Raw genomic sequence first — 62,513 nt, 5'->3', positions numbered from 1 at the left:
AATCACCCCATCAAGGTCGGTCAGAAATCTTGGAGTAACGTTTGATGACCAGCTGACCTTCACAGACCACATTTCAAAGACAGCTTGATCTTGCAGGTTTGCACTGCACAACATCAGGAAGATCCGGCCTTTCCTAACTGAGCATGCAACACAACTTCTCGTCCAGGCCCTGGTCATCTCTAGGCTTGACTACTGCAATGCCCTTCTGGCTGGACTTCCAGCATGTGCAATCAAACCCCTACAGATGATCCAGAATGCTGCAGCTCGTCTTGTCTTCAACGAGCCCAAAAGGGCCCACGTCACTCCTCTGTTCATCTCTCTACACTGGCTACCTCTCGCTGCTCGCATCAAGTTCAAGGCATTGGCGCTTGCTTACAGATCCATCACAGGCTCAGCTCCCTCCTACTTTCACTCACTCCTACGAGTCTACATCCCTACCAGACACCTACGATCGGTCAACGAGCGACGTCTCGTGGTTCCATCGCAGAACATTCTCATTCACAGTTCCATGCTGGTGGAACGCTCTCCCCACCCTCATCCGGAATGCAGAATCCCTGACAACATTCAAAAAACAGCTAAAAACCCATCTCTTCCGTGAGCACTTAACCTCATAAAAAATAAAAAAATAATAAAAAAAAAAACCGATGTTTTTCCCTTTGAAACATCACTTATCAGGCTTATGCTACTCTGAATAATACCTGAACTTCGTATTTTGAGCACTTCTTGTGTTGTTGTTGTTTTTTGCCTCTTTATGATGACTCGCTTATATTAGTCCTAATTTGTAAGTCGCTTTGGATAAAAGCGTCTGCTAAATCAGGGGTTCCCAAACTTTTTCGTTCTAGGACCCACCTAGACAAGTATAATCAATCTCAAGACCCACTTGCACTGGTGCTACCAACTTTCTCAGTTGGTTGCACCAGCATTATTTGGTCGCACATTTTTTTATTTTTTTTTGCTACATGCCATGGGATTAATCAATGCATGCTGATGGTCTTAATCTGCATTCCCTAGTTTTGCACTGATGTAAAAAGACTGACAGTGACAAGCCTTCATGTTAGCAAAATATTTTAAACTTTTAACTCTTAAAAAAACTTTTAAAAACATGTATGTTCTTTATTGTTTGATTATAATTTTACAGTCTTCACATTGGGATGGGAAATGATAAGATTTTATCAATAATAATACTGCCACTGACGATTCTGATTATCGATCCGATTCTTTAACGATTCTCTTATCGATTCTTGATAGCACTGTGTGGAAAAATGTAGTCATATGCTTTTCAAAAAAAAAACAAGGGGTTTTATTTATTTTAAAGCTTAAGCTTGAGTAAGCAAACTGTACTTTTTATGTAATTTATGTAATAAATAGAACTTTATTGTAAAGTGTTACTGATTCAAACGTCTCCTGAGTTCACTGTTGGAAAGATCAGTTGTCCATTCATTAAAATGAATCGTTCAAAGGAGTCATTAGTTCGCGAATTGGACATGTCGTGCGCGTTGTGTGATTATCCCAGCAGTTAGGACATAGACATCCAAGATTTGTGTCAACACAGAAAACATTTCATCACTGGATAGTTTTTTTCGTTTAATTAAAGTGTTGTTTTATGTCAGCTGAATGTCTGGGACGCTTTTCAGAGAAGATAAGGCAACAACTTATTTAGCACAATTCACACCCAGCGGTAATTGAGGAAGAAAAAAAAAATCTCCGAATGCTCCACATGAAACTTTGGTCTTCCGACCTTTTACCACCGTGTCGATTTATTTTGATGAATATGTGCGAGGGAGAGAGAGCAAGACAGCGCTTAGTCTGGAGACGGTGAAGTCTTTTTTACACTTTCGCCTGGCTCCGAAGAGAGAGAGAGAGAGAGCGCGCGCGACCGAGTACTCTCTCTGCTCGTTCTTTCAGTTAAACATGCACTGTGACTCTGTCACAAGCGCAGCAGTTCATCTACATTACTCAGCGATCAAATAACACTTTGGCGGGCGCTAAAACTCATAGTCGTTTGGTCATTAATCGGACTGGTTTTGTTTCACTCATCGTAACGTAAATTTAGCTGCAGCTAAGTGCCTTTGTGCGACCCACCTTTTCTCACTGTGTGACCCACAAGTGGGTCGCGACCCACAGTTTGAAAACCACTGTGCTAAATGACTAAATGTAAATGTAAATGTATGTGACTCAGCAGTAACTATTGTTTTACAACACTTGTGTGTGTTTACTCATGGTTTATGAGGACATTATTTGGTTAATGAGGACTCATATGACTATTGTATGTGACTCAGCAGTAACTATTGGTTTACAACACTTGTGTGTGTTTACTCACAGTGTACAAATGGTACGATTAACACACACAAGTGTTTTTAACAATAGTGTACTGCTATATCACATTTAGTAGCAATAAGAAAACTTTACTTTAAGTTTAGATCATGTTATAGCGTGTGTGAAACTTCATTGACAAAAGTCATTGACGAACCTCTTCAGGAGACGTGACTTTACTTCCTGTCATGGCTGGAGCGACATGGACAAACTGGAAGACAGAAACAAAGAGAAAGGAGCAATAATGTGACTCAGCAGTAACTATTGTTTTACAACACTTGTGTGTGTTTACTCATGGTTTATGAGGACATTATTTGGTTAATGAGGACTCATATGACTATTGTATGTGACTCAGCAGTAGACTATTGTTTTACAACACTTGTGTGTGTTTACTCATGGTTTATGAGGACATTATTTGGTTAATGAGGACTCATATGACTATTGTATGTGACTCAGCAGTAACTATTGGTTTACAACACTTGTGTGTGTTTACTCATGGTTTATGAGGACATTACTTGGTTAATGTGGACTCATATGACTATTGTATGTGACTCAGCAGTAACTATTGTGTTAAAACACTTGTGTGTGTTTACTCATGGTTTATGAGGACATTACTTGGTTAATGTGGACTCATATGACTATTGTATGTGACTCAGCAGTAACTATTGATTTACACTTGTGTGTGTTTACTCATGGTTTATGAGGACATTATTTGGTTAATGAGGACTTGTATGACTATTGTATGTGACTCAGCAGTAACTATTGTTTTACACTTGTGTGTGTTTATTCATGGTTTATGAGGACATTATTTGGTTAATGAGGACTCGTATGACTATTGTATGTGACTCAGCAGTAGACTATTGTTTTACAACACTTGTGTGTGTTTACTCATGGTTTATGAGGACATTATTTGGTTAATGAGGACTCATATGACTATTGTATGTGACTCAGCAGTAACTATTGGTTTACAACACTTGTGTGTGTTTACTCACAGTGTACTCATGGTACGATTAACACACACAAGTGTTTTTAACAATAGTGTACTGCTATATCACATTTAGTAGCAATAAGAAAATTTTACTTTAGATCATGTTATAGCGTGTGTGAAACTTCATTGACAAAAGTCATTGACGAACCTCTTCAGGAGACGTGACTTTACTTCCTGTCATGGCTGGAGCGACATGGACAAACTGGAAGACAGAAACAAAGAGAAAGGTGCAATAATGTGACTCAGCAGTAACTATTGTGTTAAAACACTTGTGTGTGTTTACTCAAGGTTTATGAGGACATTATTTGGTTAATGAGGACTCGTATGACTATTGTATGTGACTCAGGAGTAACTATTGTTTTACAACACTTGTGTGTGTTTACTCATGGTTTATGAGGACATTATTTGGTTAATGAGGACTCATATGACTATTGTATGTGACTCAGCAGTAACTATTGTTTTACACTTGTGTGTGTTTACTCATGGTTTATGAGGACATTACTTGGTTAATGAGGACTCATATGACTATTGTATGTGACTCAGCAGTAACTATTGTTTTACACTTGTGTGTGTTTACTCATGGTTTATGAGGACATTATTTGGTTAATGAGGACTTGTATGACTATTGTATGTGACTCAGCAGTAACTTTTGTTTTACACTTGTGTGTGTTTACACATGGTTTATGAGGACATTATTTGCTTAATGAGGACTCATATGACTATTGTATGTGACTCAGCAGTAACTATTGTTTTACACTTGTGTGTGTTTACTCATGGTTTATGAGGACATTATTTGGTTAATGAGGACTCATATGACTATTGTATGTGACTCAGCAGTAACTACTGTTTTACAACACTTGTGTGTGTTTACTCATGGTTTATGAGGACATTATTTGGTTAATGAGGACTCGTATGACTATTGTATGTGACTCAGGAGTAACTATTGTTTTACAACACTTGTGTGTGTTTACTCATGGTTTATGAGGACATTATTTGGTTAATGAGGACTCGTATGACTATTGTATGTGACTCAGCAGTAACTACTGTTTTACAACACTTGTGTGTGTTTACTCATGGTTTATGAGGACATTATTTGGTTAATGAGGACTCATATGACTATTGTATGTGACTCAGCAGTAACTATTGTTTTACACTTGTGTGTGTTTACTCATGGTTTATGAGGACATTACTTGGTTAATGAGGACTCATATGACTATTGTATGTGACTCAGCAGTAACTATTGTTTTACACTTGTGTGTGTTTACTCATGGTTTATGAGGACATTATTTGGTTAATGAGGACTCATATGACTATTGTATGTGACTCAGCAGTAACTACTGTTTTACACGTGTGTGTGTGTGTGTGTTTACTCATGGTTTATGAGGACATTATTTGGTTAATGAGGACTCGTATGACTATTGTATGTGACTAAGCAGTAACTATTGTTTTACAACACTTGTGTGTGTTTACTCACAGTGTACTGCTATATCACATTTAGTAGCAATAAGAAAACTTTACTTTAGATCATGTTATAGCGTGTGTGAAACTTCATTGACAAAAGTATTAATGAACCTCTTCAGGAGACGTGACTTTACTTCATGTCATGGCTGGAGCGACATGGACAAACTGGAAGACAGAAACAAAGCTGAAGCAACTAAATGATATTAGTATAAGAGAGAGATCGCGTCTCATTGAGAATGTGCGTGGAGAGTTTGTTTTTGCGTGCGCGTCTTATGAGTTCTGCGCGTCTCGTGTGTGTGTGCTCGCGTCTCATTGAGAATGTGCGTGGAGAGTATGGCAAGCCAAGAGGCTCAGAAATACGCTATAGATTAATCGCGTTTAAAGCCAAACGCCGTCAAATACGTCAATGACGCCGTATTTGACGGCGTTTTAGGGCCAATCCCAATTCTACCCCTTACTTACCCCTTCCCCTCTGTTTTGCGTGTGCACGTGAAGGGGTAGGGCTGTCTCAATTCTCTTTTGGTTGGAGGGGTAGGGGTAAGGGGAAGGGCCAGATAGCCCTTGAAACGAAGATTTTTCGGGACCACACTTCAAACGAAGGGGTATGAGAAATGTACCTGCATACACCGGCTACAGAGGCAACATGAATCATTTTCAACAGCCAATAATCATTTTCTTTGTCACATTCAATCTTGTGTTCATATTTACGGTCATGTTCTTCAAAGAAACGGTTGCAAAAAAATCGTTAAAGTTCGTTAACAATATGACGCGTGTAAAAAGCAAAAGTTTGAAGCGAAGTGGACGCGCGAATGAGGCGAATTCCCGTCCACTGCGCCGCACTAAACGCCTCATTCGCACCGCAAGACCTCCAGACGCGTGTAAACGCGTCTTTTAACATTGAAATCACTCGCGCCAGACGCTCTATTCGCGTTTGGTGTGAACGCAGCTTTTAGGTGTCGAAGATATCGTCATCTCCGTTGTTTTCTGCAAACTTCAGAAGAAAAATAAAAAAAATAGCTGTAACTCACGCAAGACCGACGGCATCTTGGAAGTTTGTGATAAACATTGGCGCATCTCCTGTGACGTAGGCGCTAGCGACGATGTATAATGACATGTAACGGTGTAGTAGTGGTGTCCCATTTCTTAGGGGAATATTTTCACCCCTACGCCTTGACACTCTGTTTCAAGGGGCAAGGGTTAGGGGTAGGCGAAGGGTTAGGGGTAGGCGAAGGGGTATAAAATAGAATTGGGATTGGGCCTTAGTGTGTATGGAAAGCGCCGCTTTTTACGCCGCTCATCTGGCCATATGACGCCGTAAAAAAAGCCGTTTTGGTTGCACAGAGCGCGCGCTATTTTACGGCGTTTTGCTTATAGTATAATGAGACACGCCCACTGATTTCTACAGCCAGTAAGTTTGAACTGTTCTCTCCCAATCAATGTGGAACTGAGTCAGACCAGACGAATTCAGCACGGATCATTTGTGGTAATCCAATTCGTATGCTCCCAAGGAATTATTAATTTTATGTATTAAAATAATCCAAGCTAAATAATAAACTGAAATTAAAGATATGCTTATTTTTTTCTATATTTTTGCTTAGTAGGCTATAATTTTTATCGTTATTCTAGATTCCTGTGAAGGATCTTGAAAAGCGCTGCTGCTCGCGAGCCACCCCCGTTCTGCTGCACTGAAAATGAACTGTCTGGGATCTCGTGGTTGTGGCTGCCTAGGCTACTGTACCATGTAAAATGAACAACAACAAGGATATAGCTATATATTAATAAAATAAAGTAAGAATGAATAGGTAAATACAAACAAGGGCAATGTGCCAAATCATACCCAGGCCACCGGGATTTCACTTTTCCCGGCTGCTCCCGATGGCCGGTCCGAGACTGCCTTATAATTTAGCACAGACTATTACTAATAAAAATGATGGCACTTCGGGTGAGAAATGTCGTCCTGTGTCCCGTCTTTTAAACTTCTCCTCAAACGTGCATGCAGTGTAAATAAAGCAGTTACGTCAATGAAATGATAGTAAAGTTAGTCCACGGCCACACCCCCGTGCTAATGGTTCCGCCCACGGCACAAATTACAAGACGAAAAATGGAAAAATAGAAAATCGGTTAGATTTAATTTATTCAAATGTTTATTTCTGAAGTCACAATTTAGCAAAAGTAAAATTGAAAAAGGCAAATATCCATTGATAATGTAACTGGAAAAACAAGAAAAATGAATGTCTGGTTTAAATTTTTCATTTTTTCATTTGCATTGTATGGTCTGAAAACAGAATTGTGAAGCGTTTTTAAAATACGAATTTTGAAATAATTTCCGTCATTTTAAAAGATAAAAGGTGCAAGGGGAGCAAACTCAGCAAATGACAATAAATAAATAAATAAAAATAACATAGCCTAAGTTATTTCTTTCCCACATTTGAGTCATTATTCTTAAAAGAAATGTAGGCTAAATTATGCTTGCAGCAATAGCTGTAGGTTAATTGGCCTGGATGAGTGTGATTGGCCTAATATTGTGTCCCAGACCGGCATTAAATAATTTGTGAATATTTGTAAAAATTCGTGGCTTGAAAGAGTTGGAAAATTGACAGTTCTGTCGATGTTTTGCCCAGGCAGGGTTAGTTAAGTAAAACTAAAACTATTAAAAACATTTAAATGCTAATCGAAATAAACCTGAAATAAAGGAAAATATAACTATTAGTTGAAAAACTAAACGGAAATGAGAATTTTTTTTATTTTTTTTTTATCAACAAACTGGATTCATTTCGGGGTTTTTTTTTTTTTTTGCCACCTTCAACCGACGCGATCTTCCATTCATTAACCGACAGGATTATGTTAAATTAAAATTAAATTAAATTAAACTAGAATGAACAAGTGACTGTGACCCATTAAAAATACCAAAAACATTTTTTAGTTTTAGCCTGCATGTAAAATAGCAGCAACAGAATAGGGGGATTCATCATCGTATTCACCTGTAATGCTTCTGTGAACGGAGAAAAAACAGGATAACATCCATAACTCTATACTCTATCCATAATTCTGATGCAATGTCTGAACAATCCGGCGACTCAAAACGGGAGTTGGAGGTAACGAAAAAAGAAAAAACACCTACACTGCCTACATAGCTTCTCTACAGGGGCGGCGCCAGAGAATTTTTAACGCATGTGCTGAGGGGGTGCTAGATCATTGACAGGGGGAGCTGCGCAAAACTTGGCCACTAAATATTTAATATTCAATTATTTTAATGATCACAATTAAAGTTTTATTAAATTGAACAAGCGCAACATTCAGCACAATCAAATATTCTAAAAGATGTAGGCTATTATTAATAACAATGTTATATCAACATAATATCTCGTTATTGTGCGTGCAACCAGCAAGATGTGCATTTGTAAATCCGGTGATGCGTGTATTGATTTTTATTAATAAACTAGTGTTTTCTGACTGTCTGCTGCAAAGATGAAGTTGACGATCGCCATCTCCGTAGTGAACGCGCCTAGAGAGAAATGCACAAGCACATAATGGATTACATAATCAGAGAGTAGCCTTTTTCTTTTTCGTTTAAAAACATTTCAAGCTTTGTGTATTTGATGTATTTCTCATGTCTGTATGAGGCATACACTGAGTTTTGTTAAGTTAGGATGAGATGCGCTCCAGTTAACGTGCAATGCAAATGACGGCGCGGGCGCCTCCATGATTATATTGTCCGTTATATTTGCTTCTTATTTATTAAATCCAGGCAATTGGTTGATGAAAAATTTATTAAAATTAAGATACAATTTATACAAAACGAAATTCACTTTAAAGAAAGGCTTTCTACAAAACAAAACTTAATGAAGTGGTCAAAATCATGTCTGAACCACTCCATGTCTCATATTGCGCATCCTATCTTACTAGTGCTATCTTACTAGTGCTGTTCACTTTTCATAAATCAACATAAATGGAAAAAAATAACATTATAATATTTTAACAAATATGAAACTAAATGCACTTATTTAATGGCTACAACAGTATAGTAGGCCTACAGACTCTCTATTTGTACAAATTGCTGCACATTCATTTAATTCTTGTAACGACAATGACTATGACATGCGGTCACATGCTGTTCAAATTAGTAAATCCTGATCTCCAAACAGACAACGAGTTGTTCATGGCGTCTCCAAGTCTGCTTGAACGGTCAAAATTGCATCTTTGTGGCTCCCCCGAGGGACATTTGAGTCACATAAGGAAACCCTGTTTTCTTAGAATCCCCTCTAAAACCCCCATTTCAGCATGGACTCCCTGTGACTTTTACAACCTCACAGACTCGTGACATTCCAGAACACACACACACATACACACACACACACACACACACCAACATCCTTTGGTGTTTAACTTAAAATGTGTGTAACTCAGACTGGTATCTGAACTTCCTGTATGTATGTGTGATTAATGTTGTTTTGATCATATAGTTATGATCTTCGAGTGTTTGGATCTGAAATGTATTTTTGAAGGATGTTCTCCCAGTAGAATCGCATTCCGTAACCCGAGCTCATTGGCAGGTCATAAAATTTGACCACAGAGCTATCCAGCCCTATGCATGAGATAACAGGGTCGCAACATTCCAACACACACACATACAAACACACTCTGGACTGTGAAACAGAAACCCCCTACAGAAAAGGACTTTTACCCATAAAGTCACTCTTAAAGGTACTAAATATATAAATTTGTGTGTTAAGAGGTGTGTGTAAACCATAGGAAAGCATATGTCCTATTTGTGACATTATGTGTCACAAATAGGCAATAGCAGTGTATAGGCAATAGCAGTGACAACTGCTATTGCCTATACAAATGCATAATAATGTATCTTTGCATGGCTACAACGCCTAGATTCTATTTTTGATATCTCTGTAATCCTCTCCAGCTAACGAAGTTGAATTCCGATAGCAGAATTCAGTGATGCGCATTGTTTTATAAGTTCATATGTCTGGAGAAAATCCTCTCCAGTTAAAGTCAATCATGACTCATTCGAGTGGGCGTGTCTAACCGGACAAAGGAATCTTCCCGCTCGAAAAATCTCGACAGCTGATTCGTCCTACACGAAGGAGGGGACGGCACATGGGACACTGATAAAGTCCAAACCAACCCTCTTCGCTCTCTCTCTCATCCTTCCGCTTCCAACTCATCCAACTTCTCTTGATCCTCTCCCCGGCGCAGCGTTTCTCCAAGGAACATCTGAAGGAGGCCCTGGCCTTCTCCATCGAACGAACCCATGTTCGAGTCGTAGCTGCCGGTCTTTGCAACTAAGATTTCCAGCCTCTCCCATCCCGGGAGACGAATCTGAACTTTCTCGGTAACATCACATTCAGTGAGCCTTTCAAGCTTCCCGCGACACCGGAAGACGCAGCAGAAACAGGACACCATCCTCGCTTCTTGCATCAGCTTCAGCCTGACCAAAAAGAGCACTCGCAAGTATATTGATTCCTATAAAAGCTGTTCCAGGTGTCTAGGTCTTAGGTCTGTGGACTAAGTTACCCTCTATCTTCCCTCTATATCTTTCTTTCTTTCATTTCATGTTTTTGTTCGGTTAAATGTTTATTGGTTTGTTTGCATTTTTACGTACGTTTATGTTTGTAGTTTATATAATCTCTAGTGTGTGCCATTTTATTAATAAACCCATTTATACTTTTAATTGTCTCTGTGTTTGAAAACCCACCTTATAAAGTCAATGACATTAAAGATCTAAGCTACAAGCTCGATATTGACTACCTTGAGTAGTTTTAATTCATAAACTCAGAAAGTTTGATATTCGTGGCCAGAAGACAAAACTTTCTTGGAGTTTGAAAAGGGATACTCCCTTCTTAACTGTCATGATCAGACAGTACAGAACAAGGTAATCTCGATAATTGATAAAATAAATGTACATACGACTTATGAATTATGACCATGAGTCATAAATATGAATATTCCCTATATTCTTGAGCTAATTCACATTTACCCCGAGTCGTTATTCTTACAACACCTTTAACCTTATTATTTATTATTACACGGCTCTGTGGAATACTTGATTCTGATTGGTCAATCGCACCATCCAGCGTTATGTTATTCCCAGATAACAATCGCTGAAAACAGAAACACAGGCTCATCCAGGTTACTGAAGTCAGCAGTGCTATACGCTTGCTAGGAACAGTTTTTCTTTTGGTAAGCTTATAAAATATTACAACTTAAGTCAAATTAATATTTTGTGTACAGTTATTTAATTATGCCATCCAGTATCATGGACTCGCTCTATCGTTTCATACAAACGCAGCCGCTGCCATTTTGTGACTATTGTTTGGTACACTGTCAGATAAGAAACAATTGGGTACGATTTTAAAACAGTTTAATCTGAAATCAATATCACTTATCTCCATAATTATTTATGTGGCGAAATGCTGTGTAATAAGTGGTATGACTGTGTACCGTATCTCTTAAATATCTCTAGTTTGAACTTGCCGCGTTGCAACTGCTCTCTCCGTGAAGCTTTGCGTTTAAAGACCTATTATAATATTTAAACTCAACTCAATATTTCAAGTAGCCGTGTAATAAGTGGGATAATGTACATCTAGGCGGTGGTTCTCTCAAAATAAACCCCCTTCAGTCTGATGGAAGACCTCATGTACATCACCTCATTGGGGGTTTATTCTCAGGTTAGGTATAGTTAGTTAAGTCTTGCTGTCACAGACACTCATTCTTAGGGGCGGTTTACTCAACACCATTTTCAACTAAAAACTTATTATGCATTTTGGCCGTTTGTTTACAATTCATGTCTATTGCGATCTCAAAATTCCGGCCAGTTGATAATACCTAGAATATCAAAATCGACTGCTGGCGGTAGATCCTTCTCCTATTTAGCACCAAAACTCTGGAACAGTCTTCCTAACATTGTGGCATGCTCCACTCCCAAACAAGTAACACAAAGCTGAAGTGTGTGTCCCCACCCGTGATATAACGTGGGCAGGGAACAACATAACGCTTGCTTGCTCTCTTTTGCCATAATATATATTGCAAGAGGAAACCTTCGTTCTGTACAGTTTATTTTTTTATTTACATTAAATGAGGTAATATATATATATATATTTAAAAGAGGAAACTTAAGTTTTGTACAGTTTATTTTTGTAATCTAAGTTATATTAAATTAGGTATTTCTTTTTTCAAACTTGTGTACAGTTTATTTAAAATGAATAATAAACATTATTTTTGTTCCATTTCTGTGCATTGTTTATTTTTTAAATAACTTGATGTGTTGGGATATGAAATAAAAAGGAATAGTTCTTGACATTGCTCATTTTTTTTAATGACAGGTTTGACAGGCAATTTGAAAAAAAAAAAGAAAAAAAAATTTATATAGATAAATAACGTTTTAGAAATAATAAATAACCATTTACAACATAACTTAAATATCATCTGACAACATAATTTAAATGAACAGTACATAAATTAAGATTTCAGCTGAGCAGGGAGACCCTGGTGGTGCTGCTGGACCCGGGTGGGCTCCACAATAGAGACCCTGGTAAGGCCTCTCTGCTGGTGGGACATCATCTAGGATGGTCTCCAGAGTGTTTGACTGCATAATTTCCACTGTCCACTGCATTGTCTAACAACAGGTTTGCAGGGCTGACTCAATCGACGGCTCGCTGAGATCATTTCAAAAAGAGGGAAGAATAAAATAAATTAACTCGCATCGTCAAATCAAAGCATATAAAATTTCAACATGTAAACCCATTCTATGGACATTCATTTTTGGTTTTGGCCATTATAGTTTTAAAGTTCTCTGACTTGCCTGTTAGAAATAATCATGGTCAATGGGAACCTCCTCCAGTGCAGACAGCTGGTCACACCAGGGAGCCCCACTGACCGTCTCCAAAACATGCTCCCCCTGATCCTCTGCATCATCCTCCTCATGCTCATCCTCCGGGGCCATGATGTCACCAACCCCAAGGCAGATGTTGTGGAGGATGGCACAGGCTGTGATGACCTGAAATGAAAAAAAAAAAATGAAAAAATTATATGGTCTGGAAGAAAGATTTTAATTATGTTTTTTGCTAATGTATTTTTCATCTAACTTACATGAGGTACAAAGGTGTGGTGCACCTCCAGCGCTTTCAGGAAGATGGCCCTGAACCTGGTCTTCATCATCCCAAAAGCACGCTCTATAATGGACCGTGCCCTGGAATGATGGAGATTAAAGCGCTGGGCTCCCACACCTCGTACTGGCCTCTTGTAGGGAGTGATGAGGGGGAGTGGGTGTTGGAGACACGGGTCTGCGAGGATGAAGTGCCCTGGAGGAGGGTACACTGACGACCTGTACAGTGGGCTGTACCAGAGCACCCGTGCGTCATACACTGACCCGGGCCAGCCCACATAGGTGTCAATGAAACGGCCCTGATGGTCACAAACAGCCTGCAGGATGATGGATGGGAACAGTTTCCTGTTCCTGTAGCATTGACCATCAGGGCCGCTTGGAGGCTTGATGCGGAGATGGCAGCCGTCGATTGCTCCTGCAGCTTTCAAGAAAGCTCTGTGTCTGGCCAGCCCTGCAAACCCACGGCAAACTGCCTCCAGGTCTTCTGGGGTGTTGGGGAACCGAATGACCTGGTGGCGGATGGCCACCACCTCCTCAGCGACCCGGTGGACAATGCGGTGGACAGTGGAACGAGGTATATCAAATGCTCTGGAGACGACCCTGTATGATGTACCACACGCCAGCCAGAAAAGAAATACCAGGGTCTCTATTGTGGAACCCCATCCGTGTTGCCGGTCACTTCTCAACAGGTCCAGCAGCACTCTCAGGGCCTCCCTGCTCAGCCGAAAAGCAGGTCGTGTGTCCATGCCATTAAAAAACCTGTCCAGCACTGGGACATTCAGGTTTATCCTGCAGTACAGGGCTCAGGTCTGATTTAGGGAAACAAACAAAAGAGAAATTGTTTAGAGTTGTGACAAAGTAATTGTTGGACTATATAGTGATACTTAAACTACTTTTAGTAAGTATAAATGGCACATTGGGGAAATTTTAGTAGTTATATTTAAAACCTTACTTATGTACAAGTGTTATCTTACATATTTGTATTTAATTTACTTAAGATATGAAGAATAAAAGTACAGTTATGTATTCTGCATAAAAAACCTCCTTGTCAGGGTTTTTAGATGTTGTTGCATTCATATCACTGCTTGGCTATGTGTATGTTGCATTTTAATTCTGAATATGTTGAAGGATGTTATATTTAAAGTAATTTACAATTTACTGTTGAGTAGTTTACTATACAACAATGCATCATATTGTAAAATACCATGGTTTTGTAGTGTTGCTGTCCTGTGAGAGATAAAAAAAAACCTCATTACTTCACATTTGTATGTGAATACTTAACTAAAGTACTTGCTTACAGTCAACCACAGGTTATTTTGAAAATGAAACGAGCACAATTTTAAGGAATTGTTGCTATACAGATGTGTGCCATATAAAAGGTTGCATCCGAAGGCGAGCGGGAGTAGCCTACCTTATATACATATAAATACACATTTATTATATATTTACATTTCTTATATATATATTTATTTAAATACACTGTATTTACTTAAGAGATATATTTCACTGTGTTTATGTATTGTTTTGTGTTTTATGCTTCAACTGTGTTAAAACAAAGCACACTGGAAACATGCCTGAATAAGATCACCAAGATCAAGAGAATAAACTCCATAAAAACTGCATCTTCGTAAGGTAGCCTATAACTAAACATTTGAACAGCTTTATGTGTAATTGTGTATTTTGTATTTGTAGCCTATCATAACATGACAGTACACCCAATACTTGTGTACTCTAGCAATTAAGGACGCAACTTCTGAATTGGGATGCAGCAAACCAGTTTACTTTACCTGGCCACGGTCTTGACAAAGCCGGAGATACATCATCCGGCGGCGCCGGGGATGAAACATCCCCACCATCTCCTCCAGTAAAACATAAAATAAAAAAAATGAAATGACTAAATCTTGCTCCATTTTTATTTTTAATAAATGCCGCGTAGGTTGGCAGCTCTCCTATCGCAGCGTTTCTAGGCGACAGCATAATGGGGAACACCTGGTGGCAATTACAATCCTACTAAGGCTAGACTCGGAGTGTCCTTTGAATGCTGGGAAGGCTGGGTAGGTTGGGTCCTTCAACGGCTGGGAAGGCTGAGTAGGCTGGGTCCTTCGAAGGACGTGTCCTTCAAAGGACGCAGCCTTCACTTTGGGACACAGCTAATATAGAGAGCTGAGTGAGAACTACTCCTCACTGAAAAGAGAGCTGGAGGCTGTACAAGAGAAAAACCGGCAGCTGAAAGAGAAACTGAAGAAGTCCAAATTCCAGATGTATGACTTGAGGTGACTTTTTTGGGGGGGCATCATGTGCAGTACAGTGTCAACCTAGACTAATACTTATGTCTTTACATCCACATTTCCAACTTTTATCTATCTGACAATGTTCACACATTTGTAGTGGAACTGTTGGCAACAGTCTTTGCATGTGATCATTTTGCCAAAGCCATAGTTATCAGGCTATTCCATTGCTGGCCATTTCTCATTGTCCACAATCCACAGATAGTCATGTTTAGTGTAGGGATCTGGAAAGATCTCACCATTGCTGAGAGTAAGTTTTTTTTCTATATAATCGGCACGGTCGGAGATAGCCTACTAAGGCTTCCCACATAATTCATGATCAAATCTTTGATTTACAGTACAGTATTTTGTGTATGTGTGCAGACGTGAAATATGGCAGGTCGTAAACAAACGTAACATAACTTATATTAAAAAAAATCGGGCTGTCCAGTAGATGCTGCACTGCTAACATTTGCTATTACATTACTAGCCTAACACTGTGTCCTAACCAGACGCGATGCGATAAGATCCAGCGACAAATAATGTGTCTGTCCACACTAGATGCGACGCGACTGCGAGATGCTTAAAAATCAATCAAACCCCATAGCCAATCAGAACAGCATGTGGGCGGAGTCTATTGGCTAGTGCACAGCACCAGAGAGTAATCTTGACTGCAATCGCAAGAAAATGGATAAGTAGCTACATAATCAAATTCACAAATATTTACACCATTTAAACATACATCTATTAAAGAGTGCATATGTGTACAAAGAGAATCCCAATGCTGACCAAAATTCTTTCATTAAAAGTTGCTGATAACTTATGGATTTAAATAAAAATAGTGAGTAGGCTATATGTATTTGTTGTACAGCCGCGGATCAGTTATGCACTGCAAACGCAGTGAAAGCACTATAGGGCGTGCTGCTTCTGCACCGCACACGGAGTATGTGTGAAACGGGCGAAACAGATCCAACTAAAATCACGTTTTATTGAGTCAGCAGTTATATACAAACAATAAAGAAAGCTTCAATACTTAAGTTTGTTGCAGTAGCGGACCAGCTCACCAATCTGGCTTTCTGCCTCTGGTATTCACCTGTAATGTTTGTAAACAGGAAACCCATGTATACAACTACGGATGGGCCCTGGCTCGTTAGGCCACAACTGCCTTAAGAGAAATGGCAGCATCGTTATTTTATTTTTACACAGAGTCAGAGATTTGTAGATCTATTAGTTAAATCTGTTGACTTAAGCAATTTTTGTTGCATTGTATGCCAATGGTGACAGGTCAAACATGAGAAAAAACACTTGTCTTCCCCCAAAAATAGAAGACCTATAATTCAATTATGTATCTTAACAAAATTTTATTTTGATATTGTTTTATGGTGTGTACTTCAATCATTACACCTTTTACCTATTTATTTATTATTCTCAGGTAGGTAAGGAAAGTCGAATCTGAACAAAGCTATAAGCATTCAAAGGGTACTTACAAATTGCTCAGCAGACTTCCCTGTGGTCAGTTCCTGCTTAAGGCTTTTCAATTACTACATTGGTAGACAACGACTTGCCAATAATATAATATAAGTTTTATTAAAGTTAACAAAAGTTATATAAAAGTACAATAGTAAAGTTATAATAATAAGTTTCAATCAAGGTACAATCAGCTGGTATCAGGCATCGAGAGATACTGCACTATTCAGTATCTGTCAGTCCAGTCTCTCTCTCAGTCTTTTATACGTAGACAGTCCAACGCTGGTGCCAATCTCTCTTCTGACGTCATCACATGGAGAGCTGCCAAGTCCTTCACCAGAGCCTTCAGTTGTTCACGGCGTATTCTTTTACAGCGTCTCCGAGCTCTCTTTCTCTTCTTTCTTCTTTTAACCGTCTGTAAAATATACCTTAACTACTATATTTTTCATTTATCATAAAAACTATTTCTAATACATAAATGCTTTCTACTCTAAATCAGTCAATGCATACATTTCATGCAAATAAGTAGTTTTCTTATTAGTAGAGAAATCACACAATACATTTTCCGGGTAGCATTAGTAATTGGGTAACATACATCTATTTAAGCAAAAGCCTTTTTACTACTTATGTTACATCAGTATAAAGCAAATCAAGCATTAATCAAGGCAGTATAATTGCAAAATCATCATCTCCATTAACAATATCATGATTTTGAAGGCCCTATACTGTTTAATTCGGAGAATGATTTTTCTGAGATTTAAATGAATGGTTTGAAGAATACATATCATATGCTAAATTGAGTTTTTTCATTACACCCAGGTCGCTTGGTGCATGTAGTCAATCGGAAACTGCTCTACCATGTCCAATGGGAGGCTAAAAAGGGAGACATTGGAATGTCCTCATTCTCCTGACGTCTTGTCATTTCAGCATGGTGTGTGTCATTGGTGCGTAGAGTGAGGTTGTCCACCTCTGGGTAAGTCACTCGTCCAGAAACCGAATGTGCCCTTCTGTGTACATTTGTATTGATGTATCAATACTCTAAAGTTTAAACCATGATCAGCAATGCAACGATTGGCTGGCATCAAGACAGCAAGAACATCATATATTTAAAATATAAAATTATATGAAATATCTAATAGATAAATAAAATGTACAAATGATTTACACGTTTCATATTTATTGAAATTTTTCACAAATTTGTGTATTTGAACAGGCTTTACACTTTTTTTTTTCCAGTGCCAAGAGTATGGCTTATTGTAATTAGCAATTTGCATTTCTTAAGGGCCAGGAACAAATTAATAACAGTTTTTACAGTATTTGATATGTGTAAGGCTCCAATAAAATTAAGATAATTATTCCCTCAAGAATAAATCTCTCAATGAATAAAATTGGCTCTATTATAATGGACTACTTAAAACAAGTATATATTTTTTTTTATTATTAATTTCCCTGGTTCTGTAGGGTACTCTTGTAAGAAAGTAACGAATTCTAATCTTGTTTCTGTCAAATAAGCTCCTGAGCAAGTTTGAGATTGCTGACTTTGAAGAACCTAACGATCCTGGATCATCTGAAATGGTCAACAGTAAAATCCTGATAACTAATCCTAATTTAATCCACTTTCTGAATCTGAAATCACAAACTTTTTGTTGATTGTAGGGATGGGAAGTTCAGATCATTTTACTGACTTGACTCTCTTGTACGATCTCTTTCATCAAAATGAACTAATCTTTTTGAGTCATTTCCTTCATTTAAGTGGCTTTAAATGTTATACTTTTAACAGGTAAATTCCCCGAACACATCCACCTACGCAATCTTGATCATATTATGAATTAAGAAATCATTATATTTATAATGCAGTCAAAAATCATTTACACGGAACATAAATAGTTACTTTACCTTCCGAGTCTTTCGTTCATTTGTTACGTGACAAATGCAATGAACGATCCATGAAAGACTCATCACTGGTTGATTGGGAGAGCTGTTGAATGTTTTTCTCACTCTTGTGTGCAGGAACTAATCATCTTCACACTCTGGCTCCAAAATGCAGATCTCATCTTCTCTGTAGATTTTCCCCCTTTTTATTGGTCCTGCTTTAAAACTATTTGCCCAGTTATTAATTTTTTTAATGCTGTAACAAAACTTTGTTCTGTTGTTCCATGTGTTTCAATAAAACTTGTAATGCCTATTGTATTGTCATTTTGTTTAGTCTTTCCCAAAAGACTGACCCCAAAAAAATTTTTGTATGGTAAAAACCATGAAAAATCTTTCATATTTAAATAGTGTTTTACCTGACTGCCTATCTTTCCCCCCAGTGAGCTGAGTACAGAAGTGTTTTTGCCACTTACTTATGTTGTGCAGCTGTTTTAACAATATTAGACCAGGTATATATGTCTCGTCTTATACCATATGCAGTTTATTTTTTTTATTTTTTTACTTTTGAGAGACCTTTCAAAGAGATTGCCTTTCAGACACCGTGTGTGGTACTACAATCTTGCAACCAATTCCACTCATTTTACAATTATCAGATGACGGGGAAAAAAGTGTTTTTTCAAAGAATTGTCAAGTATCGGTGGTTAAATACTGACTAATCACAACATGATTCTGCACGTGGTTAGTTAATCTTCGTCAGGTGATATTGATAATGTGCTTGTAAGTGTTTCCAACGCTATTGCCTAATCTAACTGGATTCAATTTGTCAGTTGTCTAATATGCTTCAAGAATCAAAACCTGGATTACAACTAAACACTAAAAACATGGTGCCTTCTGCTGCCTGATAATGCTGATGTAATCTTTTCTCTGGCTTGTGAAACTAACTAAAACAGTTATGGGTCCCGCATGGGCTACCCCACTGGGGGGCCGTGTGGTTTTTCTGTGGGCCAACCCACAGTGGGTTGCCCACAGTAAGTACTCATAGGGGCCCAAATAGGCAAAACTGCTATGGGCCCTGCATGGGCCAACCCACTGGGGGTCTGTGTGGGTTTTCTGTGGGCCAGCCCACAAAGCCCACATGGGGCCCCAAATGGTTTGCCCTTGCCCACACTGTCCCACAGAAAACCCACACTTACCCACAGTGGACCCGCACTGGCATGTTTGCTGTGCAACTGTTGATTTATAAAGTTTGTCTGTTATTTGTAATTAATGTAAGTGCTCGGGTCTCCTGCAGCCAATGGTAAAAAGGGTACTTTGCCCACCTCTCTTTTTGGGGTGTAGTGTTTAACACTTGAGTGTGAGTTTCTCATTCCCTTTTTAGTGTGCAACACCGGTGTGTGTGGTTGGTTGTAGTGAGCGATTACTGTTTGAGGTGGGGCAGGATTCTCTTTTCTTGTTAGTGTCTTTTGACGACCCAAGTGCTGCCCGTAGTGTTTAAATATTTCTTTTCTTTTCTTTATTTTAAGTACCTTTTTCTTGTCTGTGTGGGTAATGTAAAAGGTAAATGTATTGAAGGTACTTAGTCACTGTCATATGAATTATATTTTAATAAAATAAAAATTGTTTTAATTGGCAGAACTGTCTCAGTCCTCTCTGGAAAGACCGAACCTGGGGTTTAGATTTTCTGAGTACTAGTATATCCTGGGGTGAAAGTCCCTAGGTGGCGTAGTTGGCTACAGTTAAGACTTGAGTATCCTAATGTGAGTTTTATTTTCGCTTATCTTAGTTATCATCTTGCTCTCCGCCTCACCATCGTGCCACACATGCATGTTCCTTGAACATGTAGTTAATGTCATGAATCTAAAAGTATTCTGTCAAACTGAACCAGAAGAAAGTACAAGTATGTGCCAGTGTGACTTTGCATATTCTTTGTTTTTAAATATGGAAGTGTTTTAAAGGTTTTTAAAGGTCATTCAGAAGGCCTATTAAACTGCAATTTTATCATTTAACATACCAACATTTTACATATGATTTTTGTGGCCCTCCATTTATGCTGCAGAGGACTAATTGTTGATTAAACATGATGAATGTATCTATGATTATTATTTTCCTGGATTAAACACTTTAATTTAATCTATAAACAGTACTATTTTTTATATATATATATAACCCAGCATTTTTTTGAGTGAACAGTAATCTATTGCAAATTTCAAACACACACATTATACCTCATTAATACAGGTTCATATGTTAATGATTCTTCATGATTTTCATCTTAAATCATACACTGAAGGTTCAGAATTATTGTAATCACATTCTGCAAAGCTCTTGTTCTCTTAAGGGAAACAGTAGGAAACCACTGAAAGTGCTGTGGTTATTCTGGTTATCAAATATCCTCCTGCCAGACCAAAGTCTCACATAGACAACATCTCCAACCTCCAGGATCAACACAACTCCATTCGAGGAGTTTAACTCGTTCTGAGGCTGATTATCATTGGCTATAACCATACGCTCTCCATTCTTATAAATGGATGCAGCTGATACAGTTGGGCCATGACCATATATAGAGATTCTGAACATGTACGCTCCTTTCAGCGGGGCTGTGAAAACACCTAAATCAAATAACAAGAGATACAGAATCAGATGTTTCCTGTATGATTGTTTAATTACAAAGAACACTGTGTAATAGTTTCAAAAGATGGCAGATTATTTCAGGCTGTTTACATGACAACAATGTCCTAAATATGGACAAGTTTTTTCTTTGCATTTTTCACGGACAGACGTTGTCAAAACAATCACCATTAACACGGGTTCGTGGAAACTACTTGAAACGCTGTATTCTGTTGCCTAGCCAGTAGGTGGCAATATCACTTTGTAAAGAAACACCACGCACCTTTATGCTGCGTTCACACCAAACGCGAATTTGCGTCTGGCGCGAGTGATTTCAATGTTAAGTCAATGGTAAGACGCGTTTACGCGCGTCTGGAGATCTTGCGGCGCGAATGAGGCGTTTAGCGCGGAGCGGTAGACGCGAATTCGCCTCATTCGCGCGAATGACGCGAATTGAGCGTTTGGCGCGTTACGCGCGAATTGTGCTTTGTGTGCATTCACGCGTTTGACGCGAATTCGCGTCTGCCGCCCGAGTTGAAAAATCTGAACTTCTGCGTCAATTCGCGCCGCGTTAACCAATCAGGAGCCTGCTTGCTGCTGTCACGTGGTGAAGTGACAGTTTATAATGTTATTTTATGTTTGGCCTCAATAAATTATTTGTAATATGACTAAAATGCGTGGTGTGCAAAGCAAATCTTTCACATAAAAACTCGATTTCAATTTATGAGAGATACTCATTTTGTATTGAATGCTATTTATTCCATATCTATTCTAGATTATATGAAACATTATTATTCTAATGTAAAGACAACAAACACAATGAGGTGTATAAAAACTTTTTTTTTTAAAGTCACAGGACAGGTTTCACTTTTGGAGGCTGGCTCCATTTATTATCAAAACAAAAATAAATGACAGATTAGGTGGGTGCAGGCGAGGGTGAACCTCGCGCCGGGCTGTAGAGCGCGGGCTCGACAGGCATAGACCACTCGAGGCCGAGGCTTCATACGGCCTACGCTGTCCTCGTCAGCGTCCTCACCGTTAGGTCCATCAAACCTAGCTCCTGGAGCAAATTGTGAAACTCCTGAAACCCTCCGGAGGGTCTGGTGGACCCGAGTACAGCGACGATGTCCCCTACGCAGTTGTTTCTGCTCTCCAGAGCATATACGAGCGGTGACTCTCTCGATTAATGCTAATGCTAATGCTCGATAAACATCTAAAAAAGATGGCCGCCAACGGGTTTCGAAACTTTCGCCTCCGGATTTCACCTCTGACGCGCGTATATTTCGCTTCAAACTTTTGTTTTTACGCGCGTCGATTTCGCTCTTGACGCGCGAATGAACACAAAGTGGTCACGCGTATAACTAGACGCGGCAGGCGCGAATTTAGACGCATATTCGCGTTTGGTGTGAACGCAGCATTAGACTGATCACGTAATCACAGTTTTCACAAATTCACGTTTTTGTTGTTTACACGGAGATGATAATGGTATTGTTTCCAAAAACTTGCACTTTGAAGCCCAAATTCAAACGTTTGTGTTTTCTGTCCCCCAATGAATGAACGTGTGAATGAACGGCCAAAGCGCATAAACCTGAATCACATACAAATCTTTACGTGTTTAATTGAAACCGGTGTCGTGTAAACAGCCCCTAATTCTCTAATACACATTACACAACTGCAGAGAGGTCTGAATGGAGCAGAAGGGTTTTTATTATTATAAACTGAGTTTTATGACTCATTTCATTGATAATTACCTGTAATTGGGTTGTAGGCGTTCCCTATGTTTGTGAAGACGTTCCTGTAGGTTAGTGTGATTTCAGTGGTAAAAGGACCAATATATCCTTCGCCAGATTGCATCAGTGAAGCTGAAAAAGCTATTTCTCTGTCTGTTGTTGAAAAACATAAGCAATATTGTGATATATTACTCTATTACACTGAGAATGTACAGGTGAAACTCGAAAAATTTGAATATCGTGCAAAAGTTTGTGTATTTCAGTAATTCAAATTAAAAGGTGAAACTAATATATTTAGTATAACTATATACATATGCATGATTATACTTTTCAGATGGCTGACATTTCTGTATTTAAAATCCTTTTTTTTGTGTGTGTTTGTTCATGTAATATTCTAATTTGCTGAGATTTTGAATTTGGGGTTTTCATAAGCTGTAAGCCATTATCATCAGAATTATAATTTTTGCAGATATTCTAGTTTTTTCGAGTTTCACCTGTATAGACTGAATTTAACATCATTCAAGCACACTTTCACCTCTATTTTCCTTTCTCAACTCCACTTGACCCAGAGTAAGATTTGATATTTCTGTGAAGGAATAAAGATTCTGTTAAATGACATTTACACTGATTATTGTAATAGATAACACAATTTACACAGTATACATTCAATTTTACACTAATATTTACACCATACATCGTATTGCATTGGTGTTTTACTTTGAGGATCATTGATAAAATAATGAATGTTTTGGTGAGGTACCATCATTTTTCTTGTTCAGCTCGTCCAGGATAACATCATTTTTCTTGTTCATCTCATCCCTCAGTCGCGTCTCTAAAGCTCTGATGTTTGTTTTCTGCTCTGTAACGGTGGCGGTCAGTTCTCTGATGTTCACTTTCTGCTCTGTAACGGTGGTGGTCAGTTCTCTGATGTTCACTTTCTGCTCTGTAACGGTGGCGGTCAGTTCTCTGATGTTCACTTTCTGCTCTGTAACGGTGGTGGTCAGTTCTCTAATGTTCACTTTCTGCTCTGTAACGGTGGCGGTCAGTTCTCTCAGCGCTGCATGGATGTCAGTGAAGAACAGATGGTAGTTTTGTTGGCTGTCAGTTGAAGCTTCATCTCTCAAAGTGTCTGTTTGAGGTGGATTCTGTCTTCCGTCCTCAGATCTGAGCTGTTGACTGATCTCATTCTCATTGAGTCCTCCATCTACCTGATGCTGTACGACACACACAAAGGTTTCCAACAGCAGCAGTAAACATACTAAACCCTTCATTCTTCACTGATGTTTGTTTCCAGCTCTTGCTCTTCATCCTCACAGCCTCTCATGTTCCTTTTATAGTGTCCTGATTTACTGTCTTTTGTACATGATTTACATTGCTTCAGATAAAAAAGTAGTTCAAGTTAATGGTTAATCATAATCAAAGGGATGTTCCGGGGTCAGTAGATGTTTATCTCTATTCACAACATTTGTGGGACTATGTTGATCTCAACAGAAAATAACTTTGACTCATCATGATTGTAATGGGACATGGTTGGGGCACTACAAGTCCCATCAGCCTTAGCGCTATATAAAGAAGTAGTGAGGTTTGTTCGCTCTCTTGCTTCCTGTCCTTGATTTGTGATTTGTGGATGAATGGATGTCGCGGCACATCTAAAACTTCAACTGTTGATTGATCACTTCAGAAGAAGAGTTGCGGACGAGCAGTTATGTTAAATGCTGGCGCAGTGTTATTGAGAGCTGAATATATGATACTCACCGATAAAGAGTGTTTTGGCCGGATTATTGCCTGACTGATTGTTGCCTGAGTGTCAGTCAAAATAACAGATGTTAGAGGGATGCACGGTTACCGTTTACTTTAGATTGAATTTTCTTTGGTTTATTTTTTATTTTTTTGGGATGTTGGGCCATAATTGCATAGGGGAAACCTAGGCAAGGATAGTAATGGTTTCATGGTGCTGACTGGTTTGTTCTACTTGCATTACCCACTGTTAATTAATATATATATATATATATATATATATATATATACACTGTATATACTGTATATATATATATATATATATATATATATATATATATATTATAATAATAATAATTTTTATTTATTTTTTATAAGATCAGCGTAGGGATAATCACAGAAGCACACACCTCCGGTCGTTGAATGGTTAAAATCTCACACTTTAATAGTATTTATTAGAATTAGAATAAATTGAATAAATGCATGGATTAATAAATACAGAAAGGTAGTTTGAGGACAAAATCTATTTCATTCTTTCCTTGCTACTACTATACAACATATATATAATTTGAATGACCTGTATTACATTTATAAAACATTAAATGTAATTATTAACCTGATTTACAACTTTTCATGTACAAGAATGGCCTAGATTTTGGGTTTAACTTGTTCTATGGTACAATAATGTGAGCTGTTGTTTCGTGGTGTGTACTTTGATCTTAACACCTTTAACCTTATTATTTATTATTACACGGCTCTGTGGAATACTTGATTCTGATTGGTCAATCGCACCATCCAGCGTTATGTTATTCCCAGATAATAATTGCTGAAAACAGAAACACAGGCTCATCCAGGTTACTGAAGTCAGCAGTGCTATACGCTTGCTAGGAACAGTTTTTCTTTGTGGAAGTTTTGCATTTGGTAAGCTTATAAAATATTAAAACTAAGTCAAATTAATATTTTGTGTACAGTTATTTAATTATGCCATCCAGTATCATGGACTCGCTCTATCGTTTCATAGTAACGAAGCCACTGCCATTTTGTGACTATTGTTTGGTACACTGTCAGATTATAAGAAACAAATGGGTACAATTTTAAAACAGTTTAATCTGAAATCAATATCACTTATCTCCATAATTATTTATGTGGCGAAATGCTGTGTAATAAGTAATATGACTGTGTACCGTATCACTTAAATGTCCGTCTAGTTTGAACTTTTCGCGCTGCAACTGCTCTCTCTGCGAAGCTTTGCGTTTAAAGACCTATTATAATATTTCAACTCAGATCAATATTTCAAGTAGCCGTGTAATAAGTGGGATAATGTACATCCACCCGGTGGTTCTCTCTCTCTCTCTCTCTCTCTTTTGGGTGCCTGAAAACGCAAAATTTTGAAAACGGGTTTCAAAGTGCAAGTTTTTGAAAATGGTCTCCGTGTAAACAACAAAAACGTAAGTCTCTGAAGACGATGAGGTCATGCACAAGCGTATTACGTGTTCAGTCTATAGTGTTTTATTGCCATCTAATGGCCTGGCAGCAGATAACAGCATTTTTTGTCGTTTTCGCAGATCCGTGTGAATGGGGATCGCTTTCACAATGGTGTGGTTAGTTCATGCGTTCATGACATCAAGACTAGACTATTGTAATGCTCTTATGGGTGGTTGCCCTGCACGCATAATAAACAAACTACAGCTGGTCCAAAATGCAGCAGCTCGAGTTCTTCCCAGAACCAGGAAGTATGACCATATTGGCCCAACATCAACACTGCATTGGCTCCCTATTAAACATCATATACATTTTTAAATATTGCTGACTACTTACAAAGCACTAAATGGTTTAGCTCTACAGTACTTGAGCGAGCTCTCAACGCATTATAGTCCTTCACGTCTATTGCGATCTCAAAATTCCGGCCAGTTGATAATACCTAGAATATCCTTTTCCTATTTAGCACCAAAACTCTGGAACAGTCTTCCTAACACTGTCCAGGAAGCAGACACACACTGTCAGTTTAAATCTAGATGTAACCTCGCCGACTGAAGGAGCTCACAGGTAAATCAGGTATAAAATGAACCAGCAGTCAGGATTTTGATATAAACGCTTTTACACAGCAGTTTTATTTAACAAAGTCCCTTCCATAGTGTTACAGTTTAGGTTTTCTTGTCATTGTCATGTTTCTGTGTCTTGTCATGTGATCCTGCCATGTGTCTTGTCATTGGTTAATCATCTGATCATTGTTCACAGGTGTTCCTTGTCTTGTAATTAGGCTATGTATTTAAGCCCTCATGTTTGCCCTGTGTCCTTGTCGAGTATTGTTTGTTCAATGTCCCAGATCCAGTTTCTTGTTTTCTAGTGTAATGCCACGCCATGCTTTTGTTTTATGTTTGATCATGTTTTTGAATTGTTTTGTTATTAAAGTTGCGCTTGGGTTCTCAACCAGCTTGCCTCCAGTGAGTATTTCATAACACATAGGGACACATAAAAGAAACATAATAATCAAAAAGAACAACCCAGGCAATACACTAAAGTACAAGTGGAGTGAATAAATAAATAATACTCCAAACAAACAATTCATTCACCACAGCATTTACCTATATGTGACACCCTCACACCAAACCACTGCATTCACTACAAGTAAACACCACACGTGTGCCCACTGCCCCTCCAGTGCCACCGCCTGGGAAAACCTAAAAAGAACAAACACAAACACATTTAAACAAACAGCTCAGCAAACCTTCATTCTCATGAACACCATGCTATGTCATTACTTAATTACTTTTAAATTGTGATTAGAAATATATATAAACATACAAACAAACAAACAAAATGTAAACAAAATTTGGTCCGCACCTAAGTAAGTGAACTAGCGGACTTTCCTGTTGTGAATACACCCTTAAAATCTGTTTTCAAACACAACACTTATTCCTTCACTATCCAACTTGTTACCATACTACACTTTATTTTACTTATTTTTAAGCTGATGAAAAATGCACAGATAACTACAAGTGTCTTTAATATTATTATTATTGTTTATTTAGATAAGGACAGATACAAAAAACAGAGAAACTTAAACAGTCATCTGATGTATGTATCCGAGTTTTTAGCTAAAGCTAATTCACAACACTTGTCCCAAGTAGGGCTTTTAGTTAAACATAAAAATGCAGACTAACATTATTATAAATGAGATAGAGATCAAATTACATGAAATGCAATGAAAAGAGCAACAACAAAAAAAAGAGCACAATGCAAAAGTAAATATGAGAGCAATATTGTTCCTGAATTAGCCACAATTTGTTTTTGTTTTTTGAAGGTGGGTAATGTTGGAATACATTTCAAGTGGTCTGGTAGAGAATTCCATAATTTCACCCCTTTTACTGAAAAGGCAGTTTGGGCAAATTATGTTCTACGGAAAGGGACACTACAATTGCCTTTTAATGCTGTTGGGGTGGTGGGTCTGGTAACACTTTGCTGTCTTGTTATTGTTTTGCAAAGGGGTGGGGAAGCAGCGTTATTTTGTCATTTGAAGACCAATTTAACAAAGTGCAGGGAGATAAAATTAGCAAAACTTAAAATATTATATTTGCATAAAATTTGGCAATGATGGTACCTTATTCTCTTCTTGTCCAGGATTTTTCAAGGCTCGGATTGTCTTTAATATTGTCAGTGGTGTACAAGTGTAACTAAACCAACTTGACATTCAACAGTTCAAGCAATCTACTGGAATTTTTTAAATATGTGAACACATCAACAAAATCAACAATATGCTAGGAGTTCCAAATACCATAGATAAACAGGTATAAAAAGGTATAAAATATAAAAATCACATATATGGCTCTACAACCATAAGCTGTAATTGTAACGGTTACCAGCTGGAGTGCCCTTGAGAGCCACCAAAGGGCACTCCACACCAGACTATTATCACTCCCTCACAAACTACATTTCCCATATCTCACTTGCCGGACTCATCATCACTGATTGCATTCACCTGTGTCTCATCACCCTGTTAGTCTCAGCCTATTTATACCATGTTCACTCATTCACTCACTGTGAAGTTTTGTATGTTGTTGCACTGCATTTCCGAGCGGTTTCCCTGGTTTCATGTCTCTTGGTTTTTGGATTTCTTGCCTGTTCCCTGGATTACTCTTTTGCCTCTGACCCCTGCCTGTTTTGTTTGTTTATTTGTTTGTTTGGACTGCCTTCCTGTGTTTGATCCCTGCTTGTGCTGATTACGATTCTGGATTACGCTTCAAATAAAGCTGCAATTGGATGTCAAACTTTGTGTCTCGGAGCAGTTTGTGACAGAAAACTTCGCCAACACAGATCCAGCATCCAAGTAAGACCCAGACCCATTGATGAATCCAGCAGCACAAATTATACATCTCCATCAAGGAGATAGACCCATCGAGAATTATGTAATGGACTTTTTGGAGCTTGCTCCTCTGACTTACATGGATGAGGTATGTCTAATGATATTTTTTCACGGAGGACTATCTGAGTTACTCAACTATCGTATGCCAGTGCATGACCCTAACGGGACTCTTGAACAGTATATTGACTTGGCCCTTTCCTTGAGCGGTTCATCATTTACTGTGGGCCTTGCGGAGGAAGAACCCCGAAAACTCACGAGAAACTCTAAGCCTGAGAGTCTTCACATCATGCCGCCCATCACCAGATCGGTCTCTGGACGTTCTAGATTAATGTCCAGCGTGATGGACTCACCGCTCATGTCAGCACGGAGGGCCAAGAAGATCGGCCGAACGGGGTCTCGTCCTGCCAAAACCACCGTTCCAGAGTCTCTTTCCGTCGAGGTCTCTGCCGAGCCTGCGCTCCACGTCAGCCCCGCCGAGCCAGAGCTTCACGTCACTTCTGCCGATCCAGAGACTGTTCACGTCACGTCTGCCGAGCCAGTGTCTCCGGACAAGATGGCCGCCGCCAAGCCAGTGTCTCAGGACAAGATGGTCACCGCCGAGCCAGTGTCTCAGGTCAAGATGGTCTCCGCCGAGCCAGTATCTCCAGACAAGATGGCCGCCGCCGAGCCAGTATCTCCGGACAAGATGGCCGCCGCCGAACCAGTGTCTCCGGACGAGATGGCCGCTGCCACATCGCCTGAACCTGAGCCCTCAGCAGAGATAGCCGCTGCCACGGTGTCTGTTCCTGTCCCTGAGCCGGTGTCTGTCCCTGATCCTGAGCCGGTGTCGGTTCCTGTTCTTGAGCCGGTGTCTGTTCCTGTTCCTGAGCCGGTGTCTGTTCCTGAGCCGGTGTCTGTTCCTGTGCCCTGGCCGCCTGCAGGGTCGTCTCGTCGTCTCCGCCCTGGCCGCCTGCAGGGTCGTCTCCGCCGTGGCCGCCTGAAGGTTCGTCTCTTTCATTTAATTTCATAACACTTTATTTGTCCCCAAGGGGCAATTATTGAGGCCATGTAGAGTCACGTAAACAATATACATAAAAACATCAACTTTAAATAAATAATAACAGTGTACACAGAGTACATATTAATAAAAGTCCACTACAAGTGGATACCTTAAAAACACAACTAGTCCATACCATATATAAGAATAAATAAATACGTAATTATATATATATATACGGAGTACAAAAAAAATTAAATAATAATAATAGTTCACTTAGATCACGACTTGGTAAGCCAGGGGGCCAGTAATGGTTGAGAATTTAAAAGCTGCACTGATTTTGGAACAAAAGTTGCCTTCCTCCTTTGAGTCCTACAACATGGGCAACGAAGCCGTCGCCCTGAAGGAAGCCACTCAAAAACAGAGAACATGACGTGAAGTGTCTTGTAAAATCCTTCCAGCCAATCTCAATGTTTGCTGATCACTTATAGTAGAAAGAGCCCTAATAGGGAGTCCAATTATTTTTGAACAGACTTTAAATGCAAATGAGCTTCTGCTCCCAGCACGGGGGGCGGAGCTACAACAGCTTGTCCTTAAAATTTCAAAAACTTTTTGTTTGTTTAAATTTATGTAGCTGATGTGGAGTTAACTATCCTCTAATCATTTATTCGCATATTCTGTCTTGATAATCTATAAATCGTGTTCAGGGGCGGGGTTTATGTAACTTTTAGGGTTAGTGATGTCACTAATCTGGGAGGAATGTGGTGTAGTCCATACCAACTGTTTGTTGTAGTCCTTAAAAAACAGTTTCTTTAAAAGAAAATATCTCCCTTTGCTTTGAACTTTGAGCACCGTGACTTGGCAGATGTTGTTTATGCTCAAACATTAACATTACACACTAACTAAAGTTAAAAAAGTGAAATCATAATCAACCACCCCTTTAAGCTCCTTAAAGAGACAGACACAAAGACGGTGCATTTTTGCTCACCCTTAAAAAGTGACAATTTTAACATGCTATATATATAAATATCTGTGGGGTATTTTGAGCTAAAACTTAACATACACACACTGGGGACATCAGAGACTTATTTTACATCTTGTGAAAAGAGCATTATACCACCCCTTTAATAGAATAGTCAAAATATATATATTTATATCAATTCTGAATTTAAACTTTTGAAATTCTCATTTGCATGCTCTTTAATCCGCTCTGACAGCCACAGAGCGTGCACTCATGCACACACACACACATACAAATGTATAAATTAAGTTTTCTCACCTTGGATCGAGGATTGTAGCGATGCTATGCAGGCGCTCAGATTCAATGTCACAGAATCTTTTCTGGACTGCTTCCAACAACGTGGCTTTTGGAGTTTTTACACCGTGGTCAATCTCTGCTGTCTTCTCAAGAAGACGAGTTAAAGCTCTGGGGCCGTATTCACAAAGCATTTTATCTTACCACTAGGAGTACTCCTAAATCGCACTAAAAGATTTTAGCTAGGAGTTTTCTCTTAAAAGTTATTCACAACGCCTTTCAGACCTACTCTTAGTAAAGAAAAATGACAACTCCTAAACTAAGAGTGAGTCTTCGTTGCTATGGATGACGTCATTACTCATGCATGAGCTTGACTGAAGTGACCACCTTGATTGGCTGATGATTGTAACGCGGGAATGATTCCAAACAGCTCCCCTACGATGATGAGTGACAGGTGACAGGTCTGAGAATGCATGCGCTACACAAGTAGTGCAAAGGACGGAAGATGATGAATAACTGAATAAATAGCCTAAATTAATAAAGAGTAAGGCAAAACAAATAGCCTAGTAGCCTAATGAAACATATGGATTGATGCAATATCTTTGCAACATTATTGAATTAATCTGTCACTATATGCCTCTGCCTACGTTTGCAAAGAGAAGAACATTTTAATTTGATTCACAATGAAATGTTACAATTAGTTTACATGCAATGAGTAGCCTAGTTTTGCTTGTTTTTGGTGGGGTTATTGCATCCCTAGTTATGCCTACGATGCAAGATTGTTCCCTCGCGATTGGAAGCTCCTGTAGCCGCCGCATACGCATTTCAAAACATTGCAGCGTGAAATGCCACAAAAAGCGGTTTGTGAATAGGTCTTAGTGAGTTTACATTTACATTTACTTTTATCCAAAGCGACTTACAATTGCTATATATGTCAGAGGTCGCACGCCTCTGGAGCAACTAGGGGTTAAGTGTCTTGCTCAAGTACACATTGGTGTCTCACAGTGGATTCGAACCCGGGTCTCTCACACCAAAGGCATGTGTCTTATCCATTGCGCCACACCACCCCAGTTAGGAGTTAGGAGTCCTCTCGACTTCTTTTAAGCTGTTCCAGGCTTAGGTGCTACTTTTAGGGCTAAAATGCTTCGTGAATTACTCTTAGTCAAAAAAATTAGGAGTCCTAAAGTTACGAGTGACACGCCCATTATTTTTAGGAGTTGCTTCTAAATTCGCCAGTTAGGAGCTACTTTTAGCCTTAAAATTCTTTGTGAATACGGCCCCTGATGGATGGTATAACATCTGCAGCCGATGCAGTTTGTGAGCTGATCTGTTGCTTGAGGTCTTCAAATGGGGCGAGTAGCGAAATCATATTTTCAACTAATTTCCATTGGCTTCCGGTGAACATGGAGGGTAAGTCATTGTCGGCTCCATAAGCACACAGGGCACGTTTCTGTTCCAGCAGACTCTGCAGCATGTATGCAGTACTGTTCCACCTGGTAGGTACATCTTGCTGTAGTCTCTTGATAGGCTGGCCCAGTTGTTTCTGAATACTTTGAAGCCTGATACTTTGTAAGCAAGCGGGGAGTGTTTGAAATGACAGACGATGCGTCTTCCAGAAGCGATTATATCCGCGATGCTGCGTTGTGACATGACTCCCTCGGTCACGGCGAGCTGGCCAGAATGTGCCATGCACGGCAGGCTGGGTAGATTGCCATCCTTCATGGCCTTTTCCATGTTCTTTGCATTATCCCTTAGAATAACATGCACTTTTTCCTTCGGGATTCCCCATGCTCGAAACACGTCGCTAAATGCAGCAGCAAGAGCCTCCGTGGTGTGTGACCCTGAAAACTCTTGAGAATGTAGAACAACTTTTTGTAGTTCGAAGTTTTGACTAATGACCTGCGCAGTGAGGCTCAACATGGACATGGGACATACACTCGCACTCCAAATGTCACTAGTGAAACCAATCGATGTTATGTTGTCCTTCATAAGGACACCATAACGGCAGGCACACATCAGTGAGATATTTACGCCCTGGCAGTAGACACCCTTCATCTTCCACAAGAGACAGAGGCTGGTGATCTAGGCAAATTAATTCCATGATTTTGTCTGATATTTCTTTATGCTTCTTACTGTCCCTGCTGTAGGACTGCTGTCTTTGAATAGTCTCTGTTACCGACAGCTGAGTGAGTGGCGCTTGAGTTGCTGAACTGTCTCGCTCTCTCTTTGCACTAGCTAACTTTGAAAACTGCTCATATTCCTTTACGTGACTAACCTTCAAATGTCTGATGAGGTTGGTGGTGTTAAAATGTTTCGCGTGCTTTCCGCCTCATGGGATTTGCTTGGTACACACGTTGCAGATGGCTAATGTATTGTCTTTTTCACACACCTTGTAGAATTGCCAGACCGGTGAAGCCATTTTTAGCAGCGCGTAAAAAAATTATCTCGCGAGATTTGCGTCATCTGATCGGCTTTTCTGGTTCGGCCTTTATAGAGACCGCCGATCAAACATCTCAAAGCTATTATCGGCCGATTATGATCGGCGACCGATCAATAGGAGCACCCTTATAATTAACTCATATTCTCCAAAATTCAAACCATAAAAAAACGTTCTATAAGCTAAACTCAGGACAGTGGCCATCAAGGACCGACATTGCCTATCCCTGATCTATAGAGATGCACCGATTACAATTTTCTAGGCCATTTCCGATTTTTCATTGAGTTTGACCTGCCGATACCGATTTTAGCCGATTCCGATTTTATTTTTTTCTAACCACTTTACAGCACACACAAATATTTATTTTCGATCTTTTCTTTAACCCTTTCACACGTAAGTTTAAAATATTCTAACTGACACCCCCACCCCCAGAGTGAGTTTTTTCAAGGTGAACGTTCCCTTTAATGTTTCCATGGCGACGCGTCACGCGATACACCGCAGCCACAATAATACTGTATGACAGATGTGTCGCTTTTATTTCGCTTTTCCTTTTTTATTCAAAATATTCACAAACTTGCTTACCATGTCATCAACTAGCCTATCTGATATTCCGATTCTCAAATATGTGTAACGTTAAGTGAGTGTGTTTGGTCGTTTAAAAACCTTTATAAATAATCTTGATCTATAACATGAGATGGGCGCCGCAATGTTGTCCTGTCAGTCGGATTTACAGCACGTGAATTCATCAGTTTCTCCCGAAATAAATGCAAGAAAGTGTCCGGTGAACTGAGAAGAATAGAGTAAACTTTATAGTTACTTCCACTATGTTTGTCTGATATGAATAACACATGTCGGCTAATTATATTTGAATAGATTGTTATTGCTGCTTCCACAGACATCAGTGTGTATTTTACAAACTCCAAATGTATTGTTTTACTCGTGCTTATGTGTATTTAAATATCTGAAACTTAAAATAAACATTATGAGGTTGAAAACACTGCTTAACGGTAGTTGTGATATATGACAGCGCTGAACGCGTCCGACTCTGGCTCAGCGCCAGCCAACGCGCGAAAGCACAGTTTGAATCTGGCAGTTTGCGACGTCACTGATCATTCTAAATGTAGCACCGTACTCTCGGGGCACATAAATAAAATCCCATATATGAGACCGTACCGCTCAAAGGGTTAATCATGCGGCGCCCGAGTGCAAGTGCATTTGACCGGCATAAAATCGGCATATGTCAGACTGACCGGCCGGTCGCCGGTCATGGCCGATCACGTGAAAATCTGCCAATTCCGGTCACCAGCCAATCAATCGGTGCATCTCTACTGATCTATAAGACATATTTTCAATGTTTCTATTATATACTGTTCATATTTTTTAAACAATATCTAATATCCAAGTGTAAAAAGTCAGTTTTTCATAAAAAGTACAACATTTGCCTCTGAGATGAAGTGGAGTTGAATAGCAATCTAAAGTACTTAAAATTTATACTTTAATCCAGAGTAAATGTATGTCGTTACATTCACCCACTGGTTATTTGGAAAATGAAACTAACAAAATGTATTGTCACATTAACAAATTGTTGCTAGCTGTGTCCCGGGAGTTGTTCAATGGGACCGTCAGTTTTTGTCGCCTAGCAACTGTGACAGCCGTCGTGATGAGGGGCAGCAACATTTGTACTGGACTTTATATATAAAATGTGTGTGTGTGTGTGTGTGTGTATATATATATATATATATATATATATATATATATATATATATATATATATATATATATATATATATATATATATATATATATATATATATATATATATATATATATATATATATATATATAAAATATATATATATATATTATACACACACACACACACACACACACACACACGAGAGTATATAGTGAGAGTAGTACCAGATCTCACCTCTATATATATATATATATATATATATATATATATATATATATATATATAGGTGTAGTCCCTACACTCCCAGGAAACCATAATAATCATCATTTACTAGACATGTGAATAAAATTCATGCTTACCATTCAGCAGAATCGCTCTTGGAATCCTTGTTTTCTTTGTTTAAAAAAGGATTAATAAATTGCTCTGTCTCTTGCTTTTTAGAACTGTTTGTAATAGCTGAAGTAAAAACTTAACAGTGATTGTCTTTTAGAAATAAAAATTTATTTATACAAAAGATTAAAACACTGGTTACACAAATTAAAACTCGTAGCAAATCAAAAGAAAATGTTACAGGTTATAAACTTCAGCTTATTCAATCTCAACAGGGCAGTCCTGTATGAGTGAATATTACAAAGGCTAATTACCTTGAAGCAGTTCAAGCATTTGGAGTAAATACGAACTTGTTCTCATCCGAGGTTTTCCAAGTTGCAATAATACAGCAGAGCAAATTAAACCAAAAGAAATTCGGCTAGGTTTAAACTAGAAGAGATTTGATTTCTCTCTAGGGATGCAATCGACATCAAAATAAAAAATGCAGCAACTAACAGTCAAAAATGCAGTCATATTTATATGGAACTGGGTTTATTTATACGCAATTGAGACATGAACCAAAACAAAATATGACAATTTATCAGAACAGAAAACTTTTACAAGTTTTAGAACTTTCAAAACGTACTGCACCAGTGCACTTTCACACGGATGATACATATTTATTTACATAGCTATCACTGACAAAAACAATTCAAGATGGAAAATTGCTAAATGATTCATTTTGTAACAATCTTAAGGAATTTCCTTGGAACTTTTCCCTTTGGCTGCTTTTGTTTTAAAAAGCTTTTGTTAACAGACTATAATCTTTTATTTATATTTTCATCTCTGTGTTCTGTAAAGCTGTGAAACAATGTGCATATAAATTGCTTTAGATTAAAGGGATACTCCACTTTAAAATAAAAATTATTTCTGGTCTCATTGACTTCCATAGTAGGAAAAAATATATACTATGGAAGTCAATGAGACCAGAAACTGTCTGGTTACTGATATTCTTCTAAATATCTTCCTTTCTGTTCAGCAGAAGAAAGAAATTCATAAAGGATTGAAACAACATGAGGGTGAGTATATGATGACAGAATTTTCCCTTTAAAAGGAGTATCCCTTTAAAGCATCTGCCAAATGTGTAAATGTAAAATTGGGTGCACTCTGACAGAACCTATGAGTAAGTAATAATTAACAAAGGTAAAAACAGCTCACATTATGGTACTGTAAAACAAGTCAATGTTATCATTATCATAAATCATAGACACAAATCCACTTTCCCAAAATCTAGGACATTCTTGCTTGTGAAAAGTTGTAAATCAGGTTAATAATTACATTTAATGATTGTATACATGTAATTACATTTATGTAAGGTGACAAGTTTTATGCATTTATTCACTTTTACATCTGTTGATACAGAATGTTGTTGCATGTGGAGGAAAATGGATGTTGTTGCATGTGGTATTTTGTGAATTCAACACAAGTTAAACTCCATCAGCAACATTTGTGGCATGATTTAAATCACAACAGAAATAACTGTCAACTCATTCTTTAGATTGTCAGACACTTACAATTTCTGTAAATGGGCCAAGCAGTAAGGTTATAATACACCCTCTTTCAATAGTATAGCCACAAAAATTAAACCTTATATATGTAAATGTCACTTATTAATTTTGTCTGTGTGAATTTACTTTCAATGTTTCCTCTTTTTAACGTCATAGCATAAAGCTGGTAAACCTGGTAACTGCTGTAAGATATGCATAAGGATACCAGAGAGCCATGTGACCATCCAGGGGCGATTCTAGGATTTTCATTTTAGGGGGGCTCAGCCCCCAATGAGGGTATGATTTTTTTTTTTTTTAAAGTTAGTTTATGGTCTAATGCTCATTATTAACTAGTTTCATTCATTCATTCAGTAACATGCATATGGCAGGGTTTTATAATCACTGAGGTCCCGAATGTGAGGTAGTTAGGTGGGTTCGGGGGCATGCTCCCCCGAGAAAATTTAGATTTCTCTGATCTACATATGTGCATTTTAAGATGTTTTGAAGGCCAAACAAATTGGATAACAATAGCTTTAAAACCATGTAAGTGGGCAGCTGATTATTTTTCTCTCCTCATCAGCATCACACTCTTTTTCTCTTTGTTTTTCTCTTGCTCTGTCTTTTCCCCTCCTAAAGCTGAGCTTTGACTGATATAGGCTTTTCATTTTTGTCTGTCAGTGAAGTAAACATAGGGTCAACTGATAGGTTGATTTATGAATTATTTTCTCAGACAAAGCTACCAGGAAAGCTAGGTAACTAAGTTTATTAAATTCATTCACAATATGTACACATTCATTTTTGATCTAGGCCTAATACATGGCCGTAGACAGGGATTTATAATCAAAGAGGTCATAAATTTGAGGTTGTTATGGGGTTATGCATTTTTATTTCTCTGATATGTGCATTTCAAGACGTTTGAAGGCCAAAAAAGGATAAGAAATAGATTTAAAACCTGCTCTCTCCTCCTCTCCATCACTCTGTCTTTTTCTCTCATTCTCCTGATCTTGCCCTGTCTCTTCCCCTCCTAAAGCTGAACCTTTTTAATTTACTGAAGGCTACAAATTGTATTATATTAATTCTCAACATGTACACATGCATTATTAATCTTGTGCCTATGAAAACGGCTTTGTTAATATTTCTTGTCCCCTCACAATGACATAATTACACGTTATATAGGCCTATTTTCAGCTCAAAATGGCGAAATTAGACAAAAGTTTATTAGTTTTCAAATTTTTGTCATTCGTTTAACATTTATGACCTAAAAAACTGTCAAATATAAAATGTTTAGTTTAGCTACTTACATCTTCTTAACTCGCACTTGACCGTAAACTGAAGCGTCAGTCGTGCTACTAAAATTCGCGCTTGGCAGCTTCTGTGAACATAAAGCCCGCCTACTTTGATTTGATTGGTCATCTCAAATATTCTGACATTGACGAGAAGTGAAAGACCAATGAGGCTCAGATGAACAAACACACACACACGCGCCTCTGTTTCTGACGTGCGCTCTGCTTGGCGCTGCTGCGGATTGAAGATGAAGAACACTCTGAATCTGATTATAACAAGACTGAAGCGAACACGAATTTGTGTAGCCTACACAAGGGGCAACATTCTAATCTGAAAAATGAAGCCTACCCGGAAGTGCGAAAAACTGCAATACATTGAATATCCGCTAGGGGCAGGTCCCAAAAGGGAGCAAATGTCCATGGACCCCCATGTTAAAATGTCCGTTTTCACAGCATAAATTCATGTTTTTACAGGTTGGTCCCATGGACTTTTATTGTATTTTTCGATAGGTTCTGAGTGCCTGACAACTGTGAGGGGGGTGAATTTTTTTTCTAACTCGTTAGTTTAGATCGTATTTAGATATAAAATGTATGACAAATAAGGGCGTGGTTAACTTTGATTGACAGCTTGATTGACAGCTGAACATAGGCTGCGCCGATTGGAATTCCTGAAATTTGACGTCTCGGCCATGATCTGACACGACACATCATGCCACCTCTGTATCCTTTCTGAACATTTGTATTGAAACATCGTACATAAAATGGGTTGCTCTGCTATAAACCGCTCTAACCGACAATGTAGGAGGACTTCGCTCCAGTTTTTCCGGTAAGTGACAATCCACTACTATTTCACGTGATGTAACTAGTGAGCACTATTTAGCATCAATGTTTGTGGGCAGTGGCACTGCAACAGTTAGCATGTATTTTAACTTATACGTTTCATATACTAGTAACGTTATTTAACCGAAGCTATAGTTTGTGAAATTAAACATTTCTCGTTGTTAGTGTGTTTTTTAGTTGGCTTAGACAGCCATTATGAGGGTATAAGTAGCCTAAAAGGTATAAGAAGCCATAAAACGAATTGCCAGGGGAACAAATTATAGATTAATGAGATCAAAGATCGTCCGTTAGATATAGCCTACACAAGATGAATTATATCCTATGTTTAACCACTCCACTAGACTAGAGACATCAACCAGCGGCAAACGTCAGCAGCACTAGCCGAGGTAAGGCTGTTCCAGGAGGGATACATGAGCGCTGAGCGCCCGGTGATCGCTTGGATCTCACAACTCTGAAAACGTCAGATCAAAATTTTAAATAGGCGCTATCTGTATAAACAAACAACATATTTGAGATTAAAACAACTACATTTCGTGACACAATAACAGTAGTATTTTTAAATTTCGCGGTCTTTCTCCTCTCTTATTGACGCAACTTGAGATTATAGCAGCGGGATTTAGCATTCTACATAAAGCTACCACATAACACAAAAACAGCTCACGTTAGCCCGGACCAGAGCCATAGAGAGAAATTCTCTGGCCCGGACTCATCACACCGGCTCAGTCTCACACAAGGTGGGTGGGGTTAGGATTTCCCAAGATTTTCCAAGATGGCGCTGCCCATACCCCCCATAAACAGCCTTAAAACAGTTCTTCAGAAAGTCTATGGGTGACGTCACAGATGCTTTGTCCATATTTTTTACAGTCTATGTGCCTACACTTAATCACAAATGTTTAGGGGGGCTAGGCAGAAGTTTAAAAAGGGCCTAGTGACGCCTATGGTTCTCACTCTGTGTGCGTTTCGCGCTGGATGACGGTCGTGCTGAGCGGTGTAGGTACATAGAAGTAGAAGAAGAGAAGAGGATGACAACATATGCTAAGCGGGGATGTTTTCATTTTCATCCTTAACACATACATTTTAAACCACAAACTACGGAGTATGTTTTGGACATTATTTAACCTTGTCAAAGACTAACAAAATTTTAAGAATAACAATATTTCTTACTCCAAGTTTTAGGGGTGCTAGCCTCGCCCATGTGATCATCTATATCAGAGGTCTGGGGCCGTATTCACAAAGAATTTTAAGGCTAAAAGTAGCTCCTAACTGGCGAATTTAGGAGCAACTCCTAAAAATAATGGGCGTGTCACTCGTAACTTTAGGACTCCTAATTTTTTTGACTAAGAGTAATTCACGAAGCATTTTAGCCCTAAAAGTAGCACCTAAGCCTGGGACAGCTTAAAAGAAGTCGAGAGGACTCCTAACTCACTAAGACTTATTCACAAACCGCTTTTTGTGGCATTTCACGTTGCGATGTTTTGAAATGCGTATGCGGCGGCTACAGGAGCTTCCAATCGCGAGGGAACAATTTTGCATTGTAGGCATAACTAGGGATGCAATAACGCCACCAACAACAACCAAAACTAGGCTACTCATTGCATGTAAACTAATTGTAACATTTCATTGTGAATCAAATTAAAATGTTCCTCTCTTTGCAAACGTAGGCAGAGGCATATAGTGACAGATTAATTCAATAATGTTGCAAAGATATTGCATCAATCCATATGTTTCATTAGGCTACTAGGCTATTTGTTTTGCCTTACTGTTTATTCATTTAGGCTATTTATTCAGTTATTCATCATCTTCCGTCCTTCGCACTACTTGTGTAGCGCATGCATTCTCAGACCTGTCACCTGTCACTCATCATCGTACGGGAGGGGTTTGGAATCATTCCCGCGTTACAATCATCAACCAATCAAGGTGGTCACTTCAGTCAAGCTCGTGCATGAGTAATGACGTCATCCATAGCAACGAAGACTCACTCTTAGTTTAGGAGTTGTCATTTTTCTTTACTAAGAGTAGGTCTGAAAGGCGTTGTGAATAACTTTTAAGAGAAAACTCCTAGCTAAAATCTTTTAGTGCGATTTAGGAGTACTCCTAGTGGTAAGATAAAATGCTTTGTGAATACGGCCCCAGAAATATATCAGAGGTCAGGATAATCACTAGCATTAAATAAAGTCACTCAAACTTGGATGTACATTTTGAGGTAATCATTCCTCACAGAGCCTGTTTTATTATGTTAGGTGCTAATAAATACTATTAAAGTGTGAGATTTTAACAGTGGTGGAAAGTAACTAATTACAAATACTTTCGTTACAGTACTTGAGTAGATTTTTAGATTTTTTCTACTTTCTTGAGTATAATTAAATTGTGGTACTTTTACTTTTACTTGAGTAGAATTAAAAGAAAGTATTCAACTTCGCTACATTTATTTTTCACCAAAAGTACAATTAAAAGAAAGTATTCAACTTCGCTACATTTATTTTTCACCAAAAGTACAGAGTACTTTGACAAAGGTGCCGACGGAGCAACAGAGCGAGCTTACATTTCACAAACACTTTTCAAACGACTGCGTGCGGTGGAGGCTGAGCCCTCAGCCCTGCGCTTCAGCCAATAACAGACAGTTCTGAAGCGCTTCAGCCAATAACAGACAGGTCTGACTCGGGTGCAAAACCAATCAAAACTTCCAGTTCAGCTGGGGGGGTGGGGCGTTCAAACCGCGCTTTGACATTCAGTCACTGGCGCTCGTGTTAAGAATCCGTATTGCTAACGTTTCAATATTTTATTGAATATAAGTGAGCTATGCTCATATTCTGATTTTAAAATGTAATTGTGGTAACTCCTGAAATGGGTCATCCCATTGATATTACCAGAGCATTGAGCAGTTGAAGTAAATAAAAAACTCGGCTCATAACATGGACACCGTTATTGCTTGGACTTACACTTGGTTTGTAAGTGTCTTGAAAACATTAACACAGTTCAACTGAAAGGTAAAGCTCGCCCTCTTTAACAATACAATTAAACTAAATGTACGAAACAAACTTTGTACAAAGTTGAAAAACCCTCAACAACAGTGAAATAAGATTGCATGATTTGTCTGTCAATCAGATGCATGTAAAAGCAATAGTAGGCTCCCAGCACATTTTCGGTAGAACGAAAAAAAGAGCATTTAATTTAACGTTAACCATACCCCACTTAATTTTTATTTATTTTTACTAGCACTTTTTTATTCATACTACATCTTTTTTTTTTTTTATCGGACCTTTCACTTAACCTTCTTTGCTTTCAAATATGAAATTATTCAAATAAAAACATTCAAATGATCTTACCTGGACTTACTTTTAAAGATTAGTAATAAAACATTTTCTCTTGACAACAGGGAAAGCTAGTATGTTTGCTTAGCATACCGTCAAAAACTACAATTTATGAGTTTAATATCATGTTTGGCTTCAAAATCAAAATTACTTCTGTGGTTTCATGTGTGAGAATATATTATTTTATTAAATTCTATAATACAGGCTATGTTGATTAGCATTGCATTAATGGGTTAATTCACCCAAAAATGAAAATTAGCCCATGATTTACTCACACATAATTAAATGTTCTGGCTCCTCCAAGTTTTATAATGGCAGTGAATGGCTGGAAAAAATTTTAAACCCAAAAAAGTGCATCCATTCATGAAAAAAACACACAAAAAAAACACATTGCTCCAGTGGGTTAATAAAGGCCTTCGGAAACGAAGCCATGTGTTTTTGAAAAATACCCATATTTATAAGTTTATAATCTAAAATAACTAGCTTCCGCCAGACGATCGTATGCATACTAAGCAAATTGACTTGCGCCACAAGAGTAACATGTGACACATGTATGATGTAGAATGTAGGAGTATCGTAAGCTTAGACGCCTCTCGTGGTTTAAACAAATAGAGCTGTGCAACAAACTGAAGCTCCTCTTCTATAATATATATATATATATATTATGCGTCTTGTCAGGGGTTAGTCTTCCACCGTAAATCGATGCGTATGGTCGGTCGTCTGGCTGAAGCTAGTTATTTTAGATTATAAAGTTATAAATATGGGTATTTTCCTTACACAAACACATGGCTTCACTTCAGAAGGCCTTTGTTAACTCCCTGGAGTAAAAGTGGAGCACTTTTATCATGGATGGGTCCACTTTTTTGGGCTTCAAATTTTCTCTAGCCATTCACTGCCATTATAAAGCTTGGAAGAGTCAGGACATTTTTTAATATAACTCTGATTGTATTCATCTGAAAGAAGAATGTCATTTACACCTAGGATGCCTTAAGGGTGAATAAATCAGGGGCTAATTTTCCTTTTTTGTCCTAACTATCCCTTTAAAGACATACATCATTCTTATGAAAATACCTAAGATATCGCTATCATGTGTTTGTCTTCATGTTTCTTCAGTCAAATGTCTCTATTTGCATGTTATTATATCCATATTGGCATTTCCTGAAACGCCATAAGTGAATCATTCTATGAATCTCACTTGTGGACTTTATGCGCGAGGTATGAATCAGTGTGTACTGGGCTTCCAGTATAAATGAAACAGAATTGACATGAGAGTGTTTAGTGCTCCATATCGCTATCATCTCCCCATTTTGGGTAAAAATAGAAAAATTATACTAAAGTACTTTGTAACGTAGTTACTTGAGTAGTTTTTAAGCAAACTACTTATTTACTCTTACTTGAGTCATATTATTTTTCAGTACTTCTACTTGTACTCAAGTAAATTATTACTTAAGTAGCAATACTTTTACTTAAGTACAATTATTTAGTACTCTTTCTATGGGATGATTATAGTCTCATTATGATTAATACATGCACACACAATTATCCATGTACTAGATACATTTTGTGAATGTATTTTACTAACCACAAACAAATGCCATTTAATTTGAATCTGTGGAATTCGGGATTGAATGAGTGTGCAGCAATTAGTACAAATACAGCCACGTTTGCGAATAAACATGTTCTGTTATCCATTAATAAATCAAAAATCGCTCATTCAAAAATGAATCTGTGCATTTGTGGATCAGAAGACCCGCGTGCATTAATTGACATCTTGTTCGAATCGATCGTGTTCGGTTCATTTGGATTTTGAGACTTCCTTTTCGCAGTTTACAGCATTCCACCCACCCACACACACACACACACACAACTAACGAACATGCAGTGCTATTCATTAACGTGAACACGATTCGTAAATGCGTGTCACTATACAATGAAACAAATGCTTTTCAACAGGTGTATGTAGAATTAAGAATTGCATACATGGGCATCAATTTGTACAAATAAAGTCATGTTTGTGAGTATAAATGTTCTACTTTGTATTAACGTGTGACCATTTCCGCGTGCAAAAAGGAATCCGTGGATTTCTGGACCAGGCGACACGCCTGCATTTATTGATTCCTTGTTCGAGTCGATCCTGTTCGGTTCATTTGGATTTTGAGACTTGCTTTCCGCAGTTTTCAGCACTGAAGATCCACACGCAACTGCAAGGCAAGCAGCTACCACTAGATGGCAGTCGCAGAATTACCGAGCTGGGCTGCCCTAGTTTGACAACCGGTGGGTGACAATGGACATTGTTCGCATTCTCCCGAAAAAAAATTAAAACATGGATAATACCATTTTAAACCAACAAGCTGGTTGGGTAAGTAACAAATTTTAACTACATAACTGGATGACAAATCTAACCAGAACATGACTAGAATGCTGGGTTTCCCGTTAGTCAAGTAACATTAGTAGCCTACGCAAATTTCGTCATCACCAGCATCGTAGTTTAATCTTAATGAAGTTAATGTTAACTCAGTTCTATACATTTTTACATGTACCGTATGTAAAACATGGTTTATTTTAATCATTCATAATTTTTCCATGTTTCTTTATTCCATTTCTCTTTATTCCATGTCTCTTTAGGAATTACTACATGACCACATTCTGGAGAGATTACTTGCACGGGTTACACATGCTCTTCAACAACCTCAAATTGACATTGATTATTTGGATTTTGTATGTAGACAGGAAGTAGTATTTCTTGATGCTGTGGCACAGCATGTTCATCTGTCTCAGGATGTGACAAAGATTAACTGAACTCCATAATGCAATCCAGATTCACAGACGCACTCAAATTTCACAATCAGTTGTTCAGGTGGAAAGACAAAGTTCAAGTAGGCGTCCAAGGATTGTAGTGCCTACAGATCACATTGCCTATCTTCTGGAGATTGGACTCCCTGTTACAACGATTTCAAATTTGCTGGGTGTTTCCCGGGCTACACTCTTTAGGAGGATGGCCGAAAACAATCTATCAGTTAGGGGTCTGTACAGTACCTGCACTGATGCAGAACTTGATGGACTTGTTTCCCAAGTCAAAGAAAGAATGCCACATGCAGGCTACAGATTGGTTAAAGGGACACTTAAGGCGCAAGGTCATCATCTGCAGTGGAACAGAGTAAAAGCATCAATGCACCGTGTGGATAGTCTTGGGATTCTCTCAAGAATTAATCAGTTGGGATGTGTAATCAGAAGAACATACTCAGTGCCATGCCCAAAGTACTTAGTACATATAGACACAAACCATAAACTCATCAGGTAACTTGAGAATGTATTAAACAATAAATGTACTATGCTCTACAATAGACTGTTTTAATATTTCCAACATTATTCAAGAGTTTACAGTTCAAAAGCATTGCATTTTAGTGATCTTTGCTGGGATCGATGGTTTTTCACGCAAGGTGAGCACACATTTTTATCTAAAAGTACAGTATATACTGGATATGTGTGCTTAAAATGCTTGTCTTTTGTATAGATAATGTACCTGGGAGCTGCAGACAACAACCGATCTGACACAACCCTAGCTTTCTTCAGTCAGGCTGTTGAGGAATTTGGATACCCACTGAAGTAAAACTATAATTTTTTTTATCATTTTTTATTGCGTACTGTAAAAAAAAAAAAAAAACTCCCTATAGACTAACAAGTTAAAAGCAATGTACAATTAATACATTTGACATATTAATTACATTTTATAAATATTCATTTGATGATATATTGACAAAAAAATTTGGTTCTTCATTATGTATGTTATATTCTTGTTTAGAGTGCGAGCTGATCAGGGAGGAGAGAATGTTGGCGTGGCTCGTCTGATGTTTTCTGTACGTGGGACAGAGAGTAACTGCTTTATAGCAGGCAAAAGTGTCCACAATCAGAGGCAAGATAGATTCATCTAAGATTGTTTAAATGTCTTTTACTACTTAAAATACTTGTAATGTAATTCTTTTTTAAATTTGTCTTTTTAAAATTAAGAGTAGAGAGACTCTGGCGTGATCTCTGGATGGGAGTCACCAGCGTGTTCTACCAAATCTTGCACACACTAGAGGAACAGGACATGCTGGATTTGAGCAGCACTCTTCACCTGTTTTGCTGCCATTATGTATTTTTGCCCCGACTGCAAGCAAACCTCAATGTGTTTCGTGAGGGATGGGACAACCACCCATTGAGGACAGAGCAAAACCTCTCACCAAACCAACTGTGGGTGGTTGGTCAGATGGAAAATCCCATTGACAACCCAGAGGTACTGAAGCAGTTATACAAAGAAAATATCATTTTACAGGGATAGGTTACACAGAAATTTAAATGTAGTCATTTACTCACCCTCAAGTTGTTCCAAACCTGTACAAGGTTTTCTTTTGTTGAACCAAAAAGAAGATATTTTAAAGAATTTTTGTAACCACACAGTTGATGGCACCCTTTGACTTTCATAATAGGAAGGAAATACTATACTAATAAACTCATACAGGTTTGGAACAACTGAACAACTTGAGGGTAAGTAAATGACAATTTTCATTTTTGGTTAAACTATGCCTTTAATCCAAATATTACAGACCAAGTTGATTTTCAAGATGATTGTAACACTGTAATTGAATTAACCAATATTAGTCTTTCGTAATAAAACAGTGAATCTTTCCCTGTTGTTTTATTTCAGGAGATGAACATTCCTTACATTGACTGGGAGGAAAGTGGGTATATTGTGGATCAACACACTGTGGTGAATGTTCCACGGTTCGACAGCCCTCTAACTCCTGAACAAGTGGAGATGCTGAGAGAACATATTAATCCTCTACAACCCTCTGCGTCCAATGGCATGGACATTTATTTGAATACAGTTCAATATGTTGAGAATTTGCTAGCTGAAAATTAGATAGTGTTGCATGTTTTTAAAAGAAATGCTTTTAAGGTGATTTTTCTAAACATTCTATTTTTTTTACCCTAAGATGTAATTTAATCAATTCAAATAAACAACATTGAGTTTTTGGATAAGATTTTTATTGACCATATCACATTGAACATTAAGTCTATCTCATTAAACTACAAAATGTAAAACACAAAAATGGGTGAACGGCCCAAATTAAACGTTATTATATTATTTTAACATTGCCATATTTAATAGACAAGCAATAGTAACAAAGACAAATTTTAGAAATTCATAAACATCTACACAAGGCCAAAACCACTGTCCACAGACTGCAGACATACCATCATGTCAGCTGTGAGAGCTGAGAGGGAGGTATAGTGATCTGGCAGGCGAATGCGCTCTTGACAAGTGTATGCCTTTGGTAAATGGTTTGGTCCACTGGACTGAACAACTTCCAGCGTGAGGGTGCGTGGCACTACTTCCCATCCAACCCAGAATTTGAGAAGTTTCCTCAGGTTGCTGGGTGATGCTAAGACAAAAAAGAGATAGAAATAAGTTATTGTTTAATGGTCACATATAACAGGAAAAAATAATATTTTATTTATTAGACAAAAATTTACCATGTTCAACAAAGGTTCTCAAAAGGCCTGTAACGAGATTAAGTTTCTCAGGCTGTATGTCGTCAGCATCGCTGTCGTCGCTGTCTTCTGTATGATGTGGTTGGGGCCACTGGATGGCTTGCAGGATCATCTGTAATTCCAAAAAATATGAATTCAGTGTTCAAGTCATGCTACCAAAGTCCAAAACAAATATTTTTTTTAAGTGAATTTATAATTCTGCACATTTTGAAAATTTACCTCAGGTGTGATTTCAGCTTCACTTTCTCTTGGGAACAGCAGGGGTAACACTGGTCTACAGCTGATAAGTGGCCAGACTCCAGTGTCCTTCAATCCCTTTTTTAATTGTTTTAGCTGAGCACCGACTCGGCCAAGGACCTGTAAATTATAATAATAATAACCAGTATTATAAAAATAATAATATAATATAAAAAACAATCATAAGTAGTATGAATATGTATAATAAACTAGAAGATTCTTTGAAGTTTGTTAACTTTATATATTACAGCATGAGTGAGAAGCTGTTGGAAGAGCAGCATCTTGTTGCTCCTCTTGTTTGGCACTGCAAAGTAAAACTCCAAACAAAGGTTGGATACTTGTGAAGTCTCATCCTCAGTCCATTCATCTTTCAGCAGCTATAAAATACAAGCATTATTTAGTGCACAGAATTAGCAGCTATTTTTTAGATGTCTGCATTTCATCAGAAACCACAAAACACTGTTGAAAGACCTGGTTAATTTTCTTTACTCACTAGACGAATCGTCTCCCTTTGTTCAGTGTCTGGGCAGTCCTCTAAACAGAGATTTGTGGTAGCTGTGTCCTTTGTGCCCCCTGTCAAAGAATGAACTATTGCCAGGCTTAGGCCTGACAAAGCAGGACCTTGATTGATTAACGAGTGGCCAATCATTCTTCCAGCCATCACAAAAAGTTCACTCTCAACAAGTACAGCTGATGCAGAGGACAAAAGGTGGTCTATTTCCCCCTCAAACAGAGTGGTCTCTGCTGCATTTCCTGATAAGAATACATTGCAATTAGAAAATTACACTCCATAACAAGCTTGAAAATATATATTTTATTTTTTTTCAAAACTTAAATTTTATTTTGAGATTTTTTACAGCAACCCTTTAAAATAAGGTTTCATTTGTAAACATTAGTTGATGTATTAACTAAAATGAAATACCCATGAGCTATACATTTCTTACAATATTTATTAATCTTTTTAATGTTAGTAGTGATGGGGACGAGACCGCCTATGCCGAGTCCGAGTCAAGACCGAGTCCGTTGGTTTTCAAATTCAGTCGAGTCCGAGTCAAGACCGAGTCTTTGAGGAAGCAAGTCCGAGTCGAGACCGAGCCTTTAGGAGTCGAGACCAAAACCATAAAAACATGTCAGTTTTCATATTCATGATTTAATATCACCCCAGTTAATAATCAACAGTTAGGCCTACAGACTAAGCTAGATTGGGAATTGTTTAGAGGAGCAGTCTTAACGTCTTAATATGGACTATGCTTTTACTATCATTAAAAAAATCCCTACCACATGCATCACCTTCTGCCTATTTTTCTAAACTGCTTCAACAGTGCTGCTCTGTCATCAACATGTTAAGCCCACCCTGACTTTTTTAATCATAGTTAGGACATGCAGAGCAAATAAAAAATTTCTAGTGGTATGTATTCTAGTGGACTAGTGATGGGGACGAGACCGCCTATGCCGAGTCCGAGTCAAGACCGAGTCTCTGAAGGAACAAGTCCGAGTCGAGTCCGAGAAAGCAGAAATCGGTCTCGAGACCGGACTCGAGTACTACATCAGTATAGTTAGTACAACTTTTGATTTTAATAATGTATTAGTAAATGTTGGAATTAACTGAACTAATGTTAACTAAAGAAACGTTATTGTAAGGTGTTACCAGTTTTAAAGCTGGATTGAGAAACATAGATTGCTAGATAATGTTGTGTCTGATTCATATAGCAATGCTAGATACATCTTGATTCATATTAAAGGTAAATTAGATTTTCTGTTTACTAGACATTGTTCAGGCCCTTAGATGGTTAAGGCCATCAACAACAACAAAAAATACTGCCTGCCAAAAAACATAACTCTCTATGAGGACCCTAAAATGGCTGTTAAATAAATGTACTTCTTCACTTAACTTGATGCATAGTCCTGTAAATTTGCTAAATTATGTGAAAACTGCATTAGCAATATTTCATACCATAGTTCAGTTTAAATCCATGCTTTAATTTAGCAATTGCTGTTGACAGGATATGTCTAGTCACTCCAATGCCAATTGCAGCGTCTCCTACAAAACACCAAATATTCAAAGAAGAATTAGTGTTCCATTAATAAATAATAATCATAGATTAAGTTTTACTGGTTTATGCAGACTTATTCCCTACAGTACAGGTTCAGCATCATGTATCAATGCTATTGCTATCAATTATTATCAAATTAAATCTTATATTTTTATCATATCTGTGTTAGAGATGTAAATTGTTTATTTGACTAATATGTTTTAGAAACATCATCATCAACTTGATACCTTGAATGTGACAGTTAAATGGAGCAGCCCACTGGTTCTTTTCACGTTGTTGTTTGTAAAATGAAATGAGGGACCTGTCCCGTTCCTCATCAGTATCCCTGGAATCCAGTGTCAGAAAAAGGGTTGGCTGCCTTTTACCTCCTTCACGCAAATGCTCAAAGAAGAGCTGTACAGCCTTCTGAGGGTTCTCCACTGTTTTCCATTCTAAAAAAAAGAAAGAAAATAATTAGAACCATTAAAAATAATTTATCAAACTAAATAGACAATGACTTATAGTTGGATAATTATAGTTGGAGCCCATGAGATATTGCATATCATATGTAGTCAAGCCATGCATTCATCCTATTTTTGAGTATGTGCCCCTATAAAGAACAAGAGTCATAAAATGTATACAGGTTTTAGTCAAAATAAAGTTAAAGTTTTATGTAAGGTCAAGTTCCATTTGATTCGAATTGTATGAGCGTAGTAGCATTGAGATGACCTCAATCTGTAAAAGTCTCAGAACTTTTCATTTTATGCAGTTTTAAACATTTTTACATTTAATTTACAACAGTGTCGCAAATGCATACAACAATTTTCACTTATGTACATCATAAAATACCATTCAATAAAATGTAATTATTAATTACCTCACAAATGTATGACCATAACTGTAGACATTCACAATTGTATAATTCACCTTCTGTTGCTGGTCCTGAAATAGCAGATGGGAGTTTTACTTACTCAAACATGTTCTGAGGGCAGAAAGGAAAATGATTGGTTTACAGCTTCAACCAATGAAACTGAAGCAAGGGCGGGGTTTAGACGTTTGAATTTGAGATGCGCTGCGGAGGGATTTCTTGAGGAATAGTCGGAATAAAAGACATGTTCGTGGGAGAACGCATTTATTGCAAGGTAAGTGAATTTACAACTATATTGTGTTACAATTCAACATCCTCTAACGTTTACTAAGATAATAAGCGAACATTTAAAAATGCACAGAACTAATCATCGTCTAAATATCGTATTGTATGCATTTTGATTTGACTGTTTCATCAGTCGACCAAGCTTATGGGGTAACTGGTGTAAAACATGCTTTTCCAATGCTACCTCGCTGTCTGTTAAATTGATATGCAAGAACAGAACTCGTTCAAATTTTCCGCGATATTTCAACGGTCAAAATGATACATCTCCCGCGATCGCGATGCTCTCAGGGCAGGAGTACTCGATAGATTCAAATTGCTGTTATTTTTAGTGTATTACGAGCTCTCAGGGCTGGAGTATAGATTCAAATTGCTGTTATTTTTAGTGTATTACGCGCTGCTCTCAGGGCAGGAGTACTCAATAGATTCAAATCACTTTTATTTTAGTGTATTACGCGCTGCTCTCAGGGCAGGAGTACTCAATAGATTCAAATCACTGTTATTTTAGTGTATTACGCGCTGCTCTCAGGGCAGGAGTACTCAATAGATTCAAATCGCTGTTATTTTAGTGTATTACGCGCTGCTCTCAGGGCAGGAGTACTCAATAGATTCAAATCCCTTTTATTTTAGTGTATTATGTGCTGCTCTCAGGGCAGGAGTACTCAATAGATTCAAATCACTTTATTTTTAGTGTATTACGCGCTGCTCTCAGGGAGTACTCAGTTTCAAATTGCTGTTATTTTAGTGTATTACGCGCTGCTCTCAGGGCAGGAGTACTCAATAGATTCAAATCACAGTTATTTTATTGTATTACGCGCTGCTCTCAGGGCAGGAGTACTCAATAGATTCAAATCACTTTTATTTTAGTGTATTACGCACTGCTCTCAGGGCAGGAGTACTCTATAGATTCAAATCGCTGTTATTTTTTGTGTATTACGCGCTGCTCTCAGGGCAGGAGTACTCTATAGATTCAAATCGCTGTTATTTTTAGTGTATTACGCGCTGCTCTCAGGGCAGGAGTACTCAATAGATTCAAATCACTTTTATTTTAGTGTATTACGCGCTGCTCTCAGGGCAGGAATACTCAATAGATTCAAATCGCTGTTATTTTTTGTGTATTACGCGCTGCTCTCAGGGCAGGAGTAGGCTACTTAATAGATTCAAATCGCTTTTATTTTAGTGTATTACGCGCTGCTCTCAGGGCAGGAGTACTCAATAGATTCAAATCGCTGTTATTTTTACTGTATTATGCGCTGCTCTCAGGGCAGGAGTACTCAATAGATTCAAATCGCTGTTATTTTTACTGTATTACGCGCTGCTCTCAGGGCAGGAGTACTCAATAGATTCAAATCGCTGTTATTTTTACTGTATTACGCGCTGCTCTCAGGGCAGGAGTACTCAATAGATTCAAATCGCTGTTATTTTTAGTGTATTACGTGCTGCTCTCAGGGCAGGAGTAGGCTACTTAATAGATTCGAATCACTTTTATTTTAGTGTATTGCGCGCTGCTCTCAGGGCAGGAGTACTCAATAGATTCAAATCGCTGTTATTTTTAGTGTATTACGCGCTGCTCTCAGGGCAGGAGTAGGCTACTTAATAGATTCGAATCACTTTTATTTTAGTGTATTGCGCGCTGCTCTCAGGGCAGGAGTACTCAATAGATTCAAATCGTTGTTATTTTAGTGTATTACGCGCTGCTCTCAGGGCAGGAGTACTCAATAGATTCAAATCGCTGTTATTTTTAGTGTATTACGCGCTGCTCTCAGGGCAGGAGTACTCAATAGATTCAAATCGCTGTTATTTTAGTGTATTACGCGCTGCTCTCAGGGCAGGAATACTCAGTAGATTCAAATCTCTGTTATTTTAGTGTATTACGCGCTGCTCTCAGGGCAGGAGTACTCAATAGTTTCAAATCGCTGTTATTTTTAGTGTATTACGCGCTGCTCTCAGGGCAGGAGTACTCAATAGATTCAAATCGCTGTTATTTTTAGTGTATTACGCGCTGCTCTCAGGGCAGGAGTACTCAATAGATTCAAATCGCTGTTATTTTAGTGTATTACGCGCTGCTCTCAGGGCAGGAGTACTCAATAGATTCAAATCGCTGTTATTTTAGTGTATTACGCGCTGCTCTCAGGGCAGGAGTACTCAATAGATTAAAATTGCTGTTATATTACGCGCTGCTCTCAGGGCAGGAGTACTCAATAGATTCAAATCGCTGTTATTTTAGTGTATTACGTGCTGCTCTCAGGGCAGGAGTACTCAATAGATTCAAATCGCTGTTATTTTAGTGTATTACGTGCTGCTCTCAGGGCAGGAGTACTCAATAGATTCAAATCGCTGTTATTTTAGTGTATTACGTGCTGCTCTCAGGGCAGGACTACTCAATAGATTCAAATCGCTGTTATTTTAGTGTATTACGCGCTGCTCTCAGGGCAGGAGTACTCAATAGATTCAAATCGCTGTTATTTTTACCGTATTACGCGCTGCTCTCATGGCAGGAGTACTCAATAGATTCAAATCGCTGTTATTTTTACTGTATTACGCGCTGCTCTCAGGGCAGGAGTACTCAATAGATTCAAATCGCTGTTATTTTTACTGTATTACGCGCTGCTCTCATGGCAGGAGTACTCAATAGATTCAAATCGCTGTTATTTTTACTGTATTACGCGCTGCTCTCAGGGCAGGAGTACTCAATAGATTCAAATCGCTGTTATTTTAGTGTATTACGCGCTGCTCTCAGGGCAGGACTACTCAATAGATTCAAATCGCTGTTATTTTAGTGTATTACGCGCTGCTCTCAGGGCAGGAGTACTCAATAGATTCAAATCGCTGTTATTTTAGTGTATTACGCGCTGCTCTCAGGGCAGGACTACTCAATAGATTCAAATCGCTGTTATTTTAGTGTATTACGCGCTGCTCTCATGGCAGGAGTACTCAATAGATTCAAATCGCTGTTATTTTAGTGTATTACGCGCTGCTCTCAGGGCAGGACTACTCAATAGATTCAAATCGCTGTTATTTTAGTGTATTACGTGCTGCTCTCAGGGCAGGACTACTCAATAGATTCAAATCGCTGTTATTTTAGTGTATTACACGCTGCTCTCAGGGCAGGACTACTCAATAGATTCAAATCGCTGTTATTTTAGTGTATTACGTGCTGCTCTCAGGGCAGGACTACTCAATAGATTCAAATCGCTGTTATTTTAGTGTATTACGCGCTGCTCTCAGGGCAGGACTACTCAATAGATTCAAATCGCTGTTATTTTAGTGTATTACGTGCTGCTCTCAGGGCAGGAGTACTCAATAGATTCAAATCGCTGTTATTTTAGTGTATTACACGCTGCTCTCAGGGCAGGACTACTCAATAGATTCAAATCGCTGTTATTTTAGTGTATTACGTGCTGCTCTCAGGGCAGGACTACTCAATAGATTCAAATCGCTGTTATTTTAGTGTATTACGCGCTGCTCTCAGGGCAGGACTACTCAATAGATTCAAATCGCTGTTATTTTAGTGTATTACGCGCTGCTCTCAGGGCAGGACTACTCAATAGATTCAAATCGCTGTTATTTTAGTGTATTACGTGCTGCTCTCAGGGCAGGACTACTCAATAGATTCAAATCGCTGTTATTTTAGTGTATTACACGCTGCTCTCAGGGCAGGACTACTCAATAGATTCAAATCGCTGTTATTTTAGTGTATTACGTGCTGCTCTCAGGGCAGGACTACTCAATAGATTCAAATCGCTGTTATTTTAGTGTATTACGTGCTGCTTTCAGGGCAGGACTACTCAATAGATTCAAATCGCTGTTATTTTAGTGTATTACGTGCTGCTCTCAGGGCAGGAGTACTCAATAGATTCAAATCGCTGTTATTTTAGTGTATTACACGCTGCTCTCAGGGCAGGAGTACTCAATAGATTCAAATCGCTGTTATTTTAGTGTATTACGTGCTGCTCTCAGGGCAGGACTACTCAATAGATTCAAATCGCTGTTATTTTAGTGTATTACGCGCTGCTCTCAGGGCAGGAGTACTCAATAGATTCAAATCGCTGTTATTTTTACCGTATTACGCGCTGCTCTCATGGCAGGAGTACTCAATAGATTCAAATCGCTGTTATTTTTACTGTATTACGCGCTGCTCTCAGGGCAGGAGTACTCAATAGATTCAAATCGCTGTTATTTTTAGTGTATTACGCGCTGCTCTCAGGGCAGGAGTACTCAATAGATTCAAATCGCTGTTATTTTTACTGTATTACGCGCTGCTCTCAGGGCAGGAGTACTCTCAAATCCCTTTTATTTTAGTGTATTACTCGCTGCTCTCAGGGCAGGAGTACTCAATAGATTCAAATCGCTGTTATTTTTACTGTATTACGCGCTGCTCTCAGGGCAGGAGTACTCTCAAATCCCTTTTATTTTAGTGTATTACGCGCTGCTCTCAGGGCAGGAGTACTCAATAGATTCAAATCGCTGTTATTTTTACTGTATTACGCGCTGCTCTCAGGGCAGGAGTACTCTCAAATCCCTTTTATTTTAGTGTATTACGCGCTGCTCTCAGGGCAGGAGTACTCAATAGATTCAAATCGCTGTTATTTTTACTGTATTACGCGCTGCTCTCAGGGCAGGAGTACTCTCAAATCCCTTTTATTTTAGTGTATTACTCGCTGCTCTCAGGGCAGGAATACTCAATAGATTCAAATCCCTTTTATTTTAGTGTATTACTCGCTGCTCTCAGGGCAGGAATACTCAATAGATTCAAATCGCTGTTATTTTAGTGTATTACGCGCTGCTCTCAGGGCAGGAGTACTCAATAGATTCAAATCACTGTTCTTTTAGCGCAATACTCCTAGCTGTCAGGGAAGGAGTACTTAAGAGATTCTAATTGCTTTGCATTTTCCTAGAAATGAAGTCCTGTAATATTCCTGTATTGCAGGAATATACAGTAGTATTGATACTATGTGCTCTAATAATTTGATACACTAAGCTCAGTTCTAGAATAATTATATTTTTCTCTATAACTAATCATTGTTAATTCTTAAAAAAAAAAAAAAAAACATCACTCATAAAAATATTCAGTAAAAATGCCTGTCAGCTCCCAGGGCATTCTTCATGGCATCACTTTTGTAAAACTAAAGCAAAGTTGTCCCACAATACAAATAGGCTACAGTACAAAATACTCTTTTTTTTCTATTTATATTTTTGCTGGTTTTATAGTCTAGTAAATCTATAGCCCTACACATTTTTAAGGGTATATTTGATTATTTTGAATCATTTTGTTGTTACATAAGTAGACCATTTCTTTTTGGTCTATTATCAACTTGGGTAACACTTTACTTGAAGGGGTGTGCATAAGACTGACATGACACCTTCATAATCATGACATGGCAGAGGTCATAAATGAAGGAGGTCTTATGCATGTTTATGACAACTGTCATTAAGTGTCATTCGCTCAATTATGACATTTTTTATGCAAATATGACTTTGTTTGAGATGTCTTTGTTATGACAACTTGACAAACCAATACAGTCAAGACTGTCAGTGTCTTTGTCATGACAACTTGATATTACCAAGACAACATAAATTGTCATAAACATGACATAGCAGATTAACTATTAAACTTAAGAAACCACTTAGCTTTATGGGTTAACATTTCATTAAACTGTCAGGTGGTTGGTTTTGACATTGGCTGTCATGAGGCCATTATAACTATGTCATGAATGTTTTTCTTGACCTCAACTACAGTGGTACAAATTTAATTTGTCATTAAAATGTTATAATGGCTTCATGACAGCCAATGTCAAAACCAACCACATGAAATGTTAACCCATAAAGCGAAGTGGTTTCTTAAGTTTGATAATTAATCTGCTATGTCATGTTTATGACATATTTATGACAGGTTTTGTTGTCTTAGTAAAGTCAAGTTGCCATAACAAAGACATCTCACACAATGTCATATTTGCATTAAAAATGTCATAATTGAGCGAATGACACTTAATGACATTTGTCATAAACATGCATAAAACCTCCTTCATATTCATGACGTGTCATGTCATGATTATGACGGTGTCATGTCAGTCTTATGCACACCCCTTCAAGTAAAGTGTTACCTTAACTTGTTCTTGTATCTCATTCTTCAGTTACCTGAAAGAGCTGGCAGAAACTGGATGAATAAAAGGAGCCAACACTGAAGATGCCTGATGCTACCCAGTCTATGATTAAGGCCTGGATGCAAAGATGGAGAGCGTTTGGTTCCACCTGATACAAGCACACAATCTCAGTGTTGACTTTGTGATGCATAAATGTGATTGCAAAATGTGGATCTATGTTCAAATACTTAATTTTCCACTGAGTATTGCAGAGAAACAAAGACACTTAATTTCAGGGTTCCTAGGCAATTTGGAAAAGTTTGGCATTTGATTTGAGTAATTTCCAAGGATGGAAAAATATTTTTGTTTCCATACTTTTCCCACCATTCTGTTTTCCAAAATATAAAATTAAGATTTTCTAAAAATACATTTATCAAAAGCCAATTGAATTCATGGCAAAAGTTTAGTGATTATTTAGAGATTGTTTATCTTTATCATAAGCGAGTCTCTTTTGAATGTCACTAAATTAATGTGCATTTACCCCTCTACCAGCAACAGATAAAGGATCAGACTACCATTTAACTCATGCAACATCAAACCACACAGGTTATAAAGCATTTTAGGTTTCTTCTCATCCTGTTAGTGCTTATCACTTCCAAAAAACTTTTGTACTGATTGTACTGTATACCAAAAATTTAATGTTTTATGAATCATTAATGTTTAACATGGTTAGAAAAATCTAGAGAGAGGATTGCAATTTTAAGTCTGTGTGGAAAAGTGTAAGATTGAAAATAATTAAAGATATTTGAAAATGAACAAAAATATTTTCTTTTACTGTTTCAATTCCCCTTTCTTACCCCAGGGTACCATTTGGAATTCCTAAAGGCAGAGGTGCTGATAGTGCTCAAGGCCTGTAGGTCAAAATGTGTGTACTTCAGGGGTCTACGAACTGTCACACCTTTTACAATGGGGGAAATTGTAATTATCTGATTAGTCGATTTGAACGTCTTACATTTGGGTTACAGACACATGGTCAAGGAAGGCATCAAAGATTATAACAGTTTCTCTGTCCCTTTTATTCTCTGGCTCTATTTGTCTCTTTCTACACTCTCTCCCTCTCTTTACATCTCTCAGGAAACACTTTACATATATGGGGGGTACAATTAATGGTATTTTGGGATGGGATAAGTTTTTATCATCACATCTATTTTGTAACTTTAAGTGTAACCATATATAGTGTCATTAGACCCTTTCAATTACATATAATGTGCTAACTAGTTTTGATTAGTTATTGACTTTGAAGTGCTACCTATTGCAAAACAATATCGTCACTCTAGCAGCAATCTGCCACATATTTAGCTGTTGTTACAACTTGTAACTACTACTTGTAACAACTTATTTCCATGGTTGATGTAAGTAGCAGTGGGTGGTAATGGACAAGAAATCTACAGTTTTCCACCATCTTACTGATAACGTTTCTTTAGTCATTCGGCAGTCTAGCAGCCTGAACCCCTGTAGGAAATCCATCCTTACAAAAGTATGGAATTTTGATTTCATTTAATGACTGAACAAAAATTGATTGTAAATAACTAGTTTGCTAATTATATTTTTATTGAACTGTCTTTTGGTCCAATTGTGCAAAATAACCAATTCAAGCATAATTATGACTTTCCTTTTTTATAGTAGGCTATTACAAAACATTTCCAGTGAATTAAATGTATAAAACAGAAACATATCACAAAAAAAATGCAGAGCAAATATGTAGCCTATCATTAAACTGTTGTACTTTTAACTAGCTCATATCATTATTCTTAGAGGTTTTTAATTGCTTTATTATTTTTCTTTTAGATGGGTGTCATTGAACTTGAATGGGCTTCCTGTTAAACCAGGCCCAACGCTACGGGTCGCCTGGTCAAATGTCTGTCAGTTCCTCCTTAAATTCTCCAGATCTGTAGGTCCTCCTGCAAATGAATTACATAAAGATGTTGGTTTCAATGTAAGCTGATAGTCATAAAAAAACAAAACGTAAAATGTATTTCACCTGAAAGCTTCAGTTTCATCCTCATTTTAAAATATTTCCTGGACTATTTCTTTTGTGGAGTAAACTTGGTGCAAGGGACATTAATGAAACCTTATTGTAACGTGGTACCAATGTAAACAAATAAAATTACTTTCTTTTACTGATCTTTAAGCTAAAATACATTTATAATGCCCTCAAAACAGCACTAAAGACACAGTTATATTGTGCGTATCACAGTTAGTGCATGTTGAAGTCAATTTGAATCGGAGTAATCCTGCCCTAAGAGCAGTGCGTAATACACTAAAATAAAAGTGATTTGAATCTATTGAGTACTCCTGCCCTGAGAGCAGCGCGTAATACACTAAAATAAAAGTGATTTGAATCTATTGAGTACTCCTGCCCTGAGAGCAGCGCGTAATACACTAAAATAAAAGTGATTTGAATCTATTGAGTACTCCTGCCCTGAGAGCAGCGCGTAATACACTAAAATAAAAGTGATTTGAATCTATTGAGTAGTCCTGCCCTGAGAGCAGCGCGTAATACACTAAATATAACAGCAATTTGAATCTATTGAGTACTCCTGCCCTGAGAGCAGCGCGACAAATCTGGACAAACCAGGGACCTATGCAAGGATTCTGTTCGTGGACTTTAGTTCTGCCTTCAACACCATCGTCCCATCACTGCTCCAGACCAAACTGACCCAGCTCTCTGTCCCTAGCTCCATCTGTCAATGGATCACCAGCTTTCTGACAGACAGACAACAGCTAGTCAGAATGGGCAAAATCACGTCCGACAGCCGCACCATCAGCACCGGTGCTCCACAGGGATGTGTTCTCTCACCACTGCTCTTCTCCCTGTACACAAATGACTGCACCTCTAAAGACACCTCTGTCAAGCTCCTGAAGTTTGCGGACGACACTACTGTTATCGGACTCATCCGGAACGGTGACGAGTCTGCGTACAGACAGGAGGTGGAGCAGCTGGCTCTTTGGTGCAGTTATAACAACCTGGAGCTGAACACGCTCAAAACAGTGGAGATGATCGTGGACTTCAGGAGAAACCCCCCTGCACTCCCTTCACTCACCATCATGGACAGCACTGTGACTGCAGTAGAGTCATTCAGGTTCCTGGGCACCACCATCTCTCAGGATCTGAAGTGGGACACTCACATAGACTCTATTGTGAAGAAAGCCCAACAGAGACTGTACTTCCTGCGTCAGCTGAGGAAATTCAACCTGCCACAGGAGCTGCTCGTACAGTTCTACTCAGCTGTCATCCAGTCCATCCTCTGCACTTCCATCACCGTCTGGTTCGGCTCTGCTACCAAAACCGACCTCCGTAGACTACAGCGGATAGTTCGGACTGCTGAGCGAATCACTGGCACTACCCTTCCCACACTCAAAGTACTGCACTCATCCAGAGTGAGTAAAAGGGCTCGCAAAATCACTCTGGACCCGTCACACCCAGCACACTTTCTGTTTGAACTGTTACCGTCTGGTCGACGCTACAGAGCACCGAGCACAAAAACAACCAGACACAGGAAAAGTTTCTTTCCCCAGGCCATCTACCTCATGAACACTTAAATGTTCCCCTACTGTGGAACAAACATGTGCAATACTTCCCTCAGACATTTCATTATAGCACCTTATAACTTTATATATATTTATAATTTATAATCTTTTATTTTTATTTTATTTTAATTTTTTCTATTTTTTATTTATACCTATGTTACTTGTCACTTGTCTTGTCACTTTATATTGTATGTGTACTGGAAGCTACTGTCACCAAGACAAATTCCTCGTATGCGCAAGCATACTTGGCAATAAAGCTCTTTCTGATTCTGATTCTGGGTAATACACTAAAATAAAAGTGATTTGAATCTATTGAGTACTCCTGCCCTGAGAGCAGCGCGTAATACACTAAAATAAAAGTGATTTGAATCTATTGAGTACTCCTGCCCTGAGAGCAGCGCGTAATACACTAAAATAAAAGTGATTTGAATCTATTGAGTACTCCTGCCCTGAGAGCAGCGCGTAATACACTAAATATAACAGCAATTTGAATCTATTGAGTACTCCTGCCCTGAGAGCAGCGCGTAATACACTAAAATAACTGTGATTTGAATCTATTGAGTAGTCCTGCCCTGAGAGCAGCGCGTAATACACTAAAATAAAAGTGATTTGAATCTATTGAGTAGTCCTGCCCTGAGAGCAGCGCGTAATACACTAAATATAACAGCAATTTGAATCTATTGAGTACTCCTGCCCTGAGAGCAGCGCGTAATACACTAAAATAACTGTGATTTGAATCTATTGAGTAGTCCTGCCCTGAGAGCAGCGCAAAATACACGAAAATAAAAGTGATTTGAATCTATTGAGTACTCCTGCCCTGAGAGCAGCGCGTAATACACTAAAATAACAACGATTTGAATCTATTGAGTAGTCCTGCCCTGAGAGCAGCGCGTAATACACTAAATATAACAGCAATTTGAATCTACTGAGTACTCCTGCCCTGAGAGCAGCGCGTAATACACTAAAATAACAGTGATTTGAATCTATTGAGTACTCCTGCCCTGAGAGCAGCGCGTAATACACTAAAAATAACAGTGATTTGAATCTATTGAGTACTCCTGCCCTGAGAGCAGCGCGTAATACACTAATAATAAAAGTGATTTGAATCTATTGAGTACTCCTGCCCTGAGAGCAGCGCGTAATACACTAAAATAACTGTGATTTTAATCTATTGAGTACTCCTGCCCTGAGAGCAGCGCGTAATACACTAAAATAAAAGTGATTTGAATCTATTGAGTACTCCTGCCCTGAGAGCAGCGCGTAATACACTAAAATAACTGTGATTTGAATCTATTGAGTACTCCTG

At 38.3% G+C, this 62,513-nt stretch overlaps 2 protein-coding genes and 2 long non-coding RNA genes across 4 annotated transcripts; 1 reads left to right on the top strand and 3 right to left on the bottom strand.

Annotated features, from left to right (window-relative positions):
- Window positions 1-20,587: 20,587 nt before the first annotated feature.
- On the bottom strand, window positions 20,588-24,312 carry LOC309497409 (uncharacterized protein). The gene is made up of 4 exons (XM_082167684.1): window positions 23,585-24,312; window positions 23,360-23,410; window positions 22,846-22,977; window positions 20,588-21,096 (listed from the first exon to the last, which is right to left on the bottom strand). Exons 1-4 carry the CDS (start codon window positions 24,093-24,095, stop codon window positions 20,795-20,797), a joined length of 996 nt encoding a protein of 331 aa, XP_082023810.1. The 5' UTR covers window positions 24,096-24,312; the 3' UTR covers window positions 20,588-20,794.
- Window positions 24,313-45,945: 21,633 nt separating this feature from the next.
- LOC309498103 (uncharacterized protein) lies at window positions 45,946-47,540 on the top strand. The gene is made up of 5 exons (XM_082168614.1): window positions 45,946-46,018; window positions 46,093-46,184; window positions 46,381-46,491; window positions 46,587-46,854; window positions 47,266-47,540. The coding sequence occupies exons 2-5, from the start codon at window positions 46,096-46,098 to the stop codon at window positions 47,479-47,481; spliced, it is 684 nt and encodes a 227-aa protein (XP_082024740.1). The 5' UTR covers window positions 45,946-46,018; window positions 46,093-46,095; the 3' UTR covers window positions 47,482-47,540.
- A 402-nt stretch (window positions 47,541-47,942) lies between these two features.
- Window positions 47,943-48,379, bottom strand: LOC309497734. The gene is made up of 3 exons (XR_014205692.1): window positions 48,333-48,379; window positions 48,096-48,225; window positions 47,943-48,004 (listed from the first exon to the last, which is right to left on the bottom strand). It is a non-coding gene; the product is annotated as an uncharacterized lncRNA (long non-coding RNA).
- A 682-nt stretch (window positions 48,380-49,061) lies between these two features.
- On the bottom strand, window positions 49,062-50,796 carry LOC309496518. Its single transcript, XR_014205147.1, has 3 exons — window positions 50,632-50,796; window positions 50,305-50,391; window positions 49,062-49,103 (listed from the first exon to the last, which is right to left on the bottom strand). It is a non-coding gene; the product is annotated as an uncharacterized lncRNA (long non-coding RNA).
- Between the last annotated feature and the right edge of the window lie 11,717 nt (window positions 50,797-62,513).

The sequence above is a fragment of the Leuciscus leuciscus genome, assembly GCF_965113295.1.
Source record: "Leuciscus leuciscus genome assembly, chromosome: 4".
NCBI lineage: Eukaryota > Metazoa > Chordata > Actinopteri > Cypriniformes > Leuciscidae > Leuciscus > Leuciscus leuciscus.
The sequence above is the reverse complement of the archived record's forward strand: the minus strand, read 5'-3'. Positions and strand labels throughout refer to the sequence as shown.

Excerpts from the sequence above, each read along its gene's own strand:
- LOC309497409 (XM_082167684.1), bottom strand. The coding sequence starts at position 24,095 with ATGAAGGGTTTAGTATGTTTACTGCTGCTGTTGGAAACCTTTGTGTGT. Across the intron at positions 23,411-23,584 it reads GCTGAACAAGAAAAATGATG|AAATATCAAATCTTACTCTG; the intron begins GTACCTCACCAA and ends ATTCCTTCACAG. Across the intron at positions 21,097-22,845 it reads CGCCTACAACCCAATTACAG|GTGTTTTCACAGCCCCGCTG; the intron begins GTAATTATCAAT and ends TATTTGATTTAG.
- LOC309498103 (XM_082168614.1), top strand. The coding sequence starts at position 46,096 with ATGTACCTGGGAGCTGCAGACAACAACCGATCTGACACAACCCTAGCT. Across the intron at positions 46,492-46,586 it reads AAAAGTGTCCACAATCAGAG|AGTAGAGAGACTCTGGCGTG; the intron begins GCAAGATAGATT and ends TTTAAAATTAAG. Across the intron at positions 46,855-47,265 it reads ATCCCATTGACAACCCAGAG|GAGATGAACATTCCTTACAT; the intron begins GTACTGAAGCAG and ends GTTTTATTTCAG.